Below are 72,089 nucleotides of genomic sequence, written 5' to 3'. Positions count from 1 at the left end.
AAGTACATAATCACAAAATGAAAAGTTTAGACATTTTCGATATTAATGCAGATAAGAGTCTTACCTTTCATCCCTTTCGAGGGAAAAATTGTTTGAAAATGGAAATGTTGTTCGTTACTCCGAAACCTATCTGCTGGTCGTTACTCTCAGAGGAAGCTTTCAAATAGAAAATTCTTTTTGTTCCGCCAACTACAATCTGGTGTTTACGATATAGCGTAGAATTTTTCACGAATATTAACAATCGTAAGAATGACATCGGTTTGAAGATAACGAAACCGTGTCATATTAAAAATAATCAAGTTTAAATGTTTCTAGAAAATTGAAAAATGGAAAAATCCTACGGTATATTCTACAATTAGAATACCACCTTACGCGGGATATTGCTTCAAAATTTCAAGAAAATCGTACGCGTAGTTCCGAAGATTTCCCTGGTGGCCAGATCAAAATCATACGAGAGGTTATAACGTTCTTTTCTGATGAAGAAAGAACTTTAAATTTTGCATTCAATCGGCTATTTCTCGTCGGACCGTAATATCGCTATCAATTTTTCTTATCGTAAAGAAGAGATTAAATGATAAATATTCGTGTTAAATAACTTGTGTTTTGGTATAAACGTATAAGCTTGATACAGCTTTATTTCTCCCCGTTATTGATAATCTTTTTCCATTTACACCATCATTTGTCAATACCTTGCGTATATGCAACGTATATGTTGCGCGTATGTGATAAACCTCGATCGCAGAATATTTTCAACCAACTGATTTTCAACACCTTTGCTGGTTATCGCGATTCTCCGCGATTTCGATCGTGTTTTTAATAGCACTGTAAATTCGGCCAGTCGCGGGGAGACGCGTTCGCGAGGAGGCGCGTCAACGGGAGTCGTAAATTCCCGTTACGATTGTATCAATCGACACCACGAGCAGGTCGATCCCCGTATTTCTTTTAGGATAATAGGGGTAGTTCAGTTGGAATAAAACTGTAGTCTACAGTTTTATTAATATGTATATTTATTTCTATTTTGCACGGATACACACTCTCATACACAAGCGAAGTCGGTGAATTTGATTACTTAGACGGAACGTAGAGTTAATATGAATGCCCGATTGTCGTACGAACAGTTGACTTGACTGTCGCGAGGGCTTGAAGAGCCAAAGGAACCCGGGAGATGTGTGGCACAGATTGGCCTAGACTCGACTCACTGTTCGTTCTTTCGCCATCTCAGGAGTAGGAGACTTTCTACCGTCTTAGGTAGTGGATGATATTGTTTTTTGGGATGAAGTCCCTTTTTTCTTTGTATACACATCCGCTCTTTCCGTATGGCAGATACCTGTTTTATTCGTGATTGTTACCAGCACGTAATAAATTCCAGATAGTGGTGAATAGCCCGCTGTAAACGTAAAGTATTTTTTGGGACTCTACGTCCCGTAATTTTAGTGCAGACCGATCGACCCATCTATATACGTTAGACATTAAACTATCGTTAGAGTATATGGTGGATCCTTGGGTCTGTGGAAGGTCAGAATAACGGTATGAGGGCCGTTGACAGTCAGGTAATAAGGGCTGACTTGTTGGCCGCTTCATACGGCGTAACAAGCACGTTGCGCGTTGCTTCCACGTTTCGCGAACATCTCTGTTGAGATACGTATAATTTTCTGTGCTGGACTGGGTCAAATGCGTAGTGGGGATACTTGTATTTGAGTGTCAGTATTTGCGTGTGCGCAGCGTCTCGAAGACAAAAGAATGTAAACGATGCAGTCGGTTAAGAGTCGGGTATGGAAGAAAGTGCTGAGACGCGTGCAAGTATGTATCGATGAATATATGAGGAATCGTCCATGAAATAAATACGTTATTGTTTTAATATTAATCCTCAATATTAATTAAGCGTTCCTATAACATTATTTCGGTTTCAAAGATCCACAATTTTCAAGAATCTCAATTCGCTCGTTCTTCGGGGCAGACCTGTCACCGAACATACGTTTCGTTCATTCTCCTTGCCAGCGGCAACCGTAGCAATCGGGCAGGAAGAGGCGTTTAATTTTTGAGGGTCGTCTCGAGATTCCTCGAAATCGACGCATGGCCTACCGACGAATAGCAGGCTCTCGTCGGAAGTCTGACAGACGTTGCACCCCGTTAGCCGAGACCGTTTCGGGACATCGAGACGATTCCAGAAGATTTCCTTGGATTCCAGGAAATTTTAGGATTCGAGCAGAAAACGTTTTCCGGCGTTGGCGTTTAACGAACGGTTCACCGCATTGACCGGGCGATCGGCGATACGTGCAAGTTGGGAAATTTACACCGAAGTTGGCAAGTCGAGCACGTTCTTGATGACCTCCGCGCTAGATCTTCGTTCTCCCCTATATTTCTCGCTGTGTCGCTACGCTTGCTCATTGAATCACGACCATCCGATAATTTGGACATTTTTCACTTTTTTAGAAAAGACGAAAGGCACGGGCGAATTTTACGACGCAGTTCTTCATCCATTAAGGACCAAACAGTGGAAAACCTGGTAAAGTAGTAAACGTAGTAACGTGGATGTTATTCGAAAATTATTATTAATCGCAAGAAACGTATTAAGGTGAGTTGATTAAACCTACTTGATTAAACCCTCGTAGCCAAACGGGTATACAGTCATTTTAATTGCACGAAGGTGTAACTATATATCTTGTTATCGGCGAAGAACGCGAGATATAGGAAAAGAGTCATTTACTTCCGACAATTCATAAATTGCCATTTCCAATAGCCATTACCAATACTTCGAGTTTACTACCAGTTCGAATGTTCTAACGAATATTACTCGAGATCAGAGATACAGGGAAGCTTTCTACGATTTGAAAAATATTATTTATCGTATTGGCGTTAAATATTTCAATTTCTTCGTAATTTCGCGATAGAAATCTATACATCGAGGACGTAGCTTCGCGTTAGAACAATTGATCGGATTGGCAACTAAGCGATCGCGAATTTTGTCATTAGGTGGTATTGACAAAACGCGCAATCACTTAGTTGCCAATCCAATAACTCGATGATCGAGAACTATACGTCCAATTACCTTCTGGATTCTACGCTTCTCCCTCGCTATTCTTCTCGCGTCTCGATCTTATCGCTAGAAAGAATCATAAATAAATGGAAACGCCCAAGGAAAGCTTAAAGCGATAGAGCTGCCTCGGAAGAGGATCAAAGAGGAAAGTAGTGGCGCGGCTTGGTTCTCAGACGGCTCGATTTGAATAGGAAAAAAAAAAAAAACACATACACACAAGCACACGAGGAACGTAGGACGAGTGTGCGAGTAGACAAGACGGGTGATCCGAGCGAGAAGAACAAAACTGAGAAAGCTAACTGCTAAACAGGCGACGCGCTATCAACGAAACTGGTCTTCACGAACGATGAAAACTGTGGTAGAACCCGCATGGTAGTTGCAGGTAGTTGCAGATAGTTGAGAATCGTTGCAGACCGTTGCGCAAACTTAGACAGAATAAAGTAGAGATACCGGATTGTCCTGACGGGTCTCGATATCGACGTTGGTCGATGCTCGTCCCGTCCTTCGCTAAAACCCGTGTTTCGACTGTTAGTTCCCTGATAATGCGAATATCGTGTATAATCGCGTGGAAGAAGTTACCTTGGACACCGATAGCGCTGCAGCCACGTCTGTTTCCCTCGTAATCCGCGTCGATCGATGAATATCTCGCGAAACTAATCGTCGAGAAATAGAAATCAGATAGCAAGGTAAATTAAGTCGTACTCCGGTCGTCGAATCTGGCTTTGCCTCTTTGTGCATCCGCAATTCGACAGGAACGTTGATATTTTTTATTATTTTATATTTGATTAAGCTCGTCAATCTATCGAGAATCGAGCGGCGAAATGATGCGTTGAAGTTGCTTAAATGCGAGGTTATACGGAAACGTAAGCAGAGAAAATTATCGTTTTATGAAGTTACGGGAAGCATATTGGAATAATAAACACGATATTGCATAAATCAGAGGTGTAAAAAGAATTTAAAGAACGTGTAAGTGGCAGAAAAATAGCATCGTTGATAGAATCGTAAGATACCTCGATCTCGTCAAATTTCATGGAACTGTAGCATTTAGACGGACAAAGAAATTCTAACGGAGAGAATATCGAACGAATCCTTGGAATCCTTTTTCATAATTGCGACGCGAATCCAGCAGAATTCAATAACATAATGTGAATTGATTTTATACAGCGGGAAAGGAAATACCTTGCAACTATTCCGCCAAAGGTGGAATCGTACAAAGTGAATTCGATGATATAAATTAATTTTAATAAATTATCGTAGAATTCGATCATCCTAATTGATTAAAAGTACCTAATGTAAATTCATTTCCAAAAAATTATCGAGGCAGACGAATTATTTCCTGTTGATGAAACATCGAAAGATCGCGACGCGGCCTGGATTTTCGACAGATCGTGCTGTTTAACGCTTTGACTGCCACGTGGGTCATAAACGACCGGCCACGGTTTCTCCTGTGACGCCTCGGTGGTCATTGATGACTGGAGCGCTCGTAAAAATTGTATGAAAATTGACAGTTAGGGCATTTTGAATATAACCGATAAATAGAAGACACTTTGAAATAAAAGGTGCCCCACTGAACAATTAAACATCGATAACAAAAAAATGAGAATGAATGCACTCTGTTTGCATCCATATCTTTCAGGGGTAATCTACGAATATTATAAAAACATCTTAGAAAATAATCGTAAATGCTACTTTAGAATAATTAAAGTTAGAAGCGTGAACATACCTTACTATTATATATAGAATGAGCAAATACCGTTAATTAATATCTTCTACGCGTTTCAACGATATACTCTGCACGGTTTGCTTACGACGAAATAACGAACGCGAATGGTTTGTTGAAGTGGTCATCGCTTCCAAGAAAACTAACATCTTGTCTTTTAGTTTTCTCAAGCATTGAAGCCATCGACAATTTATACACAAAAGACTGGGACGAAGGCAAACCATAAACGGTACACAGGCAACGTTGGCTTCAGGGTTTTTCAGTCATAGGGTAACACTATGTTAGCGTGCGGATCTGGTCCAGCTCAATTATATTCCGCTTTGTATTTACACTTCGCTATTTAAAATATATTTTCTACCTGACAATTTATCCACGTGTCCCTTTGTTCGCTAACCTCAACAGAAATAAACGAAGCCTTGTTATGATATGTCGCTATCAACTGTTACCAAGCCGCCACCGTGGTCATCCGTGACTACCAATAAGTCAAACGGTCCATCGGAGAAGAACGTTGTCTTACATCGTCAATTTGTTATTATTTTACCATTATATGCTTTGAATAATAAAAATACTCCCGTGGCGTCCTGAGCGAAACGGGTGATTTCGGCGTGGCAGTCAAAGCGTTAACGTGGCCTGGCCGCTAATTGGCAACGATAGCCAAAATCGCGTGGATCGGTCGCGTTTTTATTACGAGGAAAATCTTTGGCGAGGAGATAGCCATGGGATCGGTCGGTAATCCATGTCCGTCTGCGCTCGCTCTCCGCTTCTTCCACGTCATCCTTTCTCCCCGACCTAGCTGCTTCTTATCGTGGTAGCAATTTTTTGAATGTATCGCCGCACGTCAGCCCGTTCTTTCGTTCGACGCGCTTTTTCCATGCCTGCCGCCGGGAGAAATTTATCGTCGGGCCAAAAAGAGAGCCCCGCCTGCCGATATCTCGCGACGGCAACCACACCGCGTTCGACCCTCCAAGGCGGAAGCCGTAGCCCCAAGCCGAATATCAGAGACCGACGCTACCTCGGTACGAAGATGAGAAGGTGGTTAGTGGCAGAATGTGAGTTTGATTGGCTACAGCGTCGTAAACGTACAACTGCTCGCATTAATATTCCGACACGGCACTATCTTTCGTTGCTTTGTGCAACACTCGTGGAAATATCGCGTTGCTTATTCTACGAAAGTACCAGGCGTTTGTTCCAGCTTGAAGGTAAACAATTTCTGCCGACGAATAACGTTTAATTGTACGGTACGTTTCGAAGGAAAAATCGTCGGAACATCGCACTAATGTGCTTGTGAAATCTGGCAATTCTTAGGAATTGTTTGAACTGTTCGAAACAGATTTACTTTGCGTACGAGCGGTTCCATCGTAGGACAAAGTTGCGTTTCGAGGCGTCAACGCCGGTAGCTTGACGCGCGTCGAGAAGGAAAGATCTCGTAGCCGGAATGTTTCATTCGCAATTGCTTGTAGAAAAGATGAGCAAATCTTGCCCGCTTCTGGACAGCGGAAGAGGAGGTTTCGCAGGCGTCGAAGATGGAGCGAGACAAAGCGGACGGAGAACAGTTCTTGCTTCGACGCGTCCTTCGCTAGCCGTATTTTTAACGATCTGTGCGCGACGCTTGTTTTTGTCGAGTCCGATCGGACGAAGATACTTACGGTGTCGATTGTGAATAACGGGACAACGCGTATCGTATCGACGACTGGAAATGACGAAATACAGTCGCCATTCTTTTCCATCCAACCGAGAAACGTCCAGCGTCTACTAAAGGTCGAAATATACGGTGGAAACCGGACGGGATGATTTACATCGCGATTAATAAAACAGATTTCCCAGCGTTCGCGTTTATCCGTGTTTTCTCGTGGCGTACGCGTGAAATCGCATAAATTTTCGCGCAAACGAAACGAAACAGAGAACAGGATACGCATAATGTAAAAATATAGGTAAAATCGGTTGACAGGAAAATACGAGACGAAAATCGTCGCGAGAGAAGAAATCGCCGACAAGGAGGATCGTAAATACGTCCGCGAATGGAGTAGGACAAAGGCTTCCCCTTCGAGGATACTCTCCAAGTGTTCGAGTATTCACAAAGGGAGCGAAGAAGAGCGGCCAAGGAGCTTTCCCCTGTGGAAACCGTCGAGAGTCCATTCGGAGGTAACTCGAAGAAGAATCTCAAGTTGGAAATCCCGTTTCTCTCTTCCATTCTCTTTTTCTATCCGTCTGGAACAACCGGGTCCCCGCGTGGCTCTCGAAAGCCGCGTTAAACTCGTACCGATCGGCCGCTATTCTTGCGATCGTTTTTGTTCGTCGACCGCGGTCAGATTTAAAGCCGCTGCCGAAAAATCGGATCGCACGTTCGGATTACCGTTTGGCAAAGTTGGTTCTCGCGCGAAAAAACGCGTCCGTTTGTCCACCATGTTTGCGCCGTCCATTGAATGCAACGCGTCGAGGACGAATTCCAATTAAACGCGCATCGAGAATGAAAAAAAAAAAAAAAAAGGAAAAAGAAAACATAGAGAGAGAAAAGGAGGAAGAGAAGAGAGAAGAGGGGGCGATGACCGCGATTCAACGAAATAATAGTTGCTCTCGATCCGAGCCGATCAATGGGAAACTCTTCTCGGCGAATTTCGAAGACAATGGCTCCGACAAATGGAAAAAGTACTGGTTTTCGTGGAAACTCGCGTTAACTGGACCCTGGCTATCGGCGTGACGACGCGGCAGCCAATTAATTTCTCCCGGTTTCGAATCGAATACCTTTTGTTTCGAACGCGAACGACGCATTGTCGCGAATTAACAGCGTCTCGACCCCGTTCGATTCGTGTCGAACGCTTCACCGCGTTCTCGTTCGTTGCGGTTAGAAGCCGTTGATTCGGGCCAAGGCGCCGGGCCGACCTAGCCGCTAATTAATTCATTTCTCGCCAATTAACGATGCTGGCTCGCTCCACCGAGGCTCGATCGTTCCACGTATTCGAAATTAAGCGACGATTAAAAGAAATCTTTATTTAGGGTTTAGACTCGAGAACCGTATTGCAAGAATAGGATTTTCTCGCGCGTTAAATCTATTCGTACCTTCGATTTCTGCAATTTTTCGTACACGGATATCCGTATATTGTTTCACCTGGACTTCTGGTTACGCGGCTTTGCTTAAGAATTAAGAACACGTTTTCCTTCGGACGAAAACGGTTGAAATCATCGGCACGCTCTGCGATAATTCCTTGATAATTCCTCACTCGTCTACGTTTAAGGATTATCGCAAATCCTGATTTTCAACGAAGCTTGAATATTTTAAGCGCGTAAGCGTGACTTTGAAATTGTCTGCATTCTTTCAATAAAATACTTGTCGACATATATATGTCAGCGTCAGTGTATGGAATATTAAACCGCGGATAAATATTTCTTCGTATATGTTTAGCGGTTATCTGATTCGTCGTAGTTTCGTTGTGAATGTAAGACTTTCGAAGGAAGACGCGCTTCAGAGGGACAAAGAAAACACAAACAGAACAGTTCGTTTATTCCAGTTTTATTATAAAATATAATAATACGTAACATTTACGCCATATCGAATATTCACGTACTATATGCATATGTATAGTATGTACAATAAGTAAAGTGCTACGCGATTCGCATTCGCGAAGATTTCGACGGGCTGTCGTCAGAGAAGATGAATTCACCCCTTGGAATATAGGGTGATGACGATAACTAGCGCCTCGTCGTACAATTACGCAGGCCACAACTTTCAACTTCCACGTATTATGATTCTACGCATCTTCGAATATTCTCGTCGTTCAAACGCATTTGCGAGCTGCGATAAAACTCGTGAAAACGTTGAATCGTGGAACGTAGACCGCGCAGCGCGTCAGGAGCGCAAGTGGAAAGGGCGCGGTCGATCAAAGAACGTTTTCGCGTCGGAACGTTTGACTTTTCCCGAAAAAATATCGCTACGTTTCACGCGTCGACGATGCCTGGCCTTCGTTTTCCTCGGTCGACGGCACATCAAATGGAATTTATATCTGCGTCTGAGCAACGCGGTCGCGTTATCGTTATTTACACGTACACGGTTCCCTCGATTCGCCGTGGAACGTTCTTCCTCTCGAGTTCGTCAAGTCGAGTTCGTTCGAATGACTAAATACGCAAGAGACACAGGGTGGTTCTCTTATTGCTTAAACCTGTCGCGTTCTTTGGCTCGTCTTCTACCCGATCGTGTTTCTCTCGAGTGTCAAAAACTTTCGCTTTCGACGCAGCATCCAAGATAGGACATCAACGGTTGGAAAAATACAGACAATCGAGTTGAGATCGAATCTGTGCTGGATTTTCGTGCTATCGAACCTTAACGATCGAAAGATTCCGCCGTTGCATTTGCAAACATAAATTGCCGACCATAAGCTAGTACTTACGCACAGAAGAGCCGTGAAGTTGACACGTGCTTGTTAGCACAGCAGCTGATATTTAATGCAAATTGTACGCTTTTCGCCGTTTCGATTTTCCAAGTGTTTCGTCACTAGGTCGCGGCATTACGCGCGTCTCACAGCGTAAAACGCTAAGGAAAGTAAAATGTAACGCGTAGGTGTTGGAATACTTGTGGCCGGCGGTGTATAGATAATTTCATCTTCGTTTCTATCTGTCTACGATCGCTGTGGTTTAGCCAATGTCCCGTCGTCTTCGAGAACACCGCGAAACGAACTAACGATCGTTAAGGTTCAATTAATGGAAGTTAATAGAAGAGAAATTAGTATTCTACCGTTGCTATCGTTCTTCCTTCGAGTAACTCGACGAGAGTTAACCAGCAAGAAGATCATCCTGCATTTTCGTCCCACGCGAGGACACTCAACTTGCTTTCGCAGGCGCTTGCGATGCTATTTTCTTCGCCTTTTTCCCTCTGTCTTTTTATCGTGTCTGTGAAAGGCTGGCAATTTGCATGCAAATAAGCAGCAAGGGGCCTGGGGAACGGTTACAAATCCGTCGCGATCGAGTTACCGTTTACTCCGGTCATCAAAGGGAGGCACGAGTTTGCGAAAACGATTGTGCTTTGAACAGAGTCGATCGTGATTTCGCGTTGCTGCCAACCGAAGCTAGAGCCAATGACCCTGCTGTTCTTTCCTGCCTTGTCCTTTTACATCCACCAGAGCTTTGCAAGTTACGCAATAGCTAGGAACTCGTTTTTCTACTCCGATCCACCCCCGACCCAACTAATTGAACATCGTTTCGTCTTCGACTCTTGCTGCTGCCTCTCGTCCGAACCGACGAATCCAGAGCCAGACGATTCGCTTTAATTATTTCACGAATCGTTAAAGCGCTTTCAGGGACATCGGCGATTACGCGTAGCCTCTTATCCAGCTGATTCGCGAATTGTCGAAGATTCTTCGACGAGAATCGAACGCGAGGAGCGTTCCTTTGACGTGGAATTATCGAGCCGTTGGAAAAGTTCGTAGCGTAGTTGATATATTCCCTTCTGATTTGGATTATTTCAAGAAAATACACAAAACTATACGTATTCGTATATATCGTTTTAATTCGTATCCTCCTGGTTCGGTAACTTTCTAGTTTCGAACGATCATTCCGTATCCTTCAACGAATCTACGATAATCGTAACATTACGTGTCCGACTTTGTTTCACGACTCGATTCGAAGTTCTAATGTCAAATATAAACCACGTCGTACAGTTGCGATTTTGAGTGGTTGGCTAAGCGTAGGACGTGGTTTATGTTTCGAATTATTACGGAATAGTTCGGTTTAATTAAGCTCATCGCGTCATTACCTGCGACCTGAATCGTACGAGAAGCAAACGCGCGACTTTTCTCAAATTCTGCTAAAAACGAATATTTCAGAAAATCACCGGGTAATATATTTTACGTGGAAACATGGTCGGTTAACGAGCGGGAATTTGAGCAGAGTATCGTCGAATATCTTGCTAAATATTCCATCGTTCAGATGACATTTAATATGTCAAAAGTACAACCAACATATCGCCAACATACTTTGCATATTTTCCACTCACATTTGTATATTTCGCGCGTGCGCAGATCGCTTAATCTGCGTAAATATTCCCGATACGACGATACCTTCAAATTTCTTCAAAACCTCGCCCTTAAACTCTTTCAACAGTTCCATCTTTCTGCGTCAGAATTATCTGTTTGGAGGAAATGTTTCGGCGCGTAGAAAATAGCAGCGGTGCTTCGCGCGCGTTTCCGAAAGACCGCAAAGTTAAAGTACACGCGCAGGGTTGTCGATCTAATTGTTGGTACGGGTGAAAGCACGGCGAACAGTCGGCTTGGCCGAGAAACGCGGCAATGGGAGGCGAAGCGAGGCGAGACGAGACGAGACGAGACGAGACGAACGCGGCCCGACTCCATAACGCGAACAAAGGAAAATTTAATCCGCGCGCCGAGGGAAACTATTCCGAAATTGCGTTTAGTTGGCACGCGATATACGTATATCCCGATGAGGATGGTTCCACTTGCGTCTGGTTCGTACCTCACGCGTGCTACGCGCGGTACCGCGTAGAAAAACGAGGTCGCAAAATATCCCTCAGGAATTCCGATTATCGCGAGCCTTTTCGGCCGCGTTTCGTTCTCTCGTGGCAAGTTCCGTGTCGTGCGATAGAAAGGAAACGCGACTAGAACCGCTGCTTTGAACCTCGAGTACGCAGGGGAAGAAGATTTCAGCTCTTCCCTTCAGATTCCATTTATCGACGTTCGATTCTGTTTTATAGTTCATGGAAATTTCTTTGCGTTATCGGTGATTGTGAAAATATCATTTGGGAGCGTTTTACAGGGATTGCGCGAAACACTTCTTATATCTTATATTATATATGTCGGAGATGAAAGGACAACGGGGCCTTTCTTTCGAAATTTTTGGGAACACCCCCGATGCTTTAGTCTAGACTTTTTATTACAGCTGTACTTAAATAATAAAACTTAGAAGTAGTTGTTTATGATTTAATCCGATTATGTTTAACCGAGATTTATAAGAGTAGGCTTGGGCTCGAAGTGACACAACTGGTCGCTGAACGTAGCCACGATCACGGGATGGATGTTTTTAGCTAACAGAAATATGGAGTAGTTGTATAGCTCTCCTTAAAAATATAGTCTTTTTTTTTTATTTGGTAGACCTTTTACAATCGATTCTCATTGAGAATTATAAGTAAATTATTTTGGCGTGGTACTGTAACTTGGATTATAAGAGTTTATAGTATGTTTGATTCTAGTTGAATCTAATGCTTCGATCCAAAGGGTATTGTCTTTTCAGTCTGCCGATCTGATCCGTCGTGTCAAGTAATTGGGTAACTTATGGATTTTGGTGGTTGTTAACTCTTATATTAAATCTGTTACTGAATTTGAATATTTCTTCTTTAACTGTGGGTATCTTAAGGTCGCGATGTATTGTTTCGTTGGTGCATCTATTAAGGATCTTAGCATTTTTGATTGGAATCGTTGAAGAATTTCCATGTTGGAATTACTCGCTGTTCCCGATAGTTGGACGCCATAGGTCCAAACAGGTTTTAATATGGCTTTATACGGCATTATTTTACTCTGCAAGAAAAATATAGTTGACCCGAGGGGTACAGAGAGCGACAGAGAAGAGTATATAAGTGCAGTTTCGCTTCAACTGACAGAGTTGGTTGAGTTCTACTTGTACTGTGGACAAGTAAGTTTTAGTTACACTTGAATTACGGACACGTAAGTTCAGTTTGACTTAGCCTTTGGAAGAAAGCGCATTTGCTATCCCGTCGACCGTGGATTCGTTACTGAACCTAAGATCATTGTCATTAGCATCTCGAGTATCTAATCGCCACTAATCCTATTTGTACCAGTAAATATCATCCATATCGTATAACAACAATGGCTAATCCAAACACGCCCCTAACTCCAATGAAAACTCGACATATATATATATGACGTATAAGGGGTGTTTCCATTATTTTGTTCAAACCCTGTACGTAATATCAACACGTTGGCTGCGGCGCGAATATAATGACAGACAGAAGGAAGTTTACGAAATAAGGAACACGAGAAGACGCTGTAATTTTACGAAGCGAACCTATGGATTTAGTGAGAGCAACGAATAAACGTAACGCGACTGTTACCGACGCTATAAACAATTTCTAATACAATGTTACTAAAATCCATAGGGTGAGACAACTTTCTGTTATCCGCTACTCGTATACTTTGCCGTGGGAGGGACGATAGATCGAAATATACTATATCGTAGTACTTTTTTCCGACAATGGCGTCTAAAGCGTTGTTCGATATCCCAAGTCCAGAAATTTATCATAGCTTGATCGTTCGAGAAAATTGGATAAAACGTGGAACCTCGTTTTAATTAATAATGTTTTTTCCCTAAAGGAGCGCAACAAAGTACAAAACACGACAAAATTAACGTTGTTTCGAATAATTCCATTTGCGTTTCAGTCTGTTTGGACACAATGTGGATCGAGAAACGTGAAACAAGCTTGCGTTCTCGCAACAGGTCGCGGATCGTTGGAAATCGAAGGGAAAATTCGATCGCGAGCGTACGAACGAGGATCGAGGATCGGTAAGCCGCAACGTATCCTCGAGGCGTAAACTCTTAAGCGAACGAGTCACCCAACTTTTGTTTCATCCGACTTTCGTCGATAACTCGCCGCGGGGTATCCGGGCTTTGGCTACTCTCGTTTTTCCCCGTGTATCCCGCGTTCCAATGCACGTCGTGGCATACACGTCGCGAATAGTAACGGTAATCTTCTCTCTCTTTCCTCGTCTCGCGCTTTTGGTTTACTCGCGCGGTCGCTACCGGAGATCGTTCGATGGAAAAGTCAATAGGTACGTCGGCGCACACCGACGTCGATCCTGTGCATCGGACTGGAACGAAAGTCGCGCTCGTTTCTCTCTTAATGGAACTCCGCCCGATGCGGTGACTTTATATAAACGCAAACTCGTACCTTTTCGCTAGCAGTCGCGACTCGTTTTTCCGTTGCACGCGGAGATCCGAACGTTGGCTGAACTTTAGTCGCCGATCGATCCGCTGATCGATCGGACTCTTCGGGTGAGATTTCCTACAGGCGTCAGACGTTCACGTCCGATGCTTACGGTTAGAGCGAATTCGTGTCCCGACAGATCGTCGTTCCATCAAGCACGTACACGGAGGAATTAAATACGTAGACTGTTGCGAGCAGACCGCGGATGTTCCTGCAAATTTGTTTCCACTAATGTATTTTAAAGAATGGACCGATAAACGGAGCACTGTTTTGTAACATTTGTAATTATAAATTGCAAAGAATACCGTACTTTCGATATTCCGTATGTTTTCCCATATTATGCGCGCTATATGTATAAAAATCCGCGGTCTTCCTGTGCGAGCATAACGCGGAATCTTACTTCATCGTTGTAGAAAATGTAGTAACCGAGGAAAATTTGGGTCACGGACGTGCACGTCGACGTGGCGGTCAACGCGTTAAACACTGACACGTGCGACGCTTATCCGTAGAAAATCCAACCTTTCGACCCTCGTTTCTCGTGTCACGATAGCTCGATCGGTCACGAGAACAGACTCTCTGCCTCTCGCCGCTTTCGTGTCCCTAGCTCGCGGCTAGGCACTGTGCGAGGTGTTTTTCGGTGATTCGTTCGCGGAGCGGAGAGAAACGATTCTGTGCGAGAATGCCGAAAGTCGATAAGAGACAAAAAGGGGATCGTGAGAAGAAAGATAGCAAGAAGAGGAAATCGTGCGAGAGACACAGCCTCGTGGACAAGTCTGGATTTAGAAGGGAAGTTTGCCTGGATCCTGGGCCCTGATTCGGACAGCTCGAACCGAAGATGTCGATCGATCGCTCGGCGGTCCTTCTTGGTCCTGGCGAAGAGGCAACCGTGTTCAGCCCACCGAGAGAAACTGTCCTCGAGAAAATGGCGGGGAAGGGTGAACCGAAAGAGGGCGGCGAAAGGGACGTTAAAAATGGGAAATCGAGCGTAATAATTTCCACGGGGTGTAACGGCGTAACGCCGAGGACACGTTCCGACGTGTGTTGGTCGAACGGCTGGAGGACGAAGAAAGCGCGCAAAGTCGAGGGACAAGGAGCGAAAGGAGAAAGACTCGAGGCGGGCTAACGCGACGTGTACCTCGTTCGATTGTTTCACTCTGCGACTCTTCTTTTACACCGGTTCCTCGTATCCTCGCACGGTAAATCTTTCGTCGGCGGTCGCTCTTCTTCGGTGTTTCCGCGCGAACAACTTTCGCGTTAACGCGACGAGGAAACACCGCAATTGATTCCTCCGACGATAGGAACGAGAAGCGCGCAAGTTTTGACGTTTTAAATTTAGGTTAGAATCGCCGCGCGATACCGTCTGCCTCGATTACCATTTAAATTACCGTTCGTTTAAACCACTCCGCCGAGTTTCATATACTTTCCGCGTTACGCTAAGGAAATACAGATCCCCGTTCGAAACACTCCGTAGCAAGTTTGCGCGCTTCCACGACCGTTTCTTGCGAATACAATCTTCTCGATGTTATTTTAATAAGAAGACGGTAGTCTCTGTGGATTCATCGTGGAACGAACGTCGCGCGAATATACAAGGTATTCGAAAAAGTTGCGGTTGAATTTCGAGAGCACTTATGGAAACAGGCAAGAAGATCTTAAGAAACATGAATATGAATTGTAATTGTCGGTTTCGAAGTTGCAAGGGGTATTTTCAAGTGTAAAATTCACGACGTTTCGAATAAAACGGTAGTTGCTGGAAAAGTTGCGCGTTGTCGAGCTCGCGCTAGAATGCTAGAACAGCGGTGTAGGCGCGGTGGTAGTCCGCTTTGCAATTAGTCCACGCCTGTCGTTAACGAGGCTAAGAAATGGTAGGAAAAAGCACGGACGAGCGTGTCACGGTTTTACAGTTACGTTTTGCGTCTAGCGGTGCACTCGAAAATTTCGTGTCTCGTTTCGCACAAAGCGAAACAGAGAGAAAGAAAGAAGGCGCGGATGGGGCGAGAGACGGCCAGGGGAGGTGAAAAAGCGGACAGAAACAGAGACCGTGGCTTTTAGCGATTTTATGACATTTTTCAAAGGCGCCGTTGTTTTTGCCGCGGCCGGAAAATCGCGTAACACGTGACCTCCCATCGAGTTCTCTTTTTCCGCTCTCTTTACGTCACTTTTCCCTTTCTCGCGGCCTCCACTGTTTTGCAAGGACGAACGCGTAATATACGCTTTAATCGTGTCGTACGGTTTTGTACGAGTTTCGTTTGCACGGAAAAGTCAAAACGTCGGTGGGATTCAAAGATTTGGAAACTGAACGTTGATTCGACCACGCGTTCGGTCCGTCGAACCGCGACGAATCCAATGTTCCGTGGTCCCGGATCGACCACGGATGAAGCTTACGCGAGAACGCGACCGCGAGAAACCGACGATGCGTGGAACCAGAACGAGCCGGCCCCCACGCCTCTTCGAGCATCGCGGATTTAATCCACACAATGCGAGCCGGCTTCGTGAAACGCCGCGTTCGAGGGTACCTGCTCGAAAATCCGCCAGGAAAATCAAACTCCCAACAGCTGTCCTCCCCCTGTTTCCTCCCGCCGTTTCTTCTCGTTCCCCTCTTCCCCCTTTTTTTCCTTTTCGGTCGCATAATTTTAATTGCGGCGAACCGCGATTCGACGAGCGCCTTCCATGCAAATTAGGAAAGAGGTCGATGGCGCGTCGTGATTCGTTCTTTTCACTAGACCGGCTGAATCGAGCCACCTAACCCTTTTGTTGGCGCACGGCTAACGAGCTCCGGCATAGAATTTCGAGCGCGGTTCGAGTATCGTTGACGTATCAACCGTCGTTCGATTTTTCCAATTTTCCCATATGCTCCTCACCGATAATCGGTGGCGGCGAAACGCGCCGTCGCTCCACCAAATTTACTTACCGCGATCGCTCCAGACAACGAGGATTAAACGTGGAAAGTTTAGTCTTTCGAATGGCGAACTCGCGAACAAAGGCGGAGTGAAAAAGGCAACGCAGCGTGACCGTTGCCTTATCCAGCTCCGAGGAGAGTGAATTTGCTGGAGAAACAACCGAAAGCTGGATACAGAGGTGGATACGGAACGCCCTGAAGCGAACTCCGAACTAGTAGCGTTCGAATACCAAATATCAAATGCTGGTCATAAAGAACATAGGCGAGAGGAGTTTGCTTTCGACAAAACGACCAGGTATCTAGAGATCGCGTTACCTGTCTAAAGTATTCTTGCTACTCGGAACGTCTCTTTTTTCGTCGGAGCCTGGCTAAGCTCCGATACGGATGAGCGATCTTTCATCGCGCGTAGATGCAACGGGTATCGTAGTAAACGACACGTAAAAAGATAGAGAATTTCCAATTAAAGCGTCGTGGTAGGACGAAAATTGTCTATCGTCTATGGTCTCTTGCGCGAGAGAGCAACGCTCCGACGGCCTGATCGATAATTTCCCTATTTTTGTATAAAACCTACGAAACAAAACTGTTTCGTACAAAGTCGCGCTACGATTCGCTACTAGCCGTCGACGTGAAGAAACCAAATTACATCGAAATAGGCAATTTTCGAGTTAACTCGTCCTTTCCTAAGGAGAGGAACAGCCGTGCCATCGGATCCAGAAAGCAAAGTCGTTTCACGCGACCGCGTTGTCACTGATTCTAGCTAGGGTTTGACTTGCTTGATGGAAATTAATCGCTGTCTGCGACGCCGAGGAGCGCTGGAAAGTCAGGTCGTGCGCGCGTAATTTAATTTAGCCGCGACGGCTGGATCGTAACGCGAAACGATTCGTTCAAATACGCGAGAATCTCGCGTGATCTAACGCTGCCGGAAGCTTCGCATCGATTAGCAAACTAGGCTCGCTCCACGCTGCATTCGCTCCTTCAGTCGCGTCCAGTTTTATTCCTCGATGAATCTTCCTGGAATTTCTCTTCCTTGAAACATACCGTAGACGATGTTCTTGCATTCCGCGCATCTACGTTTTTTCTTCTTTTTTTTTTTCGTTTTCTTTTTACAGAGAAACTTTCTTTAACGGTGGGAGGGGGGCGGTATCGATAGGGTGTCGAGGCGAACCGTCTAACACGGTTCGGAAACCAGGAACGAAAACACCGTCCGCTGGAGCAAACGCTATGCTATACACATAAAAATTACCTTTAGATGACCAAGATCATTCACGAATTTTTCATTGACGAATATCTCGACACTGAGCTTCAGCGATGCTACGCGCGCGTTAATCGGATTGAAATCGTCGCCAGTGTTTTCGTCGACTTTTGTCAACGTTGTGCGTTCACCGACACGAGATCGTCGACTATATTTTCCTTACAAACGACGCAGTCTCTGATAGAGAATATGTTGGAGAAATTATCACGAGACGAAGCGTTACGGAAGAAACAAAAATAAAACACTGTCGTATTATTCGAGTGCTGACTAACGACGATTTGCACACCATTGACGAAACTCGGTGTCGATGACGATCTCGTGGATAGCTTCAACTTGTCGGTAAGTGCACACCGTTTACGAAGTTTGACGCGGGCGAAATACCGTCGATAAAAAAAACGTTGTCGATCGACAGGACGATCGGTGGTCGTTTCAAGGTAATTCCGTAATGATGTTCGTAAGTAAAGTGCGAGACGCGTTAAGATAGGATTTCCTATAAGCGTCCATCGTGTCTAATGCAAATGCAACGGTTGAAAATTATTTAGAAGCACAGTAGAAGCTCGTTTCTCAACAGGGGAACACGTTAGTTCGGATAACCGAGCAATTCTAGCGATAAATTTTGAGAAAAGACCTCGTCTGACTAGTTCGAACGATACAAGTTGATATTGGGGAATTGTGGCGAAGCAGTGGTCTCGGTATCCTGTTCAACTACTTCTTCTTCGACATTGGGAATTTAGTTTGCAACACAAATGATCGCGTACAGTAAGAATACGCGTACGATTAAAATTATATTCGATCGAATAACAGAGTGTGACTTTAAAAACGCTACTTTTTAAATTTACTCTAGAATTTATCCTATTATTTATCTTCTGGCAACGAACGAACGAATTCTCAAAAGTTACTTGTTTCTTGAGAATCGAATAATAAAGATACCTAATGACGTAATCGATCGTTTGGCTCGCGAGAGGCTCGTTAACTCGTTCGTACAAACGAAATTCTACTGTACGTTACGCTTCTGTCCGTCATATTCTTCTTCGTTGTATTATAATACAAGTATGTTACACCGATAGGAAATCTGGCTGCGTGTAAATGTTGCGTTCGACCGAAAGCGCGTGAATGCGTTCGACGCTATTAAGAAATCCCAGCTTTAGACAGACGCCGAGATCGACGCAGTCGCGCACAAGCGTGTGACGTGTGACGTGTGACGTGTGGTGTGTGGTGTGTGACGTGTGGTGGCGTACCCAGGTGAACGCAGAGGCTCGTGGTGGTTTCTCGATGCTCGTCCGGTTCACGATCAACAGACCGTGACGAAAGAGAGGGTGGTCGTCTTCGGCGAGGCATAGGCGTGAATCGATTGGGAATATCTCGATTGTCAAATGCGCAGAGGATCGGTGTGTGGGTTGGATGACTTGTGTCGTGCGGCGCAGAAGCTCAACCCGAAGCACAGCATTAATAGCGCCACCGAGCCTACCAGCAGGTGGCTCGACCATGACACGGAACACTTTCCTGAAACAGATGCGATACGTCTGTCAGCGGAATCGCGTGTACCACGAACTTCTCACCTGTCATATCGATCTACGACTCGATATCGTACAGCATCTCGTCGTTTTCGGATCCACGATTTCCGCTAAATTATTCCATCGATCATCGTGCGTACGATTTTCGTGCGCGCTGCGATCCACTACACGAACGTCGTACGCTGTTTCTTCTTTCGGACAGATTCAAAGCTTCCTTGAACGAGGCTGAGCAAAATTTGCAAAGCAATTCGCTACGAAATTTGTCGATGTAACGTTCGTAAAATAACAGAAATTGTTCGCAACCAACTGGTCTCTTTAACGTGGAGTCGATGCTCTGCGAGAAATTGCTCGGTCGACCGGATGATTTCGTCGTGGTCGATCGATCGATCGATCGCTACGATCGTCCCCTATTTCTTCTCCTTTTCCAGAGTCGAAGTTCTCTTAGACAAGAGCGAGCAAATTTGAAACGAGAGACGATTTGCTTGTTCCGAAAGAAGAACAAGCCGAGTCTGATGGTTTTTCGAGCGGCGTACAATCGACGAGTTAACCAGCGCAGAAATTTTCTCGGCGAACGTCGATCGCAGCTAGCTTAAATCAAGAGAAAATCAAAAGTTACTCGTTGTAGACGCGGCTCGTAGTTTCGCGAGGTTACAGACGCCATAAGTCTGCGGCAGCTTACGTAAGCTGGTCCAGAAATGGCTGCGGGTCAGCGCCGCGCCGACTCGCCACCTAAATGTGCAAACTTCCAAGAACCTCGTTACATTTGTAAGAGTAATAATGCCGAGACGTAGCGCAGTGTGGCGTTGCTCTTTCTATGCCTCGTTACAGGTAGAATCACGCCTAACGACACCGCTCTAACGTTCGCAGCCGCGTTTTCAACAATGGAGCTTGTTGCTGGAAATCGGGTCGAGATTGACGACGTCGATCGACGACGAGTCGAAGAGCGTGCCGATTCCTTGGGAAAAAGTTTGACGTCGGTACTCACCGAGATTGTATACGTTGGCGCTCTTCCCGCAAGACTCCTGTACCTCCCGATTGTCCCATCCTATAGGATACATCACCAGGCCGCCGCATATCATCACTGCTGTAACGAGAAAATGGTACAAGATGCATGATAATAACTTAACCCTTGCCACTAAACGATTTAGCGTGTGGAAAATGTGGGAAATTAATTCGGTGAAGTTACGGATTCGATCGATCAGTAGCCAGCTATCAGGCAACCATATTCCGCTAAATTTTAGTGCCCGCACACTAATTTACCGAATTACTCGCCACTCGACCAAATTACTCGACGTGTCTGTGCGAGGCATGGCTGGATTCGCTGGATCTTCGATTTTAATTTAACTCTTAATTACAAGCCATTTGTCCGGGGAAGGAAGGAACGAGAGGAATCCGAAGTAGTATCACACAGTGCATTATTGGGTTCGACCTCTTAACGCACAGATGTTTCTGCGTTTGCCAAAAGTCCACGATTAATAGATGGAAATTAATGTTGTTTTGCGGTAGCAGAAACCGAGTGAGAGATTTAGCAGTAGCGGATCCAGCTAAACGAATTATTAAATCTATACATATTAAAACGTCGGGCGCCCGCTATAAATCGAGCATCCCACGAGGTGAATATTCGTAGTCCGTACAGGTCATCGAATAACGGCATGCTTGAGTGGACGGTAACAATTCTGTTTTCTTTCTCCTAATTCAAACATAGTTAACATTGTTTTACAAACAATTGTTAAATTGAAACCATTGCAATTACTAGTACTGCAAACAGCCATTGTTGGTTAATGTAGTATAAACGTGCATTATTTCTATCGTAATTACGCATATCGTTTCTTACATAATCGAAACATCGATATATCAAATCTTGGGAAACTTTTAATTATTGCGTCGGTGAAATGGTAGCTGTGTTGTTAATAGGCGAATAGGTGAAATTTGCAATTTACACGAAAAAACAATTATACGGTACGTTTCTTATATTTTATATTTTTACCACCGTTGGTTGTACACTCGACCATTAACTAGCCGGAAACTAGCCAGCTACACATATTTTCATATCAACGGCAAATTTTCCAACTCAATTTTCTCCGAAACGAAGCGTCGCACGACAAATTTTCTACGTATTTTCGATTCGCCTTTTTCACCGCTGGAACACTCCGCGTATTCGTTCGTCGTTTATTTCTTTTTAACAAAATGTATTTCGGTCAGAAAATTTCATATGAAACCGAACTATCGCGACTCTATTCATCCTAACTAACCGCGTTTACGTATAACGAAATATTACGACTGTATCCAGTTAACCGGGTAATCGTATCGATTGAAAAGTTTGAAACAAAGTTGGAAAAGTTCAGGATGATAAAATAGGTCTCAAAGCGGCGGTAAAAATTAATAAATCGCATTTGTAACGTCAATTCGAACAAATATAAATTTCACGATTCTCGAATAGACTGTCGACCCGATATCCACTCAAGAGTCGAACCCGGTACTTTTTCGTACTCGGTGGGTACATCAACCGGTAGATGGTTGGAATTTCAGGTATCCTCAGCATCCCTGCTTTCTGTTACCGCGAAATCGAGCCGGTAATTCGAGCCTCGTTTCGGTTTACGTGATTCGAGTAAATAGAGCCTGCGATCCGCGGTCAACCACGCGATTCCCTTTTAATCTCTTTCCTTCGCTGTTTCCTGCCCTTTGACCTCGCCGTAGCTGCGTTCTCGTTTCGTCGCGAGCGAGACGACCAAGCTGACGGTATTTCGAACGGCCGGCCAATCGTCCTCGGTATCGACGAACTTTTCCCCGAGAGGAACGATAAAATTGCAAATTTAGGCAGCAACGCGGGCGAAATTTACAATTCGATAGCGAGAGAACGTTGGAAATCGATGGAGATTAAAACGGGATGATATGGCGGCCGGTGAGCTAATAAATAATATTACTGTTCGTACGTATTACGGTTTTCCACGAGTTTGTTAATAATAACAAGCGAGGTCGGTGACACGCGATGGAAAGGCGTTTTAAAGGCAACGACACGAGAGAGTAGCGTACGGTGCATGGCGCATGACGCATGCTGCGCGACCAACGAGAAAATGAAACGTGTCAACATTTCAAAGAAGAATGATATTCGAGTAATATCCGTTTTCTTTGTGGACAGTTCGTTGTCTAGATGTTCCTGATGAAACGTCGCGTTTTCCCGTTGCCTCGCAGACAGTAGACGTTCCTCTATTAACGCTTTTTCTTTTTTCTACGTGCTGTCGTTCTATCTCTCTCGAACACGTTTTCGCCTTGTCATCCTCTTCTCATTCATCGAATAGCTGTTACGACTGACGATTAATCTGCAAGGATCTCTGGACGATCTAGAAACGTTGACGGTGTGCATCGATCGAAACTATACGCTCGAGATGAAGTTGAAACGCGTTCGGTCAAGAATTGGTCCGATTAATCGTCAAATTTTCAAAGCGAATCTTCTCGAACACGAGGCCTCGAGCGAAAAAATCTCCTTCCCATTTATTTCGTCGTATAACAGGATTAACTTGCTGCAAATTTTCCACCCCTATACATAACCGACAATTAGACGAATAAGCGTGTGCCTACACGACGAGTTTCCAAGCACGATTTTCTCGAAAATGAAGCTTCCAACGCAACTGTGTTATTCTTGATTTTCATCTTATTTTAAGCTATAGAATTTCCCGGACACGGCTTGTACCACGAATTTAGTTGTATAAACCGTGGTAGCACACGGTACGCTTCCGCATGAATTTTAAACCTTACCAGGCATTATGAGATCTATTATAACGTTGAACGCGATTCATCTAGCTTCAAAGTTTGTGAAACTGAAAGATAGACATCTCTGCGTATCCGAGGTAAAACTCGCCACAAAATCTAGCGTAAATCCGCGAATCAATTTATCCGTACGGAGTAGCACGGAGCGCGGGTCCGTCGGAGATGCTGGCACAAAACCTATTGTGCAGTCTATTACGCAAGCTATTCTGCAAGCCTGTGTCGAACTTATTACGAAACTTGTTACGAATCGTGTTACAAAGCTCATTGTCGAGAAACGACGCGAGACGCCGTGCGTTATCACGAACCCAACGCGAGATGATTGTCTGGCTAATGTTAATTACAGGCTACGTTCGCCTACGGATGTCGCGGTTATTGTTTCCAGTATTTCGTCGAACGATGGGAGACCGCGAAGCGAGGAGCACGAGAAAAAAGAATGGGACATAGCCCGATAAAGAGAAAGGGAGAGAAGACACGGAAGATGAGGTTGGAAAGTAGATTCGCACCGTGGTAGATCGCCTAAAGAGGATTGCACCATAGTCTCAGCCATATGTTATTAGAGCTTCGCCTTACGTTTATTGCCGATCGATGGGACGCAACGGAGCTCGCCACTGCTCTTGTTAGGGACACGTACCATGGCGGTCGAGGACAATGCTGCTCTTGAGAAGAATCGTAGCAATGTCTGCTTCGCATTGTAGTCGGCGCTAGATTCATCGTTTTCTTGCGACAGTCTTCAGGGATCGAATACACAGCGATATACGGAGTCCCGTTTATAAGCATTAGAACGATTTTATACAAGATGCGATAGTTGGGCCAAATTATCGAGGAAACCTTTTGATCGATCAAAACTTTGCGTGGGTGCGGCGAAAGAAGGATTTAAGAACTTGTAAGAGAGCTCTTTGTAAGAGTGGAAGAGGGACGCGATTCGTTAAGGATTACTGTGGATATATCCTCCTCGACGATAATTTGCAGAAATTTCAATAATTTTCCGATTTTATTTAGAACCAGCAAGTGTCTCGATATTTGCGTAAACCTCAATTACGTGCAATTTATCGTAATTAGAATCAAGTGGAATCAAGTGGATGCTTGGAGTACGAAACATCTGCAACTAAATATTTTAAACCTCGAACGGCTCTGATCTTCTGTTTTCTCACTTTTCGTTAGGCGCTTCATTTTTCAAGCTCGCTTATAGCGATTGTTGTAAGCGGAGCCTTATTGCTACATAAAACTAGACGAACCATGTTGGAGGCAACAACTCTGCTATTCTTTGCCTCTTCGCCGAAAATTCGACTTGCCTAGTTGCTCGTGACGTGCGCGCGCTTCATCGAGGAAACTCATTTACTCGTGGCAGCATCGCAAGATTCACGCTCTCGAAACGCCGCGGATATTTGACGCGCGGCGAAAAGATATTTGCTCGGTTTCCCTCGGAAACAGCTTCCTCCGCAGCGTCGAGCCCGATACTCCTGGCAATAAAGTCCGCGAGAAAGAACGCCGTTCATTGTTCGTTGCGGTGGTGCTCGAGATTAAAAACCGGCATCCGGTCGACTGGCGGTGGCCGCGCGAGTTTTACGATAATGAAAGCGAACCGACCGCGCTACAACCGCCCGTGAACGTGTTACACGCGCCTGCAACCGTTCGAAACGATCGCCCACGAGACGACTCGTCTCTCGGCCGTTTCCATCGCTCGACACGCTGCTTTCAATTTCCCGCGAATACTTTCCAGCTTCTATCGATCCGCGAAAACGGCAAACGGCCGACTCGAGCAACCTTTATCCGCCGCTTCAAGAGCGCGGAACGTAATCGTCCGATGCGACCACCGCTCGCGTACCGCTTCCAACGACGCGTTCCGCTCGATAGTCAGCTAAACGAAAGCGAAGATGCTTCGCGAGAGGGAATAAATGTGGAATTGTTTGGAGAAACTGGAGCGAACGGGACACGGGTTTCGCTCAACCGTAGCTGCTACAGCCGCGTATCTATCGCGAATTGCACGGTTGCACAGTGCTTGCCTGCTTGCTTTATTTTCGCTTACCTCTCCTTGATTTCAAGGACTGTCTAGGTGCGAATGATTCTGCAACAGCGTAGAACGATCGGCTGTGGATGATAAATTCTTTTGCGTTCACTTTGTATCGGTATGATAAATACGAAATTCCAGGCATCTCCACTTATGGGGGTGTTCGAACGATCAATATCGTTGTCAGTATTTAAGGTTGTCAACGTCACCGAACGTAAGAGGCCCTCTGGACGATCCATATATATTATCCGTGCGATAAACTTAGGAGGAGACGTCACAATCCTTGGGTCATCGATTTTGATAAACCTTTTTCTGACGAATTTAGAGCAAAAACAAGCCGACCCGTATTCTATCGTTCTTTTTTTTTTTTTTTTTTTTTCTTGTAAATTCTAGTTATTTAACAAAGATAATAAATATATTCAGTTCATGTTGTGGAAACGATAAATTCCTATCAATTTCGATTACAAACAGATGTTGGTTACTTTAATAGAATTTTTATAGATCACGATGGAAATTGTACATCAACGTTGAACGTTATTCCGCCATATTATACTGGCTATTGGTAATCCTGTGACGCTTACTTTCACCGCCAAGTAAAGATACGTTCTCTAATTTATAATCGACTATCTGCAGCATGTTTTAAAGACACGATTAAATATTATTGGTACACGACAAAATTCAATTGAAATTTTCCAGATAACGCGAGGAGAGCAATGCGCTGCTGTAACGCGTTGGTTTTCATCGAATGTTCGTTTTGACGAAAATACTAGTATTTTTCGTATTTTTACGATATGTAGCACTCTACATACATATTGTAAATAATGTAACGCAATTACAGCAGATTAAAAAAAGATGGACAAAGAGGAAAAATTAATAAAAGCTATGAAAAAACTATTAAAAAATAAAATATCGTATAAAGATATACAAATGGATCTATAAAAAATAAATAAAAAGGAAAAATACAAAACAACACACAATTATCGATCACGAAGACGATTTGAAATTTAGAGATCAAAGAATCACTAAAATGTTAAATATTTTACCAAATAAGAAATATTTACAAAAACCACCGGATGTGGGACGGTTTATTTTTGCTTTACATCCGGCAGGAAAAGGTGTTTTAAAACCGATGACCCAACGATGGTGGCGTCTCCTTGTTGGTCGATGTATCGTCCAAACGAAATAATAATTTCTCTTCGTGAAAATCTCATAAATCTTGACGATTTACCCTAAACGTAATTTCTACGTAACTCTATACTCCGATGGGAAGGTTCCCGGTTAAGCGACGATCTATTTTTAAAGATTAAAGTCAATGTTGCATCCATATCTGGACTGTGACAACGAGCAAAGTGGTAGAAGGTAGAACGAGACGCAAGAAAAGAAAAGTCGGGACTGTACTCACCAGCGAGCAACTGCAAGGAGCCCAGGACTCTGGTGTGCTTAGGCGTTTTCAGTATGTGCGGCAGGAAGCTGGTGACAGCGGCTAGCAGGGTGAGCGCGCCGATCAGCGCGATCGCGACACCGATTCCCATGGTGACGGTGCTCGCCTGCCACCAGGCGCTCGGAATGTCCCAAAAGCTAAAATCAAATATTGTCTCTATTGTAGCGTTGCACGGCGTTCTCGTTAAACTGCATTGTTGACAAAATTCCGAGAAAATTGAATTTCAAGTTGTAAATTAACGGGCCGAGCACCGGGGGCGTAACTTTGATTTAAAGCTAAACTCGATTTTCCCGCCGGTTTCCCCCTCTCCACCCCCCTCCACTAACGTTAGTATGCACGGTTGCGGTCATTCATTTGTCGTCGCGTTAATTGCAATTGTCGGATCAAATCTGACCTCAGGATACAAGGATCGCTGCCTGAAACGAGTTCAATTATTTTTTTACCGTTACCTAACGTTCGTGAAATTGGCCGGTCAAAGCGAACGGATGTTAAAAATTTCGAAACCGGACGAGATAAAGAGCTTATCCAGCCAACGACGCCAAAGTCGATCAACTATCGCGAAAATTTCTGCCTGCGTGCGTTGCGTCGCAAGCTCGCACTGACTTCCGCTTTGTTTTACGTTCGTGCTGAAAGACATGGGTTCCGACAATAGCGACGATTAACGTGTTCGACGTTCGATGTCCGCTGATGCAGTGGTGGACTGGTTCGAAATATTCGCCATAATTTTGTTTCTTGTTCTTTCACACGACGTATTTCATGGCACGGTAGTATCGTATATATTTGTTATAAATATCAACTGTCTGCCATTCTATCCGCGATATTTCTTAGACCGTAAATCGATGGTAGAAATACTTTAAAATACATTTTTTCCCATCTTCTTGATAAAAAGACACGATTTGAATTTTTCGATAAATTGCCCAAAGTGTAATCGAGATGCAATAACCGAGCTAAAGGAAAAGACTATTCCGTTGCGTGGGAAATTGATTCACGGATATCCGTGAATCTGATTGCAATATAATCTCTATAGATGTTATAAACATGTATCGTATAATAATCACGGTATTTAGCTAAGTACAGAAATAAAAACTGTTCATTAACATCGTGCGGCGCAGTACACGGTACATTGCAGCGAGACCTTTCTTCCACTTTCAGGCATTTTCACTGTGTTTTTATGTTTTGCACGTACCTTGCACCTGTTTTTCACGCGTTTGTTTACCTTTCGTAGGTAGAATACTCGTAGAAAAATATCCCACTCGTTTCGAACCAGTTGCTGCTAAACGAGCGCGGCCATATTTACTTATTTGAAAATCAGTCAACGCGCTATGCACGTCACTCGCGCCTTAGAAGCATATTAAAACTGACGCGCATAATTTCTCTTCTCGGTGCAAGAGTTTAAGAAGAACGCACCGGCACACGATGCTTTAAAACGTCCATCTAAAACGCAACGAACGTCTCACCCTTTTAATTACTTTAATTTCGCAGCGATACAAACTCGCATAAATAGCCGCATCCTGGAAGTAAAAAATGATAAAAATTACGACTTCTTCTATGTGGGGAAACCGTTTTAAAACGCTATGCTTCGGGCTAATGTCTTCTTTCATCGACTCGAGCGAACGAACGACCGTGCTATCGACGATGAAGGAAAACGAGTTCCGTGTGCTTCCGGCATTGTGCACGATGCATTGGGTCGCGTTAAAGCCTACTGAACGTGCAGCATTCCGGTTGAATTGGCTGACCTGAAACGCAGGACGCGCGGTTTTCCCGATAAAATGTAAACAGTAGGCGAAAAACGCGTCAAAACGCGGCACCGGCTACTAACTCTTCCTCTCTGCTCGCGCTGCTTTTAATTAACGATCTCGAACTCGAAAAATTTCCGAAGCGGCACGAGCTTTCGTTCGATCGCGATGCAAAATTCGCTCGTGATTTTTCTCCCCATCCTCTCTGCCGCTTGAAAACGAGATTGCAGGAAACTAGCACGGATTGTACGCTATGCGCATTTGTAATTCGCGAACCCCTCTAAAAAGTGTTTCGAAAGGATGCGGTTGAACTTTAGAAGCGCGCAATAACAGCAAAACAAGCAAAACAGCCGTAATAAACGCGGATGCAAACATTATTAGTTTCGAAGTTGTAAGATGTTTTCATCGGTGAAGCGTTGCTTCCGTTTAAGGCAAACGATATCCGTCACAAATCTACATGCATACATTTGATCGATTTATTAAAGGCATTTGTTGAAAATGGCAACGCGAGTTCGCGTTAATTACAATAAATAATAACTAGAAGATAGGTTTGAGATGTTCTTTTGTTTTTATCCCTAGTCCATGTAAGAAAGTGCGATGAAGGTTTTTCGGCGCAGAACGGTGTGATAGATTTATCCAAAGAATAAAATAATAGCTAATACGATGCTACCTCTAAATAAAGAAATAACAACAGCATTTCTCGTGAAAAAAATGTGCAGTTCCAGGAGCGAGATAGGTAAACACAGATGTATTTTATTAGCATCAAAGGTATTAATATTTAGAATAATTTTTACAGATTAGAGGTCCTTTTCCATCGAACTCTTCATTTGCTCCGACGTATTAGGTTGTCCGGAAAGTGTCTTTCCTTCGCGAACGTGTTTTCTACAACGATGCACCTTCGTACAAACGTGAAACCAAGTCTGTGAAATGTCGCGGTGTTTATCTCGACGGAACAAAATGGATCGTACGTAATTCGACAAAATAATATGAAAGGAAAAACGTTGCGCGTCTATTGTATCTTCATAAAACGAAAGAAACTTTTCGATGTTACAACAGCACGTGGATTTTACCACAAGGCGATCAAATTAATTGCTAATTACCACGTAGAAAACCCGAATTATCTGTTCAAAAGACGGGTAGCAAAATGTTTTACTATAAAATACGGTACGTACGTATACACGTTCGGATATTTTCAAATATCACCGGTTTTGTCGACACCGACGGTCTTCCTCTGGATTTCGAGAATTCTCCTTAATCCGTGTTATGATTGTTAGGAAGATGATAGTGTGTGTAAGCGTAGCGGGCGTCCAGGCCTTAGTTAGGACAAAAGACGATTGGCAGTCGTTTAGAAGCATCTGGAAGCATCTTGTTGGTTGACAACAAGCGTGCGTGCGAGTAGGTTTACGAGGTCTTCGGAGTATAAGATATGTGTATAACTGTTGTGTATTAAATAAAGTGAATTATTTGTATTTCCAAATTCCTCCTATATCTTTACAATGATATAGAAACTAAACAATCTGAAGATGTTGTTGCACGCTGCCAAAGTTTGACCTTTTGAAACAGCCTGTGTATTTGGATCACGAACGAACGAACGAACGAAAATATCGGATCGAAGTGGAGCACAATATTTATACCGATTTGAATTTCGACGTTTAGCCGGCTCGTTGCGGCAACGAATCCGCCAAAAATCCCATGAGAAATGATTATTTTTGACATGGTCGAGGGCTACAGATCCTCGCCGTGTTCTCCATCAAACGTGTAACCACTCGATAATGAAAATATGACAAACTAGTTTCAAGGGCGTTGATCTGTATCTAGCGATTGTTACGCGACCGAGTTAGCTTCGTAGCGAACCATAAAAAACAGCGAGTTAGATGAATTGGACGTTGGGAAAATTTGGTAAATAGCATAACAGCAATTCCGCTGTGTGTTTGTAAACAAATTTCGCTGGCAAATTCGACGAAAATAACGCTCCGTAACAAGCGCAACCATATTTACAGGAAATTACGTTTTAATCCCAGTTTCCTAACCGATCGACCGCAAAACGCGTCGAAAACGATTCGTGGAAGAACGTGGCAATTGATCGCGCGATATAAATAATTTATATATATATTATAAGTAAATAAAAACGAGCTGGCTACGCGTTATAACGATTAAAGCACACAAACATTTTCAGTTTTCGCAACTGTTTATCGCTCGTATCACGAGCGACGAAGTACGTCGTTATCTGATATCGTACTAAGAAACGACTTATGTTATTTTTTCAAAAAGAAAAAGAAAAGAAAAAAAAAGAGGATTTTACTCGGTGGGAAAAGAAACGATAGAGAGCAAGTTTATTCTTCTTTCGTACTTATAGAACCGGCATAACGGAGTATTTTATTCTACAAAAATTACAGACGGAAGAATTGAGCTGCAATGAAACGAAATCGTAAGAATAAGAGTGCACGTAAGATTTCGTACTTTGTAAATTTATGCAAAAGTGCTTCTCGACAATCCTCTTTTCACATCTGTAAATAGCGTTATATTCCTTCTTCAAACAACTGACGCTTCTACTATTACATTTTAATAGCGTTTTAGCTATTAAATCACGCCAGTCTTCAGCCCAGACCAGCGAATAAAATATATTTCATATTAAATTAATTGACAAATATTTCGCGAACAGTAAAAATAATTCTCAGAGTGTGTTGGTTATTGCAGCACGCAGAGTATAAAAAGTTAAATCCTAAATTCCTAAATTACGACGATTTCGCGGATCGACTTCGCCTATAATTTTCTTCTTCTCGATAGCGAACCGCGTTGCGTCTCCGCGAGCTGTCAGGGTCAACGATTTAGCCGAAAGGCGGCGAGCAGGAGGCTAAAGCTAAGCTCCTAACGCTCTGGCGAACAAAGTTTTTCCAAGTTGTCGCCCCGCGGAATTATTCCAGCCCTCTGGTGCGAATTATACGAGCTCTTACGTCTTCGCCAAGCGAAATTAACTCGCCGATTGTTGGCCGGTGTCTGCGAGCTGGCGAGATGCCGGGGATATCGGGTGACACCTTCGAACTCGCGAGGAAATTGAAGTTTTCCGCGTGGCTGGCTTCGAATAATCCGCGGCGCGACACCTCGAAAGAGACTCGAACGAGGTCGACGAGCGAAGGGTCGCGAAGACCGGCGTCGGAGAATTCATATCGCCCGTGCTCCCGAGCGCCTCTTAATAAACACAACTCCGCCAAGTTCTTGTTTCCAAGATATGGCCACTTGAAGTTTCACCGGTCTCGTTTCGTCGAAAAGTAGCTCGTTGCGAATGAGAACACGCGAAATTCCGGCTATTCCTTAAGCGGCTCCGGGAATTTATATCGCGCACTTCAGAAGCAATAAAAAAGGCTTAATAATCGCGGGCCAGCCAACTTCTTGTTTCAGAGATACGGCCGCTCTAAATTCCCTCTAAACTTACCTCGAAAAGCGCTTATACGAGGCACAACTCGTTCTCTACGTTTATCTCGTCCGTTATGGGCTATTCGTACGAAACCGTGTATCGTACTTAACTCTGTGACTAATTAAGAAAAAATCGGCTCCACGCTCGACGGTTACTTTTCATCGTGTCCTAGTGTCCGTCGATAGATCGTTACGCTGTAAAACACCTACACTCGGCAGTGAATTATCGTTCTCGGGAAGACTGAATAATTCTGCCAGTATGTTTGGCGAGTCATCATGAATTCAAAACTATTATTTATATATAATTATGCTTAATCGATATGCTGTAACTATTACAATTTTATAATTAACAATTACGGAACCTTAAGCGTACGATTTTTCCATACGCGTTTAATATCGAGCCTCGTTGCCCGTGTTTCGTACAACGAACGTTTCGCAAGACATCAACAAGTCTGTCAAAGATTTTCGTAAGCGTGGGTTTCATCGAGGAAGAAGCAAGTATACATATATATACATACCTGGAGTATCTGGCGCACTCGTAAACTATTTCGGGAGGGGCGTTCGTCGTCCTCAGCCGTGGATAGTTGCAGCGTCGAAAGGAACTAAAGTACGCGTCTGCCTTTCCTAGCAGTCGTCCCTGAAATGCGGAACACACGCGTACAGACAGACAGGCCGAGCAAGAGTTTGAACGCGAGGCGCTTCAACTATGTTAAAGCATCTCGTGATTCGCTGCAGACCCTTTTACGATCTTCGCGAATCTCCACGAGTATCAAAGAGGCGAGGTCGACGCAATGGCGTCAAGGTTAAACATTCTCGCACAAATATATTACTAATTTCGCGGAGAAGACTGTTTGCGCGTTCTGCCACACGAGTATTTCCAACTATTTTCGTCTCGAGTCGACTTTACTCGCGCGGAAGCTCGTTTAAGAGTTGGCTCGACGACCGATTTCGAGTCAAAGTCGAGGCAACGTGGCGTTTGAATTTCACCAGAGAATCGCGTACTTCGAATCGGTTACTTTCGCGCTTGCATTTTCCAGTGGATCTTGGCCGGGATAACGGCGCTCGGCGCTGAAGGAAAACAACTCGCCGAGACGAGGCAAAAGGAGCGCAGAAGAGATCGTTACTCTTACACTTATACCCTCTTACTCTTTACACGAGATTCTCCGTGGTTTTGTATTAGAACTCGATTCACGAGCGAAATCGTTGACCCGGTGCCAAGTAGTTTCTTCAGCGAGAGATTAAGTTTTGCAGCGGTGTCCTGCGCGTCGTATCTTGGACGTTTTTCTTGCCTCGCGAGGCATCGTAAAACCGCGCGCCGTTTCGCTTCGCAGTGGAACAAGCGGCTAAAAGTCGGACAGCATTTCCTGGGATATTATTCTTGGTCGAAGCAATGGGAAATTCGATTGTTCGCCGTGAAGCGGCTCTTCGAACCGACTTCTCCCTTCGACCTATCGTCCTTACGCCCTTCGTTCAACGTCCACAACGATACGGAGAAAGCTTCTAGAGATCCTCGTACCAAAGATAATTCGCGCCAACGTGTACGAATTGTCTCGTCGTAGCTGCACATTGTGTTTTCCGCAGCTACAGAAAAACGCAAGAAGCGGAGCGAAGCGCGAGATCTGTCTCCTAATCGCACGCGCTTCGCCGCCTTTCGTCTAGCGCGAGATTTCTACTGAAACGAACAGATTCGACTGCTTCTTCGGCTGCGCGCGTAGTTCGCGAACGCAGCAAAGCGAATGTAAATTCACTTATGCATTTATTCATCTCGCTACTCGAGTATTTTCTAAGCCATTTAGAGCCTCCTCCTGCGTTTCGCTGCTCAAGAAGGATATATACGTTTCGAAGGGACACTCGTGCACGGCATGTTGACGTCGAAATTATTCATCGACTGCTTTTTCCGCCCGTTCCTAGTGTCGGCTTAACGACGAGTCGCTTCGAGAAGAACGTCTCGGACCTAGTCCAGCCCCGCTCCGCTAATTTCACGAACGATTCGTTCCAATTCCATCCTGTACATTCCATTCTTTCATACATCAAATGGATACACTGGAACGTCGATTGAAACTGGCTTCGAGATAAATGACCGAGGATAAATCCGGAGCTACGGTTAATCACGCAACGTTAGCTGAAATTTGTAACTCGTTGCTGTCTGGTGTATATTCTGCGTGCAGGATAAGTCGCGTCTTTCGTTTCTCGCGTTCGATGACAGCGATTTTAGAATCCAAAATTGCCTTTTAGTTCGAGACGCAGTTCGGTTCCCGCGAAAGGAAATGTATTTTGAAAATCTCAGCTCACCGTAGATCGACGAAATTTTCTAGAAAGAACCAAAGATATAAATACTAGAAAAAAAGAATGTTTTAATATCTTTGATATCTCTACGCGTATACATGGTGAAACAAGCGACGTATTTAAAATTACGAGGAGGATGGAAAAGCACATGCTTGGCTTGAAAATCAAAGAGGAGAACAATGTTGATGAAACGCAATCGATTGGCAATATATTGAACTTTAAAGTTATTCCTTTGTAAAATATGGAAATACGCACGTATTTAAACTTAAAAAGCAAACAATTTTGTTAACGCGAAACTGTTCAACATAATGGATTTTGAAATTTCCCCTATAAAACGTGGAAAATGCGACTTATCCGGTTCTTTGCTCGTACTCGTCCTACGTTCAAAAACTATTGCCGATGCTTCAGGAAGTAACCAGGTGACTCAAAAAAGAATCGCATCGCGTACGACATCTACGTCGTACGATCAAAGATCTGGATAACCGAGATCGGTGGAAACCGGTCGATCGAAGCCACGAGCTGTACTTGGACATTTCCAGCCGAAAGGAACGCTGTAACGTTAATCTTTTGTAAGAACCGGCGAGAGAAATACGATCGTTTCCGATGAAGTCCGCGTATCGGAGAAAAAAGAGAGGGAAAGGGTGCGGTTCACGCGGGAAGTTTGTACGGCAGCTCGGAAAATGCTTTATTACTTCGCTTATTGCACGGTTCACAAAGCAATCTTTCTCGTAATTTTGTTCGGAAGCATCGGCGAGGCGAGTTGTACGCGTCTCGACTGTTTCTTCGCTGGGGCGAAAGAATTGCACGAGATATCCACGAACGGAATAATTGGCAGCAAAGAAGGAGGAGGAGATAGAAACTCGGCGAGAAATTCGAGAAACGGAGAGGGGAGACTCGCAGGAGCGTTAAAAGAGAAACGTCGACGCGAACGAGTTTTTCTGGAAAGTTGGGCGAATCCGGGCCGCAGGGAGCCTGCGAGAATATCCCTAGCTCCTTTCAAGAGTCAGTACTCGAGCCCAATTTGCGAAACAAGCGTCGTTCTTCCGTCCGTAGCCGAGTTAAGTGGAGTCGGTCTACGTCCCATTGGGGCGCGATCGCGAGATCCCGGTGACGTCGCACGACCCTCTGGCAAGGGGAGTTCGTTTGCAATCTAATTCGGTCGCCTTGAAAGGAGTCTGGCATTGGCCAGGTAACGCCGAACAATTCCTACGAGTTCCAAAGTTCCGGTACAGACAGTCAACCCGTGGCCTCGTCACCGACCCGAATCCCATTTCTCCCGTAACGAACCGTGCCTCGCGAGTTTTCATCCCTGTTTGGTCTTTACGGGTTAGTTTGTCGGTTTTGGTACACGAACGCGTGACACAGTATCTCCGAGCAAGATAGAAACTTTATGATTTAGCCCATTTGACCCTGGAGAACATACGCGTCCCAGAAAGTGTTTCTAATTTCTCTGTTTGCTTGATCCTTTCAAGTAGTTTGGATTATTTTTATGGCCAGTGTACGCACTAACGCTTCGATCGATTACAGTAACTGCGCGTGGATGTTAATAGAATAGGTGTAAATTAAGGTGAGACTGTCTTAAATCATCGAGTAATGGATGCGAATCGTTTCTTTAAAAATTGACAATTTCGTCCACGTGTATATTTAGTGGACTTTTATTTAGAAATGTTTTGCCCGTCCTGTGTCTTAGAAACTGACGCAGAACGACTTATCTCGCTTTTGCAGATGCCAATATCTCGAGCTAATGAATATTTCATACGTAGAGTAATCTCCTTTAAAATCAATGTTGGGTATGTTCGTGCAACTGTAACGTTCGCGTAATGTTTTACTTTTACCAGCATAACTGAATGTATAATCAACGAAATAGATTCTGGGTAGAAATTTGTTTCGTTCGTTACATGCTATCGCGATAAATGTTGCACGATTCATTAGACAAGATGTAATAAAATTACGCGACACGGAGCACTCGCATCAAACATTCCATCCACGCTGCATTTACATTTCTTTCGGCTGAATAAATTCCATCGTTCGAGTAGGAATCTGGTGCACTTGTTGAACTCGTTTGTTGTCAACCCATCCACACGGTTCGTTACATCTCGTAATCACGTTGCCCGGGAACAGCATTCTCCTCCCACGCGTAACGTCGCCGCTAAACAATTTCATGCAAAATCTGTAATTCGCCAATTTCGGAGCTCATCGGTATGCTAATGCACCGCTGGCACACGTATCCTCCGGCTTTTGGCTTTTCGTCCAGCCAAGACTCTCGATTGAAAATACTTGCTTGAGAATTCAGCATCGACTGCAGCAACCATCCTCCCTCGTCCAGATTAATCTTCCAAAGAAGGAGATCGCTTTTATTCGAAAATTTTCATCGAGCAAATTTACGTGTTCCGTTTACTATGCATCTCAAGGCTACAGCAGTATTACCGCTGGAAACTATGTACGAGGAATAACGTTAAACGAAAGCAAATTCCCGCTGTTTTTCGTTAGACGATCCGACAGACACGTGGAAGGCTGCCGGTGAGAGAGGAAAGCTGGCGCGTGTCGAATAAAGAAAGCAACGAACAGAAAACTGTCAAACTTCGAACAAATAAAAATGATTTGGAAAAGTGGACTCGTCGCGTTTATCTCCAGCGAGTTTCGTCTGTTAAGCGTTTCGCGGTAAAAATTATTATCTAACAGCGACGAGTGCGGTTTCGACGAACCTTTCGCGGGAGAATCATCCGACTAGCGTCGGTTCATCGAAATTTATATCGACTGGCGTATAATTGCATCGCACTTCGTTATACCGGGAGAATCAACAGCTAATGAAGAGAATTAGCGAACCGTTTACCGTGGAAGGGACGGGCCGAGGTTAACGAGGTTCGACGGGAAGTCTTGAATTTCGCGTTTCCAAGTTTCGTCGTTTCGTTTGGCGCGCCCGAGTCGCAAAGCGGAAAGTTGCTCGCTATTTAACAGCGACGTAATATCGAGAAAGTTTCGGTCGCGTTACACGTGTAATCCCCGCCTCCATCCATATCCGCGTTTATCGTATTTGTTCAAAAGGGCAAATAACGTAATAATTTAATCGCTATCGCAACTTTGCCAAAGCGATCGTTGCCAACACGGTGTATTTGCCTGGTACGTTCGATTTATCCAACTGTTTTTCAACATCGTACGATGGACAAACACTCGGGACACGCGCGTAAATCGGATCAAACGCGTGTCTCCAAATAAACGTAAACGCGATTAAACGAATATTCTAAGAATAAGATCGTTTAATCGATCATAAACGTTCGACGTACCCCCGGTTGCTATCTGCAGCGCTGGAAGCTCGATCGGTCGCGACGAACGATCATCGAAAACTGCCACAACTTTTTAGTAGAACATCCGATGGACGAGTCGAGGACCGCTAATGCGCGACGAAAGCTCGCGTGTCTAACTCGAGAACACGACAGAGCAGCGAAGAGAAAAGTTGCGAACCTACTACGGTTTCTTTGGATCTTTGTTTTCCGAGCAACGTCTTCGCATCCCCGGAGACATTAATATGGCTTGTCGCTAGCGATAGAGTTCCCAAGCAAGTTGGACGGGTAGTTCGACGTGTCGCGTGCTGGAGGTTTCGCAGCTCGAAATTGTCAGAGCTACGCGGCAATTTAATGCTCCCGCGATCGACAGAATGATTTTCGTTTCCTAGCCCCCACCCGTTACGTTTTCCGCGGCGTTCGGCGTGCCTTCTCGTACGTGAAAACACGCGACTAATCTGTCTCTGACGTATTTGTGATTCTTCGGGTTACCGATCGCTTTCCAGGTATTCGTAGAGCCACGATATCACGCAAAAGCAAGACACGAGACTCGAAAGCTACGCGTTCCTCGCGCGTGTCTGAGATTCGCTTACCAGCAAGACGTTTCTCGGCTGTTTGCATCTTCTGCGTTATCAACCGATACATAAGCAAACTTTCTTCGGTAAAATGCGTAAAACACGCGCGATTAATTAAAAAAGTAACTTCTGCAGCGACTCGTAACTGGAATTACGTGTTGAGACTTCAACGTTAAAGGTGAACATCTCCACTACGGTAAGACTAGGCTTGTCAAACATTGAATGGCGTAGAGATAATACAGCAAACAACGTATGGTAAAAATGGTAAACAAACTGTGAGAAAGTCAACCTACGCTGCGAATATTTCAACGGTACGTTGCGGTGTTCGCGAGACGCGAGAAGAAAGCGCAACGGACTATCGAAAACGGGGCGAAGAGAACCCGAAGAACCACAAATATGTCATCCAACGTCGGACATCGTGAAACATTAAAATCTAACATTTTCTTTCTTTGTTCGTTGAGACGCGTTCGTCGTTGAACAAAAACGACGTTGTACGCTTTCGTGACTATGTAGCAAAGCTACCGGCCCGATGAAAGCTCGATAGTATCAAAGAACATCGGCAAACGTCGACGTCTTTTTAACGACTTCTTTCACCAGAGACAGAAAGCTCGTATCCTCCGCCCAGGTGCTTTAAATAGGCGTACTTCTTCTTTTTTCCAGGCGGCGTTCTTCGCACACCGCCTGCTACCAACCGACAGAGAGAAAAAAGGAGAAAGACGACAGGATGCGGCGGACGTCCTTCCTGCAACTGTTTTCGACGATCAACCGTGAGGAACGATAATAATAATAAATACAAACGCGATGTTTAGAAGTAGGTACATATTTATTCACCGTCAGCCGTTAGGATCTCGGTGATGGAATTCGACGAGGATTTTATTCTAAATCGTTTGCGTGTACGATGACAGCACGATGTTTAACAAGTACTTATTCGTCAAGAGTTGTTACCTTCCGGATCATGGAGTTCGATGTAACGCTCGAGAAATTTCTATCGAGATTTATTCTATGTCGGTCGTGTCAACGACGATAACGAGGTAAAGTGTCGCGGTTGTTACTACAAAATATCGAGGCAAGCGATTCATTCGCGTTTCCAATAAATAGTTTCAATCGTGTTGCGTCGTATCACGACGAACCGACACCTAACGAAACCGTGGGTCGTCGAAAAACCAAGTTTATCAACATCGGATTACAGAGATCCGCGTGAAAACGAAGCTGGTTGCTGGATAACCGGCGACGCAACGTTATGAATCGAAATTACGCTCGTTTCACTTTGCGCTCGGCGGGACAATCTACCGGGCCGGTGTTTATTAATTCAACGACGATGTTTAATTTACGAAACCCGTTGTCAGCGATACGAATCGATCGATGTCGCACGCAACTGATATCTCGCCGACTCGATAACCTATCAGAGACAAAATCGTGACCGATCCTCTGGTCGTTCTTTCGCTCGACGCTGCAATTACGCGTTTATTTCCTTCGGACGATCGCGACGACGTTCGACCCGCTCGTCGATCGACGATCGCGTAAATCTCGAGAAAGAAGAATTTGGAACGTTGACTTGAAGCATTGACGGACGCTGTTCGACTCTTAGCCCGGTGAGTTACGAGACGGCGAAACGATTCCGTGGACTCGGTTCGTTTCGAAAGGCGATAAATTTGCGGAAACGATCGATCCGTCATCGCGTTACGAATCGCTGGCCACCTCGTCTGTCGCCGCAGCGAGAAGCTTATTTGCAATATTAATTTGTAGAAATATCCGCGATCCAACCGTCGTAGAGCTGGAAGAAAGGAGATTAACGTCGACTCTTTTCGGTGCTACGACGCGGAACAAAGAGCTAAAAGTGAATCTTTCCATAAGCGTAAGTCCGAACAAACGTAGAGATTTGCCGTCGTTGCGAGACGCTTACGTTATAATACATGGAACGAGCATACGCATAAACGATCTTCAACTGGCACATTTGCATCAGACGTACTTACGCGTCTGACGCTTATAGGAAATTCTACTTTAACGGCTCTGCGAATTTATAACTGCGACGAAAAAGACATTCGTCCTTTGTAGGATCGTAAAAACGAGCAAACGTCCAAAGCATACATCGCAACATCTCGTAAATAACGTAAATAGCTGTGTGCATTAGGTAAAAAAAAAAAAATAAACGACCGTTCGTTTCTAATTAATCAGAGGCGTGCTTTCTTTCGTTTCTACGATTATTTACCATCTGTCCATCGACCGTTTGTTATTCTCTTTTCGATAGAACTCCTATCGTTACGACTTTAAACTCGACTGTCAGACAAACCGCGTTACGTATGGAACGACTCGACATATTTTACGAGATTTTACGAAACTAATTTCAAACTTGAACTAACTTCGATTCGTAAATTGACACGAACAAACATTTCGCAAGTTAAAACGTTGTAATTCTTTGCGTTAACGCGCGTCCGTCTATCACGCAAACTATGTCAACACGGTGAAGCGAGATTCGCGATTGAAACACAGTTAGATTTTTCCTCGCGACTCGTGGAAAACTCTCAAAGACGAGGGTGGAAAAGGCGTCGACTCACCTGAATCCAGTAAGGTAGGTAAAATCCGGAGCAGGCGAGAATCGATGCCACGGTGGACAGAGTCGCCCACAACACGCACAGCACTGTCATCTCATCAGTTTAAAAGCGTCTCTCCTCTGTCTTCGCCGCTGGTTCCTCGCTGTCTCTCTCCGTCTCTCGGCCGCTCTCTTCTCCTCTATCCTACTCGCGCATCGCCAACGAAACTGCTATTCGAAACGTGGCAGCCGTCGCGATCCGGGAGAGGATTCCGTTTCGCGCACCGACGTCTCCGAAGCTCGTTCTTTCTCGACACTCGCGAAATCCACTTGTCACGGTTGTTCGAAACCTCGGCAGTTCTTCCAGCGTACACTGGCGACGTACGCAACAAAATTGTCGAGCCTGATCGCAGAAAGGCTCGGCGAAGATCTTCCCGATACCGCGAGAACTCACTTTTTACACTGAAAGACGCGAACGCGGTGAAACGTGGCGTTTGGAAGGCGGTCGCGCGTCGAGTACGCCGCCAGAGATGAGAATAGATCGGTTAATAGGTCGGTCGTTCCACGGAAAGACCTGAACAGAGACTCACGGTCAAGGTTCGCGGTGGCCGTGTGTTTGCTCGCGTTCGCGTGCCCTGGACACAGTCTCGCCTCTCTTCCCAGCTTCTAACGACGATCCATCTGCTCGGCTACTGTCTCTCACCACCTACGGTACACTGTTGATCGATTTGTCTTCGAATCGGTGGAAAGTAAGAACGATTAAAGCACAGGTTCGTCGGGAGGCGGCATGATCGCGAGCGTCAGCACGTTACAAGGGAACAGTTTCTCTCGGCAGTACGAGAGCGGTTTTGTTAATTATAGCCGGAGCGAGGCGCGGCGAAGCGCATGGAGCCACGCCGTGCGTTCGTCGGCTCTCGAGAGAAATTCATCGCGTCGTTAGGTCGCGCGCGCGCGCGCGAGATCCGCCTTCGAGTATCAGGATGAAAGAAGAACGGAACGTGACGAGAGAGAAAAATAGGAAAGAGGGGATCGACGGAGTGGAAAAAAGGGAGTAACGCTTCTTGCGGACACTTTGGTCGATGCAATCGTTTAATTATAAACACGCGACAGGCTCGCGGTGTTTTTTTTTTTCTTTTTCTCCACGTTGGAGAACTTATCGAGGGAAGCCGACACGAAACAGAGAGAAAGAGAGACAGGAAAGAGGCGGATAGCGAGGGACGACTGGCCAACCGAGTGGAGGTGCTCGGCGCCGCTTCGTGACTGCGACTGAGCCTCGACTCGCTTCAGCCGAGCTCCGCTTTCCACCGCTTCTGTCGGTCTGTCGCGGTGCGCGCCGCCTCGCCGAGTGCCAAGGCGCGCGCTCCGCTCTCCCACTCGTCCACCCTCTGCCCCCATGCCGACTGGCGAACATGTGTGCGCGTGCTGTGACCGCAACGGCTCCTCCGACCCCCGCCAAACCCTACCGATACCCGTTCTTCGTCGTACTTTCCTCTTCCTTTCGGCTTTCGCCTTTCCTTAACACTTTCCAAAGTAAAAATAAAAAAAAAAAGGAAGAAAAAAAAAAAGAAGAAATTTGTAATTAAGGTGGCCAACTTGTTCCATCCAGCCTTCTGCTTCTGGCTACCTGTTGATGGTTTTCTCGCATTATCACCGCGACAAACTTTTCGTTTGTTATCCACCGGTTCATTTGCACCAGCCTGAAATCCCGTGAGACCACCAACGGATTTTGTTCGTTCGACTTCCTCGGGGCAGTGCTTCTCGGTGCCTGTGAACGTCGATCTTCGCTCTAATTACGTTGTTGGAAAAGTTTAATTTATTTGTGAGGTTGGAGGGTTCGGTTCCTCGCGATCCATACGTCGCGGGTCTAAATTCGTACGAGTAAAGCGAAGGAGAGCGTGTGGTTCGAAATAGGGGCAGAATGAAAAATAAGGAAATTGAGTCGGAGATTTCATTTCTGAGAAAAACTTACCCACTGTGTTTAAGTTTAATTGCGAACTCGACAGAAGAGAAGGATCGATAGCGAGTTATTCTCGTCCCCGTCTCTTTTTAGAAAAGAACTATTTATAAACAACGATGTATACTCGTTACTTTGTTCTATTTTTATGTTGAAACGAATCGAGCAATTTTTTACGTCGTTTCAAAGGCTGTGATCATCTTGTCAAAAAATTTCAATTTGCGTACTTGTTTTTCTCGCACGTTCTTTGTACGATGTTTAGTTAGCGACGTTTCGATATCGATGGTACAGGAAATATTCCAATAATCTTCAATGTCGTAAACTCGAATGAAATTGCAATAATTTCTGGCCTGTTACGAAAGAAATCTGCCAGTTAATTTATCGAGTAGCGACGAACAATTCTTTTATGAAAAAAAAATTCGCTCGTGATATTCGCTCCTCCTCTTTGGTCGTCGTCAAATTATTCAATCGCAAAGGATATTTTCCGCAACAGAATACTTCTATAACACTTTCAAAACGTAACACCGAGGTGAGCGAACATATTACACGACTTAGTATGATAGATTCGAAGGCAAGTCTAAAACGTACAATAAAGTGTTGCAGTTTAAAACTTCCTTTTGGAGAAACTAGAGGTTAAATATGTTTAATCGAGAATTAGGTCGGTAATACACGTGTACATGACAAACATTGAAAGTGGATTTTTTGAAAAAACCAGACTCGAAGGGAGAAAATATTATATTACGTTTCACGACTTATTTTCACGTGGGAAGTTCACAGGAAGATGACAAAAGCGCATCTTTGTTGAATCTTTTATTTTAATCGTACTTTATCACCAAAAAGGAATATTTAAACACAAAGAATATAAAACTGTTAAAAGTAGCAAAGACACAGCCAACCAAGCTTAACCCAACATTTTAATATTTTTTAATACTTTCGCGTTACGAGAAGCAACGTTATGTTTTTCACGTTTCGCAGAATTTTGCTCCAAAATCGAATAAACGGACATGGGATTAATTAACAACGTGCTGAATTTTAAATATATTTTCTTGTAAAAAGGAAACACGAAACGCGAGTTATCATGTTTTTCCTTTATATATTCGTACAGAATAACGTATCGATTGTCTATTATACAATCGAGAATTAATCAAATACACGGCCATATATTCCATCACTGTACAAATTTTTAGACTGCGTTTCCTTAAAAAACGAAAAACCTTCGATGTAGTTTCTTTCGTTATTCTTTATTTTCGACTTGCATCGAACCATAGAATCTCGCCGATTTTACTCGCACGATAAATTTAGATGAATTTACAACGATGTACGGTCAAAAGGCTAGCAACGGCTATTAACAAAATTCGGTGAAACAACTCGTTAACGTTGATTCGCAGTCGTTCGTACGCTACATAATTTGCAATCGTTCATGCGAGAGGGGCGCAGAGTGCAGCGGTGTAATCTAAACAGCCACTCGGAGCGTACTTTCGGCACATTCGTTGCACCGGGTCGGATGAAAAAGCCGAAATTGTGGCGAATAATTAGCGTCAACGTTACAGTTGCTAATGACTGTATTGTTTAACGATGGTGGGATGCGCTACGTTAAACGCGACACGTCACGCCCTCGCTATTTCCGACCAGGCGAATGTCACGCATCGTTCAGATTCAGAAATAATACGGTTAACTGAATTTCCCGCGTCTGTGCGTGATGTGCTAAAAATGTAATAGATGCGTTTACGGCTGAAACGTTGACGAACTAACTTCTTTAGCGGCAAAACGTGTAAATTTTATTAGCGATACAAGAAATAGGTTACAAGTGGCAGAATAATTTTTCTCAGCTTTTAGCATTCGGTTGTCCGAAAAGTGTCTTTATTTCGCAAACCTGTTTTTTTACAACAGTATTTATCTCAACGGAACAAAATGGATCGTACGTAATTCGACAAAATAATATAAAACAATAAAACGTTGCGCGTCTGTTATTTCCTCGTAAAACGAAAGAAACTTTTCGGACAATCTAATACCATTGCGGTACAGAGCTGTGATCGTAAGATAAATATCAACTAAACTGCGATTCAAGAAGATGAAATTACGTCCTAACGTGTAAACGTTAAGATGATGCATACGAAACGGTAGCGTCGTTCTTTTCCGGATGAATTTTTAACTGCGCGTAATTTGTCGGAAAGGTATATTTGATAAAAAATAAAATTTCGCGCGATGTATGTAATTTTACAATTATTATTGTTGTTCCAGACTCGTAACGATTATTTCGTTTTAATTTACGTAGGTTTTCGAATTAAAAAATTCTTCGCCCGAAGTTAGTACAGTCGTTTCATTTGCGCTCTTTTCAAATAGCTTGCGCATTGAGAAATTACCCAAGGCGACAGAGAATACGTTGATCTTTTGCAAACGTTAAATCCATATTCGCAACAATTTTCACGACACTTCCCCGATATTCGTCGATAGTCTAATTGTCGTTGACGATCGGTAACGAAATGTCGATGCCTTCGTTATGAATCTTCTTAAAATTGTAGACGCGGTAAATGCAATTTACAGCTTCGTTCCTCTTTAACGTAATTGATAATCGAGTGACAGGATTTTAATAGTTGGCAACGTCCCGTAAAACCAAACTTTCTGAGAAATATCTCATACGTATAAACTGATTAATTCGGCACGTTTCTATCGGTTTGTCCGAATCCGTTGTCAAGCCGATAAGACTTAAATAGCGCAAAAGTGACAAAATTCGCTTTGAAAATTCGCAACAACAATTCCATGACGAAAGTTCGATTAAAAAGCTGAAATATGTATGTGAACGCGAGTCTTAAATACATTAAGTTTCCAGAAACGTCTCGATCCCATATAGCATTCGTATTTGTATTTGTTGGCTGTATACGTATGACGTCTGAACTTTTAAACTGTTTGCGTATAAGTAAAGGGCACGAGGATGGAACAAATGGAGCAGCATCTTATTTTCCTACTATCCCCTGGCAATATCCTTGTTCCCAACACTCGGAGACTACGATAATATTTATCAACAAGCAGACGTGCATTTTTCTCTCCCGCTGTGTTCGCCTCGAGTCATCTGGAAGGCACGTGCGCCAAGAACTTTCTTTTTAACGACAAAGACCGAACGCGTTGGTTTCACGATCAGAAATCGGCTTCCAACAAACGCTCCGTCGTCCTCTGTCAGAGTTGAAAATTTCGTACGATGTCGACCTGCGGCACGCGCAACGTGTCCTTGAAGATGTGTAAAATGAAGCGGTGGCCCAACGGAGAAGTATATTCGTCGAGCATACAGGGAAGATGAAATTGAATTTTCTCGGTGTACGTCGTCGGTGCGATGCAGCGAGACGACGCACGCTCCACTAGACCGGGTCATGTGAAACGTTGCGACGTGGCTCGAGGAATTGAGAGCAATTCGGAGCAATCACGCTATACGCCGGAATGAATAAGAAATAAGTAAATAAACAGGGCAAACGTTTCACTAACGCAAACAGTCTCGTATTCGCGAGATGCAGAATTGCATAACTAGCACGGTGAATGAACATTTTTTTATCAACAAATATTTCATCTCTGCAACGTGTTACGTGAAACGTTTTACCTAATATTCGTAAACGTTTTTTTGTGAACGAACAACGTCTCTTCTGTTTTATCGTGTAAAAAGCAAAGTGGCGTTTTTCCTACGTTCGTTGAAATTCACTAAAATTCATTTACGGTTCGCATTGATAAATATTATCGCTCGCGTAAAGTGTTACGAATTTTACGCAAACTTCTTTGCTCCGCAATGAAATTCTACGCGACTAGCGACCAAAGGCAAAGTAACGAGGAAAATATTCCGTGCAATTCGATCCGCTAGAATCGGAAAATCACAAGGCACGTGGACGATGGTTCGTGTAGACAAAACAGAAATACGAAGCGCGACCCGTACGCCGCTCGACGATGAACTGAAATTTTCGTGGAACACGGGCCACGGCCGATTCCTACCAGAGGCGCAACCTATTCTGCGAGTCCAAGTTGGTCGGCCGTGTATTTTTTTTCTTCTCTTTTCCGCGGGATTTTCGAAACACAGGGGGTTCGAGTTCCACGCGCAGCCAACAGCGTCACGGCTTTTTCGCCTGGCGATTGGAGTGTCGAAATTCGGCGTGGAAACGGTGTCGACGTAATTGGTAGAGAACTGGCTGCTGTGCAGGTGCTGATGAAAAACCAAACAAGAAGGCGCGAAACGAAACGTTTTCAGAGAGCAAGTGAGAAAAGAGGAGGGCAAGAGAGTAGGCGAAAGCAGAGAGAGAGAGAGAGAGAAACAGACAGACAGAGAAAGAAGGAAAAAAGCGAAACGTTTAACGATACATGTGTGCGAGATACGTTAGTGATAATGGTCAACAAAGTTCGATAGTTGAGATCGATTAATCAGAGAATTTTTACGATTTGTACTTTTTGGTGATAAATTTCGATAGAAGGGCGAGAGCGAGAGAGAGTGAGAGAGAGAGAGACAAATTTCACGAGACTTGCGAGGGATTATTTACGAGCGACGCGGTGGCTAGCTGGTTCGCGGTGAGCTAAATGTTTCCGAAACAAAAGGAAACGTGAGTTACGATCCAACGAACGACGCATTATTTTCAGAGTCGCGGCACGCCACCGATGTTTCGACAAAGCGACTTGTCCGAAACAATATTTTGACGTTGTAACGCGCCAGCGAACAACGTGACCGATTGAAAAGCTGACAAGCTCCGAATTTTTTTCCGCCAAATCCGTAGACGTATATTTCCCGTTTCTCTCTCTCTCTCTCTCTCTCTCTCTCTCTCTCTCCTCTCTCTTTCCTCCCTCGCACCGACCGCTCTTCGTTTTTTTCCTATTTTCCCTTTCTCTTTTTTCGACACCGTTGCCCGGTACATCTAACTCGCTGAAAGGGACATAGTCACCGTTATCGCCGTCCGGTGCACACTTTACACGCAACGGTTTCCGCCTTTATGCCGTATACTTCTCCATTACTGCAAATTAAATCTCGTTCCAGATGAAGCATCCGGCGGGTTTTGAGCTCGCTACCGCGGAAACTTTTACTCGGCGAACAGGAAATAATGCTTTCCCCGACGAAATATCCCGAACTAATACGATACGATGTAAATTCTTTTTCTCCGGGAAAAAGACCTGCATAAGCTATACTAGACGCTATACTAAACTATATGAATAATATTCGTAGGTTCTTTGTTTTGTTGTTCATTACATACACAGCTGGTCCTCGAACAGCGTGCCATTTTACTCGCTATACGTAGTTAACAAAAATTCCTGCATAATCGTTCTATGTACGTATCGTTATTAACGTATTATTACATAATAATCTGTTGGCAATTAGTTTCGTATTACTAATCAATCGTTACGATTAATTATTGTATCAATTCTTTTCCGAAAAAAACACGTTGTACGTTGTTCGATTAGCTACACGATATTTTATTTTTTTTTTTTTTTTTAGGAAGAACATGCATTCAACGTTGTATCTCGAAACAAACATTTGATGCGCGTTGTTTTATATCGATAGAGAAAGAAACGAACAAAATTCTCAATATTTCATCGTTACGCGAACCATGAGAATTGTTCATTGTTCAACGGCCAACCGCGTACATGTATGCTGCATATCCAAAACGTATTATCCAATGGAAGAACCGTCGTCCGTCGACGATACGTTATCGCGCTATGCAACGTAGAGTACCCACGTCATGATACCGCCATCGCGTCGAAGCGATAACGTTACTCGAATCCAGTTCTCAGTGGGAAGTTTTCGCGCGGACGTGAAGATGGGATGAGGTGGACGCGGAAGAAGATCAAAGCTCGGAGGAGAGGGAAGAGAAGGCCGAGAGGAGATTAAAATTGAAAGAGAAGAAAAAGAGAGATGGGATGAAAGCGTGGAAAAGCGTGGAACCGGGAGAACTCGACAAACGGGAAAGGGGCATAGGGAGAGGAAAGTTTGGAGACCGCGAGAGAAGGTCAGGAAGCGGACGTAGGCGGAAGAAAATGGGCCCGGGGGTGGTCCAGTGGGAGAACCGGATGAGAAGAGAGACGACGAAGAAGCGACGCGACGTTACGTTCCATTTCTTAGCACCAAATAAAACTTTCCATTCTGTCGGCTGGTTTACGAATGCGAGAACCGTGAGCGCTCTTTTCTCCCGCACCTTTTCCTCTCTTTTCCGAGCTGTCGTAGGCGAGGTTTGACCGCGACGCTGTACGAGCGTCGGGTTACTGGTCCAACCAAAGGAAACACTCTCGTTTCTCTCTGTAAATTCCATCGTGTTTTATTGTCTCTGGCTACAGTGCAGGAGTGGCCACCGTTGGGTCAGAACCTCGTTTTTCGTAAGCGCATTTTTACGCGAACGCGGCTCTGCGTCCGATGCATAAATTAGTCCAGGGACATAAAGAAAGAAAGTAACTGTGACGCGCCGTGTATTATTATACTTCGACCCATCGGAGGTCGCGATTAACCTTGACAGACTGCGAGAAATCTTCTTACAAATGAGTTTAAACAAGCAGGTTATAACGCTTGAAAAAGACGAGTAGAAAAGAACGTAGAAATTATCGACCGAATCGTAATATTACTCGTCTTTCGCGTTATTCGTGTTCGTCTAGTTTTTATGTAAAAATTGGCGTACGAGATAAAATACTCGCTCCTCTGTTCTTACGATTTCCTGTATCTTTGGCCTCGCGTGCAAAAGATACGTGCTTTCTACTTTTTGAAAAAAATAAAAATTGACGATAACATTTAACACGCGAAATATATATAAAACATTGCATTTTATCTACGTCTTTCTCTTTCTCTCTCTCTCTCTTTTCAAGCTACGGAATATCGAACTACGAGACAAAGATGATCCAACACATCCGGAGAAAATATAAAAATGGAAAATACAGAAATGGAAAATATAAAAATGGAAAATTTTCGAGATGGCCCGTTCTTGTTAACTCGTCCTGGAAAATTTGCAACGGTCGATACTTTCCTCGCTCGTCGGTGAGAAACGCGAGTGTACCTTTCCTCCCTTCGTTCCTTTTTCCTGTCCCGGCCGACTGAAATAGACTCCCGCAAAGTCGGCTGCTTTATCGCGTGCCAAGGTGCCGCCAGGAATCGCCATCTTCCGAAACAGATTACCGCCGGCGGATTTACTTTTACGACCGGTCGAATATCTAGGGTTGGCTCGCGACCGCTTTCTCCGCGGGAGGTGAACCGATAACGTTCTTCCATCGTTCGTTCGATAGCCGCGATTATCTCGACAAAGAAACACTTTATTGCACGCGATTGCTCGCCGTGAGCGTCGAGGATAAGAATAACCATCTCGATGGCCGTATCCAACAGGCAATTGCAAATGGCAGAGTTACAGACGTCAGGTTGTAAAGACGTATTTCTTTTTCTTCTAGCAAGGATGACTTGTTCGTAACGCGTTCGACGATTTCTTTCGCTCGATACAGCAGCGAGATTATCGGATAAATAGAAATTATAGAACCAAACTTATTTATTTATAACACGATCTACGGGAAATCCGATCGACGCCATTCGTTTCCTTACGTTTAATGATCGTTTCATCGAAACTGGATACATCTTCGACAACTTGACATCTTGAAATCGCTATCATTTCCTCGCTTTATCCAATTCAGATATACAAACTTAGAAGCACATTTTCAACGTATAATTAACGATTAACCAACGTGAAAAATACGTGACAGAAATGAAAAATCGATGTTGCTGATATCATATACGATAACAACGCAATGACAGTACTTAAAGATCGCGCGACCACGATATCAAAACATCCATCGGAAGGATCCGGGTCACGAGAGTTACGAGTAGTAAAAGAAGAACCTGGTCGAGATAAGGGACGACTCGGTTTCGACTCTGACAAGGAGTTGGGCAGAGAATCGCGTCGGCTCTGTTGGCCATCCATTATTCATAATTCGGAGGGTTGGAGAAAGGCGACGTCAACAAGTAGCGGTCGTTCCTCTTCCGGTTAAATGAGCCAGATCGAAGCTCGCGATCGGCAACATCTGCTCGACTGCCTGTAAACGTCGGTACTCGTTATCCTCGGGATGAAACGCGTCGACCTAGAATATCAGTTTTTCGATCGGTTCGCCGAACGAGTCGACCGGCCGCTACCCAGCCGAATAAAAAGAAATTTTATCGCTCGTAGGTCGAATTATCGGCCAGTCTGGCCATCGATGGATTCGACATCGACTGGCAATCGATTAGGAGGCACGGTTAATGCCTTCGAAATTCGTGTTTCGTCCATTCCATGGCGGGACTAGGTGATCTTATCGAATACTTTGGATTTCTTTTACGCGTTTCTTTTCTCGCCAACTCGAGCGCGGCTCTCTGACCCGAGAAACGATCTCAGCTCGCGTTTGCTCTTCGACTGTATCTATCGGGGTGTCTTGAAAAGGCTATGTGTATTTTCGTCCAGTCGCGGGGAGACAGTCGCGTTATAGCGCGTCAACGGGAGTCGTAAATTCCCGCTACCACGAATTAGACGATCCCCTTATTTCTTGTGGGAGAATAAGGGGTGATTGGGTTGGAATATAACTGGACTTCACAGTTATATTATATATATATTTATTTATATTGGATTACACCACTTGATGTGAACAGACCGTGTTTGGAAAGCGTGTTGATGAACCCGAAGGTTGCTAGACGTGGTAGTTATAGAGGCGAGAGCTTGACTGACATGTTAGAACTTGAAGTTGACTGTCCGAGGACTAGTAGAACAGTGGACTTGACTGTCCAGGGGATCTTAAAGCAGAGGACTTGACTGTCTGAAGGCTAGTAGAACAGTGGACTTGATTGTCCTAGGGATCTTAGTGCAGTGGACTTGACTGTCTGAAGGTTAGTAGAACAGTGATTGACCCGTCTCGTACTATTTAGGAAGAAAGCTCGTCGTGGGTGTATCCTTGATGAACTAAGAACGCGGATTCGTAGTTCACACTTTTCGGTAGAAAAGTGAGGGTAACGATCCGCGATGCCCATTGGGTATTCCCAATGTTAATGAATTAAATACGAGGGGACAGTCCTCGGCAAATATGAATCACGTTTGTTTCTGTCCTTGGGAAAAACCCACTACCTCGCTGGGCAAACCTTCGCTTTCTCCGTAATGAGTACGAGCGTGCAATAAACCTAAGGACCCATTTAAGGGGCCACTCATAGACCGAATGTATGCAAAGAATATAACTTTATTGTTAACAGATGTGGGCTATGGTGATTCCTTGGGTTTATTGCGGGTCAGTGTGACGATGTGCAGGCCTCGGCGGCCTGACCATGAGGGACGTCGCAGGTACCGACTCACGCGACGTAACACTATGCCACGGAACGGACAAAAGAATGCGCGAGCTCTTTATCGATAAAGCGTAGAATGCAGTCTCGAGGCAAACTTTCTTTTGATTAAAAGTTTCAGAACGTTAGGCACAGCAAATATGTATGTCGGGTTATCATTGGGATTTAGGGCATGTAACGAATCTTTCTTTGGATTAGACATTGTTGTTATGCAAGAGCAAAGATATTTACTAGTACAGTTATGATTATGACAGAATTTGACAAGTAACCGTGGTAATTAGATACTCGGGATGCGAATGGCAATGATCTTAGACTCGATTAGATAGACGAATGCGATTTCTTCCACGGTTTAGGTCGAACTCAACTCACTGATCCACGATTCGGCTGTCACTCAACGCACTTGCTTCCAGTACAAGTAGAACCTATCTGACTGAATGTCAGTCCAAGTGGAACTACCCTAATCTCCGTACCTCTCTGTATCCCTCGGGTCGATCTTTGTTTTTAAGGAGAGCTATTTAATTACTCCATACCTCTGTTACGTACACGTCCATCCCGTGACCGTGGCTACGATCAGCGACCCGTTATGTCACTTCGAGCCTAAGCCCACTGTCATTAATCTCGGGCACTCAAACTCGGATTAAATCATCTCAGTTTTATTATTTGAATACAGCTGTGATAAAGAGTCTGGACTAAAGTATCGAGGACCTTCTCAAACATTCCAAAAGAAAGGCCCCGATGTCCTTTCACCTTCGACATATAAATGTACTTGTTTGGAACTTTTACTTCGTTTCTTTGGGCTCGACGGTGGACGTGTTATGAACTCGGTACAATAATTTAGAACTTCGAACGATAATTTAGAACTTGCACGTAGAACGCGACGATTCGGATGCAGATTATTAGGGAAACGATCGATCGGTGAAAATCTTGTATTCGCGTAAGATCGAAAAGTGCAGGTCAAGTAAGAATTGTACGAAAGGAAATAGAATGTACGGTGATGTTGATCTACACATGGAAGAAATTCGCGATGAATTAAATTAAAAGGTGCGAGAAACACGTCTAACGAAATAACAGATACAAGAGAAAATGTAAATGATCGCAGACGCGGTGACGACAGTATACGTCAAAAGTGGTTTTGCTTGCACGCGTTTTATGGCCAGCGTATAAATTGAAAAGCCGGCTTAGAGTATGTATACGCGAATTTTCTCTATGGAAATGCGTGTTTCGTTGAAAAACGCGTTTCCTCTTTATTCCGTTGAATCGCTGTCCGTCGTAGGGCGAAAAATAGAAGCTCGACAGAGTATCGCTTTCGGACATTCGTCGCATCCCGTTTGTGGTTAGACGTCGCATGGTCGGAAATGACAAGCTGGCAACGGTTTCCCGTGTTTCCGGATATTTGCGAAGCTTTTAGCTTTACCGTGACGAAACGATTCCGCCGAGCAGAAGCAAGGGGATACGAGGGCTAACTTTCAGCGGATACGTTTTTGTAAACTGTGCAAACTGAAAGCGATCAAGAATCAAGAGTTAGATTGCGAGTAGATGGCAAACTATTCCCGTTACCTCTGTAATTCTTTCGGTGGATACGGACCAACCATGTGTTTATTTTTCAGGATTCCAATATTTCGTTTACTTTAATCATTTCTTCGCTAGAACCAATAGCTCGGTAGTTTTATACTACTTTTTTTTTTTTTTTTTATACCACGCTTAAGTTGGAAGCTGGAAAGATGACGTTAAGTTGTCAAGGACGAGCCGAAAAGTCATCGAATCTCTGACGTTCGCCTCCCCAAGAAAGAAGAAGGAAACCGAAAGACAGACCATCGCTTCCGATTCACAGAATCCAAATCTATGTCGATTAACTTATATGTCAGGTATCAGAGTCTGTTTCTTCCCTTAATGTCGTCGTCTTAACCCACATTTCCACTAGCTATTTCGGATCTTAAGCAGCGTGGCATTGTCGAGGCGAAGAATGGCCAGGAAAGTCTAGTTTTATTGCCGGTTTCTCGGGACCTCGAGACGGAACTAGCGGGCCGAACCGCTCCAGATAAGAAGGAGTTTATTAGAAGAGAGAAAACGGACTAAGGATACAGCGAACTCTCGTCTGCCAACCGGTGCGCTCGGTGAACCAGCAAAAGACCCTTATCACGGGACGAAAAGCCGGTGAATAAATACAGTCTCACCGAGTTCCTGGCACCGTTGAACTTTCCGATTCTCCGGAGCATCGGGAGAAGCATCATCGGGAGGAAAAGCGGCTTTCTCGGAAGGAGGAGCAAGGAAAGAACGTTTAACTCGACTGTAACGCGCAGTTTCACCTTTTTCTTCTCCCTCGATGTTGGTTTTTTTTCTCTCAACTCGCAACCTTCCGTACAGATTTTCAACTTCTGCGAACGACTGCCCCGATTCAACGATTTGGTAAATCGAACCTTCTTTTCACCTTTACCTTGGCTGCGTTTCGATACCCGGCCGCGGTATTGGTAACGCGAGCAAAAGGAACCAAGATACTATCGTTGCTGGCACTACAGCATGTCTCAGACAGTTGGTAGCAAAGTTGAGAAGCACGTAGTACTTGTTAAACTAAGCGAAAATGTCTTGGTAAACACGCGGACAAGCAAATATTATTAGTTTTGCAATTATGAGACGTTGGTGAAGTTTCGAACGATAAGATGTTCAGCAGTGGCACACGCCTAACGACGCACGAGACTTTGTTGCGTCGACTGTCTATAACTTATCGACGGCTGTGTACACGACACTTGTAAACGCGAACGTATCACGCGAAGCAATTTGCAATTTCATTAGCGCTGCTGTTACGATTATATTGCCAAAGTTCAATTCCATTCGATAAATTCAATCGGAAATATTCGCAAAAGCTGCGAGAAAATCTTCTGCGAGCATGCGAAAAGCTCGGGACAAAACTTATACCACGTGTTAGCGAGGTCGAGTAAAGTAAAAGGAACGGTCGTACAAACTCGTGTCTGAAAATGCTCTATTGAAAAGTTATAAGCGTTCAAAGATTTCCGGTAGAGTTGTTCTTGAGACTCGTACAGAATCGCAGACAGATGCAAATGCACTCGATACTATGCGTTTCTACGACAGCAGGAATATTCGAAAGAGTTCGACAATCGTTAGTTGGACGAATAGAAGCCTGGATTTTCGCAGAAGGAAGGAATTTCGAACGTTTATTACGATCGCCAAAACGATACAAGTTTTTCAACGATTTTACAACTTGTCGATACAACGTTTTCGGATGTAAGCTTGTGCGAACTTCTCTCTACCTACTTGACCTCGTTCACACGCAGTACAACTTTTGTCGCGACCTTTTCCGACACCCTGTATATTCGGCAGAACAGCTAGCACAGTAACTTGTGCATACATTTTCGGATCAGTTAGAAATTTTGCAAATATCCTAAATAACGCGTTCGTAGAAGCTCGACAAGCTTTTTGGTGTTTTTAATTTTCCAATTATAAGACGAACGAAGAAGCATCTTCTAAATTGCTAGATACTTATGTTAGAATTTAATCTTGAAGTTAAGATTAATAATCTGTGGAAGACACGATGTTTACGTTGAAATAATCTTCGGTGATGTTTATTAAACAGAACTGCGGAACCTGATGTATATAAGCGAGTGATATAATTAACAACGTATACAAGAACTGTTGATCGTTGGCCAGTTACTCTCAGACTGGACATAGGTAGTGACCCATGATCCCTTAAATACTTTGAACCCCACTCTCTATATAGTAATGAGTATGACCCGTGTAAGTGTCCTGTTCAGATGCCTGTGTGGGTGTTTGTGTAAGGGTTTTGTGCCTATGCGTGAAATATCGTTGTATTCCAACAACTTAAATAATAAATAGTAAAGTGTATCATTGTAGTGTCGTGGACGAGAGGAAACTGGTTAATCGGGGTTCGATAAACAGATTGCAAGATCCTTTTACACTTTGACAAGTGCCAGTCGTTTGGATTGGTATTGGTATAAGTAGTCTTGATACAAAATTATTTTCAGTTTGAATACATAAAAGACAACATAAAATTTATTATATTGTAGTATCGTGAGAGAGGGGCGTGGAGGGTGTCGTGCGAATTATAAACAAGCGGTTGCTGAGCACGTGTGTGGTAGGGCTAAGACAAAAGACACGAGGCTAAGACAAAAGACAAGGGGTTGCTAAGTGATAAACGAATTAACAGCAGTATGAGTTGAGAAGTCAGAGAGTGCGAATTGCGTTGTTGAGAGAGAGTTAAACCTGTAGTGACGAGAATTGTTAATTAATTGTCCTAATTGTAATATGTTGTTGCGATTGCTTCATGTTAAATTGTTAAGGTTATACGATAGATGTGGAATTAAAGAAACGCGTGAGTAAATTGTAAGGTATTGTAAATATATAATTTATTGTGAAAGTAAAGTATAAAGTGTGGAATATATGTAAGCTGGTCCAGATCCGCACGCTAGCAATGTTACCCTGAGACTAAAAGAACGCCGAAACCAACGTCGCACGTGTGCCGCTTATGGTCTGTCGTCGACGCATTCTTTTGTTTATGCGCTATCGATGACATCGGCGCTTGTGAAAGCCGAAGACCAGATGTAGAGTTTTCTTAGAAGTATCGATCACTTCAACATAAATAACCATCGTTTTCTGTTTAATTAACATCTGTTTAATCCATTTATTATTGATAAACTAATTATAATAATTTACGATACTACAATATTATTCTTTTATTTATCGTTGCGAAAGTCATTACATCATTGCGGAAAAATATAACATGAAGTAGGAATCTCAAAATAAAATTGTAAAACCAGTCAAATTTGACTGCCGTGGTAATTCTAATTTTAAGCTCTATTTGACCATGGGACATGTGCGGGCCAGGTATACCGGAGAGTATAAAAGATAGTCGTGAGTGAGTTCGAGGGCTTTGGCTTTAGTATTGCCAGTGTCACACGCTCGAGAAGACTACCCGCTCAGAAACGGTAATAGGATAGGCTAGACATCCTGCATATCACAGACATCGAAACAATAATCAAATGGTGACGGAATAGGCGCCTCTGAGATACACCAGACGATAACCCCTTCCAGAGGGACTAAAACCTCGGTATAAAAACCCTACAAAATAAGCGCTCGCCCAATCTCAAAGTAACACTTTGAATCATTCTGTTGTAACGCTTTGAACCGTCACTCTATTGGATTTGCATAATAAATTCTATTATCATATACAAAGTTCAATTTCTTCACCTTATTCGTGAAACGTTCGAACTGCGACGTGAGGAGATCACCGACGATATATCGGTTTCGTGATTTCTTGAGTCTCCTACGTGACACCAGCGTGATCGGAGAGTGTGTTCGCGTTGGGGGTGGTGTTGTCAGCGTTGTGAAGGAACGTCGTCGGCGTGACGAGTCCAGTTTGTGACGAGTCCATTTTGTGACGAGTCCAGTTTGTGACGAGTCCAGTTTGTGACGAGTCCAGTTTGTGACGAGTCCAGTGTGTGACGAGTCCAGTCTGTGACGAGTCCAGTCTGTGACGAGTCCAGTCTGTGACGAGTCCAGTCTGTGACGAGTCCAGTCTGTGACGAGTCCAGTCTGTGACGAGTCCAGTCTGTGACGAGTCCAGTGTGTGACGAGTCCAGTCTGTGACGAGTCCAGTTTGTGACGAGTCCAGTCTGTGACGAGTCCAGTCTGTGACGAGTCCAGTCTGTGACGAGTCCAGTCTGTGACGAGTCCAGTCTGTGACGAGTCCAGTCTGTGACGAGTCCAGTCTGTGACGAGTCCAGTCTGTGACGAGTCCAGTCTGTGACGAGTCCAGTCTGTGACGAGTCCAGTCTGTGACGAGTCCAGTGTGTGACGAGTCCAGTCTGTGACGAGTCCAGTTTGTGACGAGTCCAGTCTGTGACGAGTCCAGTCTGTGACGAGTCCAGTCTGTGACGAGTCCAGTCTGTGACGAGTCCAGTTTTTGACGAGTCCAGTCTGTGACGAGTCCAGTCTGTGACGAGTCCAGTTTGTGACGAGTCCAGTCTGTGACGAGTCCAGTGTGTGACGAGTCCAGTGTGTGACGAGTCCAGTGTGTGACGAGTCCAGTCTGTGACGAGTCCAGTCTGTGACGAGTCCAGTCTGTGACGAGTCCAGTCTGTGACGAGTCCAGTTTGTGACGAATGTTGACTGCGTGCATACAAACTGACGGTGCATCGTGCTTGATTTTATGCTGGCGTGAACGACACTGAAATAAATCATACCGTTACCAACAAACTTACTAGCGCACTAATATCTTATTATTTCCTATATTATCGTCGTGTTTCTTGATAGACTCTGAGGTGAATAGGCCGTGATAGTTGTAATCGCTGATGTGTATTTCGTAGTCTCCTTAGTTAGTGCGCTAGCCTGTGTGTGTAGAATGAGACGGGTTCTGCTGCGGGTCGCCGGTGTCGTTGTCGGAGTACTGTTGCATTTTTCTTCTCATTTTTGATGCCGCGGAAGAAAAATCGGACTCGGGTTGCCGGGATTTGAACCCGGATTCCGAACGTTCGTAACCTAAGGCGCTAACCACTGCGCTGCTGTGACGCCAACCACGTGAGAGACCAGGCCGCGCTTCGGAACCGATGGGATGATGACGAAAATAAAGATCTGGCGGCACTCGGCGACAACGTATGTCGCCGAAGCGAAGTGCCTAACGAACCCTCGATATCCCAACGGTCCTTTCGCCGAATGTTCGAGAACGGCTAACAAACGCGTGGATAGTGAGGATATCGAGGGATGACAAAGAAAAAGAATCAGATTCCGGCGAAAGTCAAGTTGTAGGAGCTTCGGTCTTGAAAAGTCGCGTCTAGAGTTCGAAAGTAAATTGTAGCCAGTGAAAAACAAGTGTTAAGAAATAAATTCTCTGTTTTTTTATTTTTTATTTTTATCCTTTATTTACATCTTCGATTCCCTTTTTTTATTTTACGCGACACTGCCGTCGTCCGACACTAGTTAGCGTCGAGTGGTGGTATTTTGCTGGCGAGTGGCGCCACAATTCTTTCGATCTACAGCCTAGTAATTTCATAAAACATTAGCTAACAGTAGCTTCTAATTACCGACGTATCATTAACTCGAATATTTTGGTAAGATTCGCGCGTCTTACCACAAATTGCTATAAATCGACCGAAGCGATCGGATTCTCCCAACTTATGTTCGGTAGATAATACTATACCGGTGAAATCGTCTCATAATTCTGAGACTAATTCTATTTGAACCTACGTTTATCAAGAGCTTTTTGCTTGTCCCGGCGAGTACTACGTGACGCTGTAGTTTGACACCAACTTTCTAAGATACTCTTGTACGTAGAAGCGGAATCAGAGTCGAGATGCGAAAAATGTCGGCGATTGGAGAGGAACGGACGATAAACAAGATACAGGTAAACGAATAATCCCATCGTAATGGTCGTTAACGTGAAAAGCACGGTAGACGTTGGGGTAACATGTTCTCGATAAAAATACAACTACTCGTTGGGTGACGTCGACTCCAGCTTTTTGTTCCTCGCGACTAATTGGTCCAGACGGAAGAGTTCATTCCCGCCGGACGTTTAATTACCTACTTTTTCCTCGTGTGTCTCGGCCAGCCAGCTGCCCACGGGGAAGAAGGGAACACGTGTTTTCGAAAGCTAACAAACGATCACCGGATTAGACACGAAACGGGTCGATAGTATTGGGAACGCTGGTACTTGGCAGCTGCTCGAGACGACAGTTACCGAAGAAGATGAAAAGAACAAAAATTGTGTGTTACGCAGCTATATAGAAATAAAGACGCTCTAGCGTTGATATTCTGCGAGGAAAAAAGCGCGCGGAAGACAACGGTGAGATAATTAAAATCGTGCAGCTAGCGAGAACATCGAAGAGATCGAAGGAAACAAATGCAAACGCGTCCAGCGCAGAACATCGCCAGAAAGACTTTTCCAATGAAATGAAAATTCTATTCGCCGAGGAATCCTGCAGTGCAGACGATTGATAGGATCACGGAGAAGCGAGGAAAATCGATAGGTAACGGAGGATAGGTTTATTTGAATCAGCCAAGGTTCCATATCTTGCAATTCGAATTTCAACTTCCTACAGAACGATCGACTTTACGTATCGTGAGACGCTATTAGCGTTTCGGATGTAATAACCAGCGAACAAGAAATATACCACTTGTTATAAGCGTGTATAGGAAATAATAACATAAATGGTAATCAGAGGAAGAGAATTCAATGAGAAAGTATCGATTAATTTGAAGTATCTGATATTTCATCTTCTTTTAGAAAATTTCCATCGTTAAGGATGATTAATCGTTGTCCTTATCGTTCGGGTTTTGCGCGAATCCAGATGCCAAGAAAACGACGCGAAAAGAGAAGAAACGAAACGAAAGGAGAAGCTGGAAATTGAGGATCTAGCGTCGTTAGAAAATATTTAGGGAATTTAATCGGTTGCGATTACCGGGGATGAATGTTGTAGCAGGGATAGGTTCGCGTTACAACGATCAGGCGGCAGGCGGCGACGAAGATTAGACGGGTGGCGTGGAACGACGTCGGCGACCGTTCTCCGATGCCGGACCAGGCATGCTAATCAACCCTTCGCCCACGCAGTTTACCCTACACGCTTTAATCAAACGACAACTAGCAATTACAATTATCTGGAGGATTTGTTGCGATTTCTCAGGCGTGAGCCACCCTCTGGGAAGAACAAACGAACCAACATAGACGTCAATCGTTCTCGTTAAATTTTTATTCGCAAGGCTTTCCACCTCGTTTGCTGGAATCACCCTCGTTACTTTCCACACTTTTACGCAGAAGCAATCTTCAAAGTGTTCTCTCCTCTATTTCGCAAAGTCTTTAGTTTGCGCTGAATTTTTCCGAATAATTACTTTTCGAGAAAAAAAAAAAAAAAAAAAAAGAGAAGAAAAGAAAAGGCAAAGAAGAAACTTTCGCGCTCATAGTCGACGACGATCGGTTAAAATTTTAGACAAATAATTAGACCGTAGGATCGATTCGGCGCGTGACGTTCCGTCGCACAGTGTTTTGACCCTTTCGAGACGAGCTTCTCTTTTCGTACGTCTTGAGCTGTTTACTAAGCTGTTTATTATACCAAAAACCACTGGATTCTTTCATTTTTTATTTGCAGATGTAAAACGTAAAGAGCAAGAAGCAAGATGTAACCGAAAACCATGCTCAAGCCGTAAAGCAAGAGGATTATGATTTATTATATGTGCAACATGTGCAAATTACTATCAGAGTATTTACCAGATTCGTTGGACGATGCAAAGTAATTTCAGTCTTTCGTGTTAGCTGGACGAGTGATTCTCCAGCGAGTAACTACTGGGTAGGCCGTTAGTTTAAGAGTACACATTACCCTATTTAAATAATTTTTATAGGTAAGTTTAATTAAAGATCCGGCAGGTCGTTCGCGTCGTGGAAGACGTTTCGCAAGTAAATCGTCCAACAGGAGGTTTTTTTCACCGAAACGTTTTCTCAGCGTGTTTGCGAGTCCCCTCGCTTTTCTCTCCGGCTTCGGGATGAAAAATAAGAACACACGAAAACGGCAGAGAGGAATGCAACGAGTTGGATTTCATTATTAAAGAATTGCTCAGGTCGGGGCACGTTCTCAGAAGATACTTTCTCTCAACGGTGGAAGAGAACCTCCTTTGATATAACTCGCTGGCAGCGTTTTACTTTGAAAAAAATCTTATATCGCGGCGTCGGGTCTCGCGCAAACTGAGAATTTCACCAGCAGTTCCAGTGACACTCTACCCTTTACTGCCCTCTAAACTCTATGTGCCGTTGAATCACGCTACCAGTGCCATCGCAAGGCCAGGATGAATCCCAGCCACTCCACGATTGCGTTCTTCTTTCCATCCTTGCTTCTTCGTAAACTAGATCCTCTTTACAACGAATCGAATCTTCTCTATCGTACACTAAGCTCTACCCGCCAACGAAGCGATCGCCCATTATCGATACGAAAAAACGAAAATGACTTTGGTCGAGTCAACGGACAGTATCGAAGAAAGAGAAAGAGGAAGAGAGAGAGAGAGAGAGAGAGAGAGAGTTGTTTATTTGGAAATAATAATAATTTAGAAATTGTACAATTTTACATGATAACAATTTCAGAAGATTTACTTTCGTAGTTAAGTTACTTTCGTAGTTAGAACACAGGGTACGTGATAAATGATAAGTTGTCTTTGGCTGTTCAAATTATTGTTAAACGTGTAAACGATAACAAAACTGCGGATATTTGTAACTGTATAGGTATAACGTGTATCTGCCAATCGTAAACAGCAGCTAACCAGATATTTATGGAAATTCATATTTTTATGGTATATATTTTTGTATATTATGCGCATTCTGCGTAACATTTTTCATAAACGCAGGTACCCGCGGATTTGTAGTATAGAGAAAGATATTGCAATGTTTTTCTCACCGGAAACCGCTCGCATTTAAGCGATGAAAACAACGTTTGAAGTGGATAGTCAAAAACATGTTTTTTGAAAAATCTCGGCTATTACTAGAGATGGAAGAATTGTATCGATCGATGAATTTCAGTTTCCCAGTACCAATGAAATTCCAAAGTTATTTCTAAAAAGTTCTTTTACGAGCGCTCGAATATTTTCGCGAGCCACTGTAATCTCGAAAGTCGAGCAGATCGCTAAGCAGGAAATTTTAACTAAGCAGAGCGGAATTGACCAGCTGCGGGTGATCAGACGCAAAGACCAAACAGTTTTCCAACCATTCGAATATATCCAACTAATCGAGCAAGCGTTGGGACGAACCGGGCTACGTCATCCGCGTCGATTGTGGTCGATTCCCGATAACTAGCTCCAACTTGCCTGGGATACGTGAGCGAAATTTCTCGATGCAACGAGCCAAACTTTCTCGGAGATTGACGCTTCAACGTCGCCACCGATGCTGCCGCGTCTATTTCGGCCCTGGTACAAGACGCAACCCTATAAACTGCAGCCCTTGTATCCGACACCGTTTCAGCCAGCGTTAAACTTGGTCCCTGGCACAGAGCGATGGGCGCCCCAACGCCACGTATTTATCGGCCGGATACCAAGTTTCCGATTAAGCGACTGCTCTATCCACGCGAATTACCATCTTTCAGGATAGATAGCTCTCGTCGCCAAGAATCTCGGCTCAGCGGGTTTTCGCAACGATATCCATCAAAACGGACATCGAACCGCGGACATCCAATCGCCGTAAGGACATACGATAACTGGTCGCGCGGATAGCCAAGCGGAAAGAATAAAAAGAGAAATGAAAACGTTTCCCTGAGAACGAAAACTCATTGTTGTCCGCAGAGCGCGAGCAATCGGAATCGAATTATTATTCGTTCGACTACCGTCTATGACATATGTATATGGCTATTGTGTGTCGTAGAGATATATTTTACACAAGTGTTATCGAACGAATGTGCGATCAGAGGCTGAAGAAAGTATAATTCGTGGCTATATTTATGGCAATTTCGTTTTTCGTCTCCTTATAACACCATCGTGTTATTCCGCGTCAAGATTGATCTCTCTCATAGAAACTAAAAGAAAACACCGTACTGACCTCACTAAACGAATAAAATAGTCAAACTCGAAGAGGGTAGCCATTCACGTGTTATTTAGCAATTAAGTTAGAAAAATTTGCCAAATATCCAGCTGGACAAATTAAATAATAAAAAAGAAAAGATTGATCTCGAATTGTTGGAATTACGCGGGATTCCAAACGCGCCTATGCTAGAAGATAATTTTAATTCGAAATATATCGAACGAGAATACTCGCAAGACACCGTGGAAACGCATGCGCGAATATGCAAGCAATTAGACGCGGGAACGTAGGAGGAAATTTGAAATAAACGAGGTAAGAGCATTTACGTGCAACGATACGTGGAAATATCCCATGGGAAAACGTGCAAGATATAACATTCGGAAACTCGTAAATTAGCTTAGCAGTTAATTTATTATGAAATTTTATTAAACTTTATTATGAGTGCGTAAAGAATTGCGTGCAAAAATTCAAGTATCATGCATCGTAACGTAGTAACTGTCACTCGCGGAAGCAATTGCGTATCCTCGCAAAAGCATGCGACTAACATCGCGATACCTACGGGAATACTGTGTGCAATCAAACGCGAAATCATGCAAATACACGCGAACACATACGATAATCCATGCTTAAATACTCGCGAACACACGCGCTAATACTCTACAACAGCAACCACACGAGGCCAATCCTTGGACACACAAGGAAGTATACTAGTGACTATCCACGCAAATCCACGATCGTACATCGTAACGTGTGCTAACACGCGAGTATTCGCCTACAGAAATTCGAATCCGCGAATATGTATACGACCCAACTACGAAAGTACGTTCAGCAATAATTCGATAGTTTGATACGTTTCGCATCGTTCGAAACGAATCGGTTCGTCTGTGTCGAAGCGATTCTCGCTTTTAGAAAAACTCTACATCTTCTCTAGTTCAAACAGACGATAATCACCTATTGTACGTGATATAATATCACGCCAGAATAATTTACTTGTAATTCTCAATGAGAATTGATCGTAAAATTCTTCCAAATAATAATAAAAAAAAAAAAAAAAGAAAGGAATCTCTAGTCTTTAGTTTTCTTAGTCCTCGAAGCTATCGAGTATCGTTTAGCTGTAAATCGATTTGAAGGGTCTCTCAGCCTCGTGATCTTTTCTAGAAACGTGTCATGCACAAATGGCGCAACGGAGTATAGACGGGCCAGTTAATTCGTAATTATATAAATAGAAATTCTATTGTAAAGTAATCTAGAATAGCATACACCGTACTTATACTTACTTAAATATATTTCTATTATAATACATTCATCCTGTCTATTCTATACCGAGATAAAACCTCAACAGTGTGTCACGAGGTAGGAGAATTTCAAGGTAAGCAAAATACATCGTGCCGTGTTTGTTAAACGCAAGTAAGAATTTCAGACGATCCAAACGAGCTGACGGTGGAACTATACGTATAATACTCGTAGCATGGCAAGGCTAAGTATAAAACACCTGCTACCTTATCGTCGTGACGACGATCCGAGATAAATCCAACTTTGGTAATCCATTGTTCATTAATGTATTCGAGTTTATTAACATCGACTAAGACGCATTTACCTTTAACGAGAATGAGTAGAGACAAGGACGAATATGAATGTAAATTTCGTTGCTACGAGTTGCGGCGTTTCCGTCTCGGTCCTACTATTTCATCAAATGCAAATACGAAACAAGTTTGTTAGTAAAGTAATTTCTTCTCGATAAAAAGGCTTACTCGCGTATAATACGTTAACGATCGAACGAACGGCAAGCGGAATTGCGTTAATAGTTTCGTTCATTTTGGACGAACTACACGTAGAAATCGCAGAGAATGCCGGTGTAATTTGGCTAGCACGTAATTTAACCAGGTCGTAGAGAAGGTTATTTTAGTGGACATGGAATATGATAATTCAAGCTTCACGATTTGCATAGAAACCAGAAACAGTAATGTTTGCTCATACCTAAGCAACCGCTTCGTTAAGATGAAAAGAACGTATCTTTGTACGATACAAAGACCGCGTTAAAAGGATTTCCTCGAATAAAGTAGATTTAAGATTCATAAAACTGAAGCTGCCGAGCTACGACTTAATTTCCGCCATTTATATTCACATCGCTCTTCGTTTTTCTTGTAAAGGGTCATGTCATTTTTGAGAGTGTGTCCGTAAAATTGCCAGTCACGGGGATGATACACGCGTGACTGATCTCCGGACGAACCAGCTCGAACTAAGGAATTAACTTACCTCGTTTATCGATCAATTTACATCGATCCACGCAGACTTTTCATCGCCCGCGCCGATGACCGACGACCGACGGATTTGTTAACGCGCTGATCATCGTTCGATATTTACGACTCTGCATGCTGGTCCAAACTCGTAAGGCAGTATCAATTTAAACTTCATCCTTTCAGAAAAATCGTCCGTCTACTCGCTTCCTATTGATTTATAGCCGGAAAAATATAAAACTTTTAGGAGCAGCAAACGTTAGCCAAGCAAAAATAAATCTTCTCTCGACACTGTGTTCTTTATTCCGTGACATACGGCGCTACTTTTAAGTTAAAAAAATTTACCAAATGTCCAGCTGAACAAATTGTAAAGTACAAATTAAATAATAATAATAAAAAAAGAAAAAAAATACGGTGCAACTCATAAGCTGCGCGAGCCGATTCGTAACAGTAGCGTACGAATGTTACCAAAGTACAAAATCGGTAAGAAATTAATGACGTTGCTTGGTACGACTCGATGAAGAAAGAAGGATGGCACCCTGTGTTATCAAAAAAATTTCATTCCGTTAATTATAGTAATCGTTCTATTTCGGAGTCGTGTCCTTTGAAAAATTAGAAAAAGGAATTAGCGGCGAGATTAATCCGACGTCGCGATACGCGTTTCAGTTTCGATGCGAGCATACACTGCCGGTAACAAGTGGCACCAATAATTCACAGACAACGTTATGGATTTACGACTAACGTATGGGACCGGCACGATGATAAAAATGCGGCGAGTTCCCGCGATACCTCGAAAACGCTAAAGGGCTATGAATATTTAATGAAACGCGGATACTCGCGGGAAAACGTGGACCAACGGCTCTCGTCTATTGCTTATTTCACGACAAAACTTCCGACTTTCCCGGATACATTAATATCGCGCCTCTATCAAATACGTCGGGGGAACAGCAGTCCGGATATGACTGTCCGTTTTTACGCCGGATAACCGGCCATCGTCCACGAAATCCCGTTGAAAACGCGATCACGCGACTGCCTGTGACTGCAGCGCGTAATACTAGCTTTGTCCAGGACACGCTATCCATCCGTTGCTACCACCTTTTGTTCCAACGCGCTTCTTTTCTCCTTTTGTCTTCGCCGATAGAAACTTAATATTCTTAGCGAATAGGAAGGCCGAGCATTTTATCGCTCGGAGATTAATCTCGACAGACAAGAAGACAAAACGTCGATCGTCTTTTCTCGCTCGATGAGAATTTAGTTGACAACGTTCGAAATAACTCGAAGATCGCGCGATTCTGATTTCTATACTCACCCTTTATATCTGCACAGTTTCCTTCGACGATCGTCTTAGTATCGATCGCCATCACGCTACCGAATAACGTATTAATTTATATTTAGAACGTAGGATCCTTTTCCTTTGCTCGTACGATCAAACTATTCACAGTCATTCGCGATCGTCTAATTATTTAACAGACATTGAAACCGTCATTTTTCGACATGTGCATTACGGTGATACGCGTGCGTACACTGTGGATTTTTCTAGGATATTTGAAGATGCAAAAATTCATAGAAGGCGCATAACGTGCAAAAATATGAATTTCCATAAATGTCCGCGATCTATCTACGATAAAGATCGTAGCAGCGATCCGGCAATTGTCTCGAGCAGCGCAACGAAGAAGGTTCGCGATCACCTTTCAAGCCACGGAATAGAATGTGTACGAAGGACGGCTCTATTTATGACAAGTATCGAGCAATTTTTTACCATAAATATCGATAAATTTTCCTTTTAGTAAGCTGGACAACTTTGGTAGTCTAGACCGTCTGATGATATATAGGCGTTAAAATGACTTCTAAAGCTTCTTGATGTACGATGGTCCGGCATTGAAATACCACAGCGGCGGGTGAAAACGTCGGCCCTGCAAAAACTTGGAGACACGAAGCTTTATGAATGTTTAATGAAATTGGAATATTCACGGACACCCGGTTCAGTCCGTGGGCTTTCCACAATACTTATTTCGCAATAAAACTTTGTTAGTCCGTCGCCGAATCCCCAGACACCGGTGTCGCGGTACCAGCAGCCACCAACTTTTCCAGGTACATTCGTTTCGCGCTTTCCTCGGTTACTCGGCCGAAAATTGCGATGCGTTTTTAACGCGTTCTATCATCGTAAGACGATGCCAGTAAAAGTAATACCTCGCCGCTGACGTAGCACGAAAAAAGGAGACTTCTTCGCGCAGGTTTACGACCGATTCGCGGATTTCGTCAACTATAGGGCCACGTTTGCGAGCTTTTAGTTTCGAGAGAAATACGCTTGCATGAAAAAAAAAAAAAAGCTAGATGAAGTAAACCGTAAAGTTTTTTTGATGCTCTGCTCGATTACAATTGACTTTTTGATGAATATTTGCACGGAGAGCAGGCGGATAGAATGCAGGCTTTTCCTTTATGGATGTTATTCTTGCTCTTTAAAGAACTGAGATCGTTTGGATTCCATTATAAAGGTCCCCGACTGTTGAGGAATTTGAAATTTCCTGAAGCGAGTGCTTTCCGCGGGACATTAAAATTCTAGCCCTTGCAGCATTTTTTCATCCTACGCTGTACGATACCTTTGGAAATTCACATAAATTTGAATATTATGCCTGGACGTTCGATGTCGATTAAACGACCACGTAAGTCGTATTAATGATACCTCGAAATCCTCGATTTGTCGTCTCTCGACGATCCATCAAAGGGTCTAAAAGCCTGGAAATCCGTAGAATTAATCCTTTAAAAGGACGCGTCCGACGAAAGTGTATTTTTTTACGGAACAATTTTTACTACTCGGACGATGAATCCGATTTCAGAAGAAAGTACCGAGGGAATGTGGTGATTCCATCGACCGATCGGAAATGTTAACGAATCGGGTCGCTCTGAATGCCGTTTCACCAGCACCTACGTAAAAGCCCTTCCGTAAGACGTATGATTCCTGTGGAGTGTCTTTCCTTGCTAGAAGTCGTCGTTCGGTTCGGATGAAATCGACCGAACGATGGAAAATGATCAGATATTGACGCGCGTTCAATTCGAAACCTTCGATCCCCACGGTATTACGACTCGTGTAAAGATTATTACGTATTTTTCCTTCGTATTATTTATTACATTTCGCGGTTCATTATTAACGATGTACTGGACGAAATTCGAGGTGAAAAATAGATGTAACCGGATAAAGCTGGAGATGAAAAATTGTACTACATTCGTTAGTTGACGTACTTAGAGTCATATCGCGCATGAATAATGGTAATTATATAGAAATTAATTTGCTTCTGTTGGTCGAACGATATATTTTAATATACAACTTCGCGCGTTAAATTAAACGATCCCCAGTGTAAATGAAAAACATGTAAATGAGAAATGTGCACGAAATGGTTTGTTAAAAGAAGAACTCTGCTCGTAATTATTTTAGTTTATAATCCATTTGCTGTCAGAATCTTTCGTTTTCGAGCCATCGATCACGGATAGAATGTCTTTTGCAAGTTGCGATATTCTTCATTCTAATTCTAATCTCTTTTTCCTTCTAATTCTTCTTCCTATAGTGTCCGATCGTAAGTTTCGAACCATCGTTAGATCGTCGCAAGATTTTCTGGTATTAATCTTCCGAAATTCTCCAAAATTATCCGATACACAGAAGTGCAAAATTTATAATCTCCGAACGATGTAGCGATGATTCACGGAACGAAAATACATACACAAAGAGTGAAAAATAATACTTGGTAAACTCATTTGCGTTTCGTAATTGCGTTTCGTATTCGTAATTTTCTATTGTAGCGTGATATTCTATGGAATTATTTATAGCCATATAGCAGAATCGCTGAGTTGGCATTACAAGATTATAAAAGTTTTATCAGATGCCGCGAACGAGTAGCGTTAGGCAAAAGATGAAAAATGAAAAAATGAAATATTTCGACCTACGCCTCCTTTCGGCACCTATTTATCACGTTTTGCAGGCAATGAATCATTCAGTACATTGCTGTAAGATAAAACACCATCCGCGTGTTAGATCACGCGGCACATTTACATAAAGTTGAAATACTTCAACATCATTCGCAAATCTTTCCTGCAAATATAAATTACTGAAAAACATATTTATTACGAAATAACTGAATACCATTTTAACACGTTCGTCGCCACGTCGCACATATCTATGCGACGAGTATACTTTCGTGGGAACCCCGTCGCCAAAGTATGGTGACGTTCTTCTTGTTCGAGTTAATCAAATATACGATATTATATATAGGATATACAACATAAAATATTAAAAACACATTATACCATACTTTTTATTAATTCATATTCTGGATAATATATTACATTATTCTATATCGCATGGTATTCGTTAAAACACATTTGGGGTGATTTTGGGCACTTCGAACAATAGTAATAGACTCCGTCATCGCTACTCTCCTCGCTTTCTAACTCACGCTACTGATTCACGCTGCTTACTGAACATTTTGAAGGTGAAAAAATCACTGATGTACGTCTCACAAGTATGCTTCTCGACCAAATGAAAGATCTTTTCTTTACAATGAATCGAAGGCGATAAACAATGAATCGAAGGTGATAAACGATGAATTCCTGCTTGTCGCTCTATTTACGTTCCGCGTACCGGCGGTCGGATTTGGGCCCCGCAGGAAACTTAGCCGGATCACGTTGGGCGACGAACGTTAACACGTTTATTAACATAAACTCTGAAATATTGAATACTTTTCTGTTAAGGTTATTGGATGTATGTGAATACAAAGGAACGCGCGGATAATTTGTAAGGTAGAAAATATATATATTTTGAATATTAAAGTGCAAGTACAAAGTTTGGAACACGATATGAGCTGATCCAGATCCGCACGCTAGCATAGTGTTACCCTATGACTGAAAAACCCTGAAGCCTACGTTGCATGTGTACCGTTTATGGTTTGCCTTCGACGCAGTCTTTCGTCTATGCGCTGTCGATGGCTTCGGTGCTTGAGGAAACTAAAGACCAGATGTAGAGTTTTCTTAGAAGCGGCACCACTTCAACATTTTCGACAAATTACATCGACATTTAACACGAAACAATACTACGAAACACGCTATTTTTTTTTTTACATTACTCAAGTGAAACAGATCCACGGTAATGTCACGTAATAAATAACGAAGTTTTATAAAAAAGCGAATGAGCAATAAAGGACTGGGGTTTTTATCTGGGGTTTTTTTGACTCGCGTATCTTATGGGTGAGAGTCCGGCTATTGTCTTTTCTTATTGCTATCGCATGACTAAATGTTATTGACGTGTCCGATGTCCCCAGATGTCTGGATTTTGGGCGGCGTCACAGTAACGTTGTTACCATTGGACTTTAGGATTTCGACGAATCGCTATCGATTCGTATAGTTTCGTTTAAGATGGCCAAAATACACGCGTTCGAAAATTAAACGATCTTCGTAAGTAAATAACGTTGTAGCTGAAGATCGTCGAGCGTTGAATCGTTCGAAGAAACTAAATTGTTAAACGACAAATGAAAATTATAATTTCTTCGCGATCAGACAGCCATATTAAAGCACCGTGACTCGTCGATGTCGCGTCGATGCCCATTTTGTTGGCTGAAGATTTCTCGCATTGTACGCCAACGGAATGCCATTCGACCCGTCCATCCGTTAGATTTTGCGTCCCATAAATTATGGATCATGGCAAATTCGCGGAGGCACGATACGCGTTGGAATTAATTGAAAAGTTCGTGAAGTTGGAAACGAAAAAGGTTTTATTGCCAGACGGCCGACGTTTTTCCCTACCGTTTCGGCAAGCTGAAGCGAACATAATTTACGATTATCGTACGCGACCGAGCTTAATGTTCTTCGCGAAATATCGAGGAAGCTCTGGCTTTTCCGCGCCGAGAAGCGACGATGGCTGAAAGTTTCGTAGATAGATGTTCGATCCTCCCTTTGAATACGAAACAAACGGAACGATAAAATTATCGATCAAATATTCATCCGGCAAGGGAATCCTGATGGTAGTTTACCAACAACGGCGCGTCAAAGGGACGAATTTAAATTTTAAAGCGGCTTCTTTCCAAACAGTTTTCGTTCTTTGATATATACTCGCTTTATAAGCCTTTACGTTTGTTCCTTGTTTCGTACATTCCCCATAAACCGATACCGCGAAACTTCGTTCCGTCTGCAGCATCGTAATAAATTGACTTAAAGCGAAGACTTTGTCTAAACTGACAATTCGCACAAAGTCGTTTTTTATTGTCATTAAACCTTTCATTTCTTTCATTTTCTTTTAGTCCCTGAAAAAATTCCCTTTTTTTCTTTTAATTAATTATTAACTATTAAGGTTATTGGATGTATGTGAATACAAAGGAACGCGTGGATAAATTGTAAGGTAGAAAAAAATATATATTTTGAATATTAAAGTGTAAGTACAAAGTTCGGAATATAATTGAGCTGATCCAGATGCGCGCTCTAGCAGCGTTACCCTATGACTGAAAAACCCTGAAGCCAACGTTGCATGTGTAGCAACGTTTATGGTTTGCCTTCGACGCAGTCTTTCGTCTATGCGCTGTCGATGGCTTCGATGTTTGAGAAAACTAAAAGACCAGATGTAGAGTTTTCTTAGAAGCGGTGACTATTTCAACATTAACGATGGAGGCACATTTTTTTGGATAATTTCATAAAGAAGATAGAATACGTTAAAATTTAAA

The 72,089-nt window shown here is 43.6% G+C and overlaps 1 protein-coding gene across 3 annotated transcripts; it reads right to left on the bottom strand.

Moving 5' to 3' along the window:
* Positions 1–16,326: 16,326 nt before the first annotated feature.
* Positions 16,327–41,714, bottom strand: LOC139988712 (LHFPL tetraspan subfamily member 6 protein). Of its 3 annotated transcripts, XR_011800189.1 has the most exons (6): positions 40,425–41,710; positions 32,246–32,364; positions 26,539–26,714; positions 20,346–20,444; positions 19,085–19,349; positions 16,327–17,818 (listed from the first exon to the last, which is right to left on the bottom strand). XR_011800189.1 is itself a non-coding variant. In XM_072006407.1 (5 exons), exons 1-5 carry the CDS (start codon positions 40,512–40,514, stop codon positions 19,216–19,218), a joined length of 615 nt encoding a protein of 204 aa, XP_071862508.1. In that variant the 5' UTR covers positions 40,515–41,714; the 3' UTR covers positions 16,327–19,215. The 3 variants fall into 3 exon arrangements, 2 of the variants coding, with proteins under 2 accessions (XP_071862508.1, XP_071862507.1); XM_072006407.1 differs by having other exon boundaries at positions 16,327–19,349; positions 20,346–20,441; positions 40,425–41,714; XM_072006406.1 differs by having other exon boundaries at positions 16,327–19,349.
* Positions 41,715–72,089: the final 30,375 nt, after the last annotated feature.

Source organism: Bombus fervidus, chromosome 7, assembly GCF_041682495.2.
Source record: "Bombus fervidus isolate BK054 chromosome 7, iyBomFerv1, whole genome shotgun sequence".
In the NCBI taxonomy this organism is placed as follows: domain Eukaryota; kingdom Metazoa; phylum Arthropoda; class Insecta; order Hymenoptera; family Apidae; genus Bombus; species Bombus fervidus.
Note: the sequence above shows the minus strand (reverse complement) of the source record. Positions and strands in the feature narration are given on the sequence as shown.

Excerpts from the sequence above, each read along its gene's own strand:
- LOC139988712 (XM_072006406.1), bottom strand. The coding sequence starts at position 40,514 with ATGACAGTGCTGTGCGTGTTGTGGGCGACTCTGTCCACCGTGGCATCG. Across the intron at positions 26,715-32,245 it reads GAGTGCGCCAGATACTCCAG|CTTTTGGGACATTCCGAGCG; the intron begins GTATGTATATAT and ends ATTTGATTTTAG. Across the intron at positions 20,445-26,538 it reads CTCCTTGCAGTTGCTCGCTG|CAGTGATGATATGCGGCGGC; the intron begins GTGAGTACAGTC and ends TTCTCGTTACAG.